This window comes from Hordeum vulgare, chromosome 2H, assembly GCF_904849725.1.
Source record: "Hordeum vulgare subsp. vulgare chromosome 2H, MorexV3_pseudomolecules_assembly, whole genome shotgun sequence".
Lineage (NCBI taxonomy): Eukaryota > Viridiplantae > Streptophyta > Magnoliopsida > Poales > Poaceae > Hordeum > Hordeum vulgare.
In genome coordinates this window covers 529534172-529606260 of record NC_058519.1, presented here as the reverse complement: position 1 = coordinate 529606260, position 72089 = coordinate 529534172, and the positions used below count along the sequence as shown (strand labels likewise).

The window sequence follows — 72089 nt, the reverse complement described above, 5'->3', positions numbered from 1 at the left end:
TAAACGAATACAGAAACGAGAGTTCCATGTAGGTGATTATGTCCTCCTATACAATTCTCGCTTAAGATTCTTCGCAGGCAAGCTTCTCTCTAAATGGGAAGGTCCTTACGTTATCGAGGAAGTATATCGTTCCGGTGCCATCAAAATCAATAACACGGAAGGAAATTTTCCTAGAGTGGTAAACGGTCAAAGAATCAAGCATTATATCCCTGTACTCCCATAAATGTTGAGACCAATATCATCAATATCATAACTCCAAAGGAGTACATAAGGGATGTTTATCAGCCTGTTTCAGACCCTGAAAACGAAGAGGTATCTGCTTCGGTAAGTAATTGGACTCCGAAGCTTTTCCAATAGGAAATTTCCTCCGTTTTGGAATTTTTGGAAAATTAGAAAAATAAAAAGTAGTTCGAAGAGCGCACGAGGCGGCCACAAGCTTGGTAGCCGCCACCTACCCCCCTGGTGGTGGCAACAGGGCCTGTGGGAACCTTGTGTGCCTCCCAGACTCCGTTTTCCTGCGGAGCACTCCTTCTGGTCCAGAAAAAATCATTATATATACGCCCGAAGGTTTTGATCTCCGTATCGTGCAGTTTTCCTCTGTTTTCGTTTCAAGCCTATTTCTATGGCAGATCTGGATCATCATGACTTCCCCAAACGACCCTAAGGACAAGATCTTCAAGAATGTCATCAATCCGTACCTCACGGAAGTGCTGAAACACCCTCAATCAATCAAGATGAGTGAGGGGATGTTGCACATCTGTGATGTTGAGGGGCCTAAGAAGACCGAAAGCATGGAGACGAGGCTCGAAGCAATGGAGCAACAAGTCTTCAAGTGCCAAGGGATGGTGGAGCGTGAACTCAACGCCAACCACATGATGATCACGGAGTTCACCAGCAATCAAAACATGGATGCCATTGACATTGGGAAGCACCTCTCCAGGCTCTATGATAGGGTTGATCAACTTCAGGGCCAGATCTATGACATGCAGAACCAAAACTGTGAGTATGAGTATAGATTTAAATCAATACGGTTGGCTGCAGATTTGAGGATTCCGGCGACTCGTCCATCCTGCCATGATGGAGCACCTATGCCTTGGAAGACGGAGGATCAGACTACTTCAACAACAACACCACCATCACCACCAAAGGAATACAACTAAGCATCGGTATGGGAAATCCCCTTAGCTTCTGCCAAGATTGGGGGAGTTGCCCTGGTATCGTATCACCTTTATATATTTTGCTTTTACCTTTGTTTTCGTTCTTTCCTTTTCAGTTTTTTATTTCTTCTCTTAGTGGAATAAGTCTTTAGTGTTAGTTTGAGTCTTTTGCCTTGTGTCTCCCCCGATGTATTCGAGCTTGCTTGCTATATAATAAAGAGTATCTTAGTCAAGGGCTTTGCTTTGTGTCGTGATCAAAAGTATGAAAAGAACGATAGCATGAAAGATCATGAGATGATCTTATGGAAAGTGATAGCTTCACATATGACACGTATGATGATTGAAACTTGTTGAGAATAAATCAACATAGACCTCAGTCATTGTTGCAATTAATAAGAAGTAATAAGTAAAGAGAGGTTCACATATAAATATATCATCTTAGACACTTTTTACAATTGTGAGCACTCACCAAACTATTACATGCTTAGGAGTAGATGTTGGACAAGGAAGACAACATAATGAATTGTGTTTGCTTGGTTCCAAACAATGTTATATGATTAGAGATCCCTTAGCATGTGATGATTGCTTCCACCTCATATTAGCCAAAACTCCCGCACCAAGTTGAGATACTACTTGTGCATCCATAAACCTTCAACCCAGTTTTGCCATGAGAGTCCACCATACCTGCCTATGGATTGAATAAGATTGTTCAAGTAAGTTGTCATCGGTGCAAGCAATAAAAATTGCTCTCTAATATGTATGATCTATTACTGTGTGGAAAATAAGCTTTGTACAAATCTGTGATGAGGAAGACATAAAAGCGACAGACTGCATAATAAAGTTCTTTATCACAGGAGGCAATATAAAGTGACGTTCCTCCGCACTAAGAGGACACGCATTCAAACCTAAAAAGCGCATGACAATCTATGCTTCCCTCTGCGAAGGGCCTATCTCGTACCTTTACTTTTTTCCCTTGAAAGAATCATGGTGATCTTCACAAATTCCATATTTTTGCCTTTGTCTTGGCTACCATCACATGCTTGGGAAATATCTATATTCATATATCAACTTGGAGTTGGGTACTTATGCTTTATTATTGTTGACTTTACCCTTGAGATAAATAGTTGGGAGGCAAAACTATAAGCCCCTATCTTCCTCTGTGTCCAGCTGAAACTTTGATACCATGAGTACCACGTGAGTTGTAACAATTGTGGAAAATAAAAGAGATGATTGAGTATGTGGGTTTGCCTTACAAGCTCTTATTTGACTCTTTCTGATGTTATGATAAATTGCAATTGCTTCATTGACTTTGGACTGTTGTTGGTTACTTCTCGGTAAGGTTTTTGCTTCATACTTTGCTTTGTGAAGGAATTGTTAGTTTCACATAAGAATCTTTAAGATGTATTGATGTTCTGTGTGTGATAATGATGCCCTCATGTCTGTATTATGTTTTATCGACACCTTCGTCCCTAAACATGTGGACATGTTTATGGAACTTGGTTTTCGCTTGAGGACAAGCGAGGTCTAAGCTTGGGGGAGTTGATACGTCCATTTTGCATCATGCTTTCATGTTGATATTTATCGCTTTATGGGCTGTTATATTACTTTGTGGTGCCATATTTATGCCTTTTCTCTCTTATTTTGCAAGGTTTATTTGAAGAGGGAGAATTCAGGCAGCTGGAATTCTGGACTGGAAAAGGAGAAAATCTGAGTCCTCTATTCTGCACAACTCCAAATGCCCTGAAAATTTACGTGGAATTTTTTGGGATTATATAAAAAATATTGGGAGAAAGAAGTACCAGAGGGGAGCTACCAGGGCCCCACAAGCCTGGTAGCCGCCACCCCCCTGGTGGTGGCTACAGGTTTTGTGGGCTCCCTGACGGCCCGCTAGCCCCCCTCTTTTTCTATATGAAGGGTTTTGTTCCAGAAAAAATCAAGAGGGAGCTTTTTCGTGGTTTCACCGCCTCCACAAGGGGGAACTTGAGCAGATCCAATCTAGAGCTCTGGCAGGACGATCCTGCTGGGGAAACTTCCCTCCCGGAGGGGGAAGTCATCGTCATCACCAACACTCCTCTCATCGGAGGGGAGGCATCTCCATCAGCATCTTCATCAGCACCATCTCCTCTCCAATCCCTAGTTCATCTCTTGTAACCAATCTCCGTCTCGCGACTCCGATTGGTACTTGTAAGGTTGCTAGTAGTGTTGATTACTCTTTGTAGTTGATGCTAGTTGAATTACTTGGTAGAAGAGTTTATGTTCAGATCCTTGATGCTATTCATTACACCTCTGGTCATGATTATGATTATGCTTTGTGAGTAGTTACTTTTGTTCCTGAGGACATGGGATAAGTCATGCTAATTATAGTCATGTGAATTTGGTATTCGTTCGGTACTTTGATATCCTGTATGTTGTCTTTTCCTCTAGTGGTGTTATGTGAACGGCGATGCTACTGCAACAAAATACCTTCCAACGGAGCCAGAAATAGGCACGTCGGGAGAATACTTGGCTTGATCTTTCTGCTGCGGCTACGCCTTACGGGACTTCCTAGGCAAGTATGCAAAGGATTTCCCCCGTGGCCTTGGAGCCTTGCGTTGGTGTTCCCTCGAAGCGGAAAGGGTGATGTAGCGTAGACTTGGTAAGTATTTCCCTCAGTTTGAGAACCAAGGTATCAATCCAGTGGACGAGTATCTCAAGATCCTGCACAAACACAAAATCTTGCTCCCAACCTATGAAGGGGTTTTCAATCCCTTATAGATTGTTTGCCAAGTGAGAACTAAAAGCAACAAAGTAACAAAGCAAAGTAAAAGCGGAGATGTAAATGATGGATGTGAATAGACCCGGGGGCCGTAGTGTTTACTAGTGGCTTCTCTCATGAAAACAAGTAGACGGTGGGTGAACAAATTACTGTCGAGCAATTGATAGAACCGCGCAAAGTCGTGACGATATCTATGCAATGATTATTTCTATAGTCATCACGTCCAAAACAAGTAGACTGATACTGTCTGCATCTACTACTATTACTCCACACGTCGACCGCTATCCAGCATGCATCTAGTGTATTAAGTCCATAAGAACAGAGTAACGCCTTAAGCAAGATGACATGATGTAGAGGGATAATCTCAAACCAATGATAAAAAACCCATCTTTTTACCCTAGATGGCAACTACTTGATGTGTGCCTTGCAGCCCCTACTGTCATTGGGAAAGGTCACCACATGGCAGAACCCAAAACCAAGCACTTCTCCCATTGCAAGAATCATAGATCTAGTTGGCCAAACAAAACCCAAGACTCGGAGAGACTTACAAGGATATCAAATCATGCATATAAGAAATCAGCAAAGACTCAAATATATATCATAGATAATCTGATCACAAATCCACAATTCATCGGATCTCGACAAACACACCGCCAAAGAAGATTACATCGGATAGATCTCCATGAAGATCATGGAGAACTTTGTATTGAAGATCCAAGAGAGAGAACAAGCCATCTAGCTACTAACTACGGAACCGTAGGTCTGAAGTGAACTACTCACGAGTCATTGCAGGGGCGATGATGATGATGAAGAAGCCCTCCAACTCCAAAGTCCCCTCCGGTAGGGCGCCGGGAAGGGTCTCCAGATGAGATCTCGCGGAAACGGAAGCTTGCGGCGGCGTAAAAGTATTTTCGAGGCTCCCTTGATTTTTTGCGGAATATTTGGGAATGTATAGGCCAAAGATCTAGGTGAGGGGGCAGCCAGGGAGGCCACAAGCCTGCCCACCGCCGCCTCCCCCTGATGGTGGAGTGGGGGCTTGTGGGCTCCCTCGAGCCCACCTGGCTTGGACCAAAGGCCCCCTGATCTTCTTCCGTTCGGGAAAAAATCATTTCGGGGTTTTTCTTCCGTTTGGACTCCGTTCCAAAATCAGATCTGAAAAGAGTCAAAAACACGGAAAAAACAGAAACTGGCACTTGGCACTGAATTAATAAGTTAGTCCCAAAAAAGATATAAAAGGTACATAAAACATCCAAAGATGACAAGATAACAGCGTGAAACCATCAAAAATTATAGATATGTTTGAGACGTATCAAGCATCCCCAAGCTTAACTCCTGCTCGTCCTCGAGTAGGGAAGTGATAAGAATGAATTTTTGATGCTTTCATGCTACCTAGCATAGGTGTCCTATGTAATTTCTCTTATGTGACGTGAATGTTCAGATCCATTAGATTCAAAACAATAGTTTGCTATTGACGTGGAAACAATAATAATTCAAGCAAACTAGCAAAATAATCATGAACTTTCAAAATAACAAGGCCAAAAGAAAGTTATCCCTACAAAAGCATATAGTCTGGCTATGCTCTATCATCAGTGCACAATGAATTTAAATCATGCACAACCCCGGTATTGGCCAAGTAATTGTTTCACACCTTTACTTTCTCAAACCTTTTCAACTCTCACGCAATACATGAGCGTGAGCCATGGTTATAGCACTATAGATGGTGTGGAATGTAGTGGAGGTTGCAAGACAAAAAGGAGAAGATAGTCACATTAACTAGGCATATCAGTGAGCTGTGGAGATGCTCATCAATAGATATCAATGTGAATTAGTAGGGATTACCATACAAATGATGCACTAGAGCTATGAGTATGTGAAAGCTCTTAAAGAAAACTAGTGGGTGTGCATCCAACTTGCTTGCTCACGAAGACCTAATGCAATTTTGAGGAACCCTATCATTGGAATATACAAGCCAACTTATATAATGAAAATTTCCCACTAGCTCTATGGTGGTGACAAAACGAGAGACTCTCAATCATGAAGATCATGGTGCTTAATATGCACAAGTGTGGAAAAAGTGGTAGCATTGTCCCGTCTCTCTTTTTCTCTCATTTTTTTTATTTTGGTGGGCTCTTTGGCCTCTTTATTATTATTATTATTATTTTGGTGGGCTTCTTTGGCCTCTTTTATTTCCTCACATGGGACAATGCTCCATTAATGATGATCATCACACTTTCAACTCAAAACTTAGAGTAACGATGACTCTATATGGAATGCCTTCGGTAGTGTACCGTGGCAATGATCTAGCATGGCATAGACATCAATGGAAACATCATGCTAGCTATCTTACGATCATGCAATGGAAATGTAGACGTGGTGGCACATGTCATGGTGGTAGTTGCATGGCAATATATGTCGGAATGACTTTGAAAAAGCCATAGTAGGTAGGTATGGTGGCTGTTTTGAGGGAGGCTAATGGTGGGTTTTGTGCACCGGCGAAAGTTGCACGGCACTAAGAAGATAGTGATGATGGACGGTGAAAGTGTATCTAAACCATGGACTCAACATTAGTCATGAAGAACTCATATACTTGTTGCAAAAGTTTTATTAGTAATCGAAACAAAGCATTCAACGCATACTCCTAGGGGAAGGGTTGGTAGGTATAAACCATCACGCGATCCCGACCGCCACGCAAAGGATGACAATCAATATACTAATCATGCTCAGATTTCATCACATAGCGGTTCACCATATGTGCATGCTACGGGAATCACTAACTTCAACACAAGTATTTCTAGATCCACAACACTTTACTAGCATGACTTTAATATTACCATAACCACAACTCAAAACTAATTGAGATGAATCAAACTTCTCTAACTATTCAATGCACATGAAGGTGGAAGTTTTTGTATCCCTTTGGATAACTACCCCTTTTGAGACTACTTTCAAAGCATAGATCAACTACCAGGGCACGCACCGCTGTGCTCTAAAAGATATAAGTGAAGCACATAGAGCAAAAGTATCTAGCTCAAAAGATATAAGTGAAGCACATGTGAGTTGAATTGTCTACCAAAAGATATAAGTGAAGCTCGACAAAATCACGGTGTGTGCATGTCTCTCTCTCTAGGTGTGCAGCAAGGATGATTGTGACACAACAAAAATAAAAGACTCCTACGATACAAGACGCTCCAAGCAAAAACACATAACATGTGGTGAATAAAAATATAGCCCCAAGTAACGTTACCGATGGATTGAAGACGAGAGAAGGGGATGCCTTCCCGGGGCATCCCCAAGCTTAGGCTTTTACGGCATACTTGAACCTCTTGGGGTGCCTTGGGCATCCCCAAGCTTGAGCTCTTGCCACTCTTTATATCTTTGTCCATAAGAACTTCACCCAAAACTTGAAAACTTGACAACACGAAACTTAAACAAAAACTCGTGATAACATTAGTACAAGAAAGCAAACCACCACTTCCTTAGGTACTGTAGCAAACTTAATTCTACTTGTGCTGATGTTGGGTTAATGTACTTTCAATCTTCCATGGCTAATACCCCCCCCCCCGATACTATCCATAGTTTCATCAAAATAAGCAACCAACACAACAAAAACAGAATCTGTTAACAGCAGACCAGTCTGTAGCAATCTGTATATTTCGTATTCCTCTGGTACTTCAAACATTCTGAAAAATTACGACAGTATGAAGAATTTGCGTAGCAATCAGCAGCAAAAAAATCAACTCAAACTCTTACAGAAAAAAAATGAAAATTCTTTTCGTGAGCAGAAAGTTTCTGTCTTTTCCAGCATGACCAAACGATCATCCCCAAGACTAATCATAACGGTTTTGCTTGGCACAAACGCAAAAAGAAACACAAAAACACAATCATAACAGAATTATGAAAGTGTGGAAAACACAAAACAGAAAGAAAAATGATAGATTCGTTGGGTTGCCTCCCAACAAGCGCTTTTATTTAACGCCCTTAGCTAGGCGAAAGTGATGGAATCACGTATAGTCATCTTTGGTGCTCAAACCATAGGTAGACCTCATCATAGATTCATAAGGCAATCTTATTTTCTTTCTAGGAAAGTGTCCCATGCCCTTCTTTAAAGGAAATTGAAATCTAATATTCCCTTCTTTCATAACGATGATAGCACCAATAGTCCTTAGAAAAGGTCTACCAAGAATAATGGGACATGAAGGATTGCAATCTATGTCAAATACAATGAAATCCACGGGTACATAGTTCTTATTTGCAACAATAAGAACATCATCGATCCTCCCCATGGGTTTCTTGAAAGTAGAATCCGCAATATGCAAATTAAGAGAACACTCTTCAATCTCATGAAAACCAAGAATATCACATAAAGACTTTGGAATCGCGGAAACACTAGCACCCAAATCACACAAAGCATTGCACTCATAGTTTTTTACCTTGATTTTGATAGTAGGTTCCCACACATCATGAAGTTTTCTAGGTATAGAGACTTCTAGTTCGAGCTTCTCTTCAAGATATTTCATCATAGCATCTACGATATGCGCGGTAAAGGCTTTGCTTTCGCTATAAGCATGTGGGGAGTTTGCAATGGATTGCATCAAAGAAATGCATTCAAACAAAGAGCAATTATCATAATTGAATTCCTTGAAATCCAAAGTGGGAGTGTCATTACTACCCAAAATTTTGACTTCTTCTACTCCACTCTCCACACCTTTATCATCAAGATAGGTGGACTCCGAATCATTGGGGCGTTTTTCAACCAAAGAGGATTCATATCCAGCCCCTCCATAAGTAGGCTTGACACGCAAAAACAAATATTCAAGAGGAGACACGCCAAGCACTTTAAGATCTTCGTGATTTGCATCATTAGAACGCACCCTTTTAAACCATTCATGTCTAGCGCGAATTTGGGCGGTTCTTTCTTTGCTCTCATTCATGGACATACGCATAGCTTTCAAAGATTCATCCAAGTTGACCTTGGGAGGAGCGCATCTAACTTTCAAAGCATCAATATCACAAGACATTCTATCAACGCTCTTAGCCAAATCGTCTATTTTGAGTAGTTTTTCCTCTATGGACGCATTGAAAATCTTTTGAGAGTTGATGAACTCTTTGATATTACTCTCTAAATCAGAGGGTAGTTTATTGTGATTTCCATAAGTGTTGTTGTAGGAATTGCCATAATTGTTAGAGGAGTTACTAGGAAAAGGCCTAGGAACATAGTTTCCTCTAAAATCATTATTGTTGCCAAAATTGTTCCTACCAACAAAATTCACGTCCAAACTAGCGTTGCTACTCTCAATCAAAGAAGATAGTGGCATGTCATTAGGATCTACGGTAGCGTTTCTACTAGCAACCAAATTCATCAACTCATCCATCTTAGCACTAAGCGAGTTAATCTCTTCTATAGCGTGCACCTTTTTGCTAGCAGGCGACCTTTCACTGTGCCACTGAGAGTAGTTGGTCATGATATTGTCTAGGAGTTTTGTAGCGTCTCCTAACGTGATTTCCATGAATGTTCCACCTGATGCGGAGTCCAAGATATTGCGAGAAGCGAAATTCAAGCCAGTGTAAAAGATTTGTATAATCATCCACAAACTGAAGCCATGAGCGGGACAATTTCTAATCATAAGCTTCATCCTCTCCCAAGATTGTGCAACGTGTTCATGATCAAGTTGCTTGAAATTCATGATATCATTACGTAAGGAGATGATCTTAGCCGGCGGAAAATACTTGGATATGTAAGCATATTTGCACTTATCCCAAGAATCGGATACTATTTTTAGGCAAAGAAGAAAAGCAAGTTTTTGCGCGATCTCGCACCGAGAAAGGAAAAAGTTTCAACTTAATCACGTCATTATCCACATCTCTTTTCTTTTGCATATCGCAAAGCTCAATGAAGGTATTGAGATGCGATGCGGCATCTTCACTAGGAAGGCCAGAGAATTGCTCTTTCATAACAAGATTCAGCAAAGCTGCGTTGATTTCATACGATTCCGCACTAGTGGCGGGAGCAATCGGAGTACTAATAAAATCATTATTATTAGTGCTCGAGAAGTCGCAAAGTTTGGTGTTTTCAGCCATGATGACTTCAACAAACAAACAAGCACACAAGCAAGCAAGAAAACCGGCAAAGGCAAAAGAAAACGGCGAAGGCGAAATGCGAATGAAAACAGAAAAATGTGAAGTAGGGGAGAGGAAAACGAGAGGCAACTGACAACAGAAGTAAATGCGAGAGAAGAGTTTGTGAGACCTACTTGGATAGATCTTGATTTCTCCACCCCGGCAACGGCGCCAGAAATACTTTTGCTACTGCAACAAAAGACCTTCCAACGGCGCCAGAAATAGGCACGTCGACGGGAGAATACTTGGCATGATCTTTCTGCTGCGGCTACGCCTTAAGGGACTTCCTAGGCAACTATGCAAAGGATTTCCCCCGTGGCCTTGGAGCCTTGCGTTGGTGTTCCCTCGAAGCAGAAAGGGTGATGTAGCGTAGACTTGGTAAGTATTTCCCTCAGTTTGAGAACCAAGGTATCAATCCAGTGGAGGAGTATCTCAAGATCCTGCACAAACACAAAAGCTTGCTCCCGGCGCTATGAAGGGGTTGTCAATCCCTTATAGATTGTTTGCCAAGTGAGAACTGAAAGCAACAAAGTAACAAAGCAAAGTAAAAGCGAAGATGTAAACGATGGGTGTGAATAGACCCGGGGGGCCATAGTGTTTACTAGTGGCTTCTCTCATGAAAGCAAGTAGACGGTGGGTGAACAAATTACTGTCGAGCAATTGATAGAACCACGCAAAGTCGTGACGATATCTATGCAATGATTATTTCTATAGGCATCACGTCCAAAACAAGTAGACTGATACTGTCTGCATCTACTACTATTACTCCACACGTCGACCGCTATCCAGCATGCATCTAGTGTATTAAGTCCATAAGAACAGAGTAACGCCTTAAGCAAGATGACATGATATAGAGGGATAATCTCAAACCAATGATAAAAGCCCCATCTTTTTACCCTTGATGGCAACTACTTGATGTGTTCCTTGCTACCCCTACTGTCACTGGGAAAGGTCACCACATGGCAGAACCAAAAACCAAGCACTTCTCCCATTGCAAGAATCATAGATCTAGTTGGCCAAACAAAACCCAAGACTCGGAGAGACTTACAAGGATATCAAATCATGCATATAAGAAATCAGCAAAGTCTCAAATATATATCATAGATAATCTGATCACAAATCCACAATTCATCGGATCTCGACAAACACACCGCCAAACAAGATTACATCGGATAGATCTCCATGAAGATCATGGAGAACTTTGTATTGAAGATCCAAGAGAGAGAAGAATCCATCGAGCTACTAACTACGGACCCGTAGGTCTGAAGTGAACTACTCGCAAGTCATTGGAGGGGCGATGATGATGAAGAAGAAGCCCTCCAACTCCAAAGTACCCTCCGGCAGGGCACCGGGAAGGTTCTCCAGATGAGATCTCGCAGAAATGGAAGCTTGCGGCAGCGGAAAAGTATTTTCCAGGCTCCCCTGATTTTTTGCGGAATATTTGGGAATTTATAGGGCAAAGATCTAGGTCAGGGGGCGGCCAGGGAGGCCACAAGCCTGCCCATCGCTGCCTCTCCCTGGTGGCGGAGTGGGGGCTTGTGGGCTCCCTGGAGCCCACCTAGCTTGGCCCAAAGGCCCCCTGATCTTCTTCCATTCGGGAAAAATCATTTCGGGATCTTTCTTCCGTTTGGACTCCGTTCCAAAATCAGATCTGAAAAGAGTCAAAAACACGGAAAAAACAGGAACTGGCACTTGGCACTGAATTAATAAGTTAGTCCCAAAAAATATATAAAAGGTACATAAAACATCCAAAGATGAAAATATAACAGCGTGAAACCATCAAAAATTATAGATACGTTTGAGACGTATCAGTCAACTACATAACACTTCACCATACTTGGGCCTAGAGGAAGGCATTGGGGAGTAGTAAGTAGATGATGGGTTGCTGGAGTGACATAAGCTTAAACCCCAGTCTATGCGTTGCTTCGTAAGGGGCTGATTTGGATCCACTAGTTTAATGCTATGGTTAGACGTTGTCTTAATTCTTCTTCCGTAGTTGTGGATGCTTGCGAGAGGGGTTAATCATAAGTGGGATGCTTGTCCAAGTAAGGGCAGTACCCAAGCGCCGGTCCACCCACATATCAAACTATCAAAGTAACCAACGCGAATCACATGAACATGATGAAACTAGCATGACAGAAATTCCCGTGTGTCCTCGGGAGCGTTTTTCCTCCTATAAGACTTTGTTCAGGCTTGTCCCTTGCTACAAAAGGGATTGGGCCACTTGCTGCACCGTTTCTACTACTTGTTACTTGTTACTTTTCACTTGCTACGTTTCACCTCGCTACATCATCACTTGTTACCGCTACTTTCAGTGCTTGCAGTTATTACCTTGCTGAAAACCATTTATGAGAGCCTTCCGCTCCTCGTTGGGTTCGACACTCTTACTTATCGAAAGGACTATGATTGATCCCCTATACTTGTGGGTCATCAGGTCGCTGTGAAAAGTTCACCACATAGAGACCGTTTTTGACATATCCAACATAGGCTACTTTAAGAGTCTTGCTCCACAAAAGGGCCACGGTATCAAGATTAAAAAGTTTGGTAAAGCCAATAATAGCAAGTTGACGAACAGAAAGCAAATTGTATGCAGGGGACTCAACAAGCATGACCTTCTCTATAGATAAATCTTGAGAGATTACCACCTTAACAAATCGCAATACATTAGACGTTGACGCATCGGCATATTGGACATGGGTGGGGTAGATGGAGTAGGATTCACATCGACCACCAACTCCTTGCTCCCGGTCATATGATTTGTTGATCCACAGTCGAGCAACCATGACACCCCCACCGGAAGCAAACTCCTACAATAGATCAAGGTTTGGATTTAGGTGCCCATTCTTGAATGGGTCCTTTGATGTTCGAAACAAGGGTCTTAGGAACCCAGATAGCCCATTTAATGTACTCATAATAGGAACCAACAAATTTGGCATAAACATGCCCATCACTAGCACGGCATAAAACATAGGAAGGATTAAAGTTGTCGGCTGTGTTGGTAGGGACTATTTTTCCCTTCTTGGCATTACCACCCCCTTCCTCGTTCTTTTTCTCCTTGTGATTACTCTCACCCTCTTTTACAAAAATGTCCTTGAGAGCGAGAGATTTCTTGTTCCTGTTCTTCCTTTTCCTCTTAGACTTGGGCGGAAGTCCAAGTCCCTCTTTTCCTACAACTTCCTTTTGATTACTCAGAAGGTCATTTAGGTTCTTCTCACATTGGATGGATGACACAAGGCCCTTCTCTAGTTGATCTTTCAACTTAGCATTTTCCTCCACAAGATGCACATGCTCACAAGTCACAACAAGGGTTAGTAGCACAAGCATTATCAATTAGAACAAAAGGAGGAAAAGTAGAGATATCCTTGGTTAGTTTTACTTGGAGTTGATCATGAGACTCCTTAAGGAGGAATGAACACCTTTCAAGACCTTGTGGGCCCTGTCGAGTGTGTCAAAATTTTCCTTGAGTCTATCATGGCCAACCCCAAGTGCAACTTTTTAAGACTTAAGCACACGGGTAAGGACAATAGCATGATCAAGCTCTTTTTCGTAATTTAGCACAGTCAGTCAACATTGTGTGACTCCTCAAGAGACAAAGGGAGATTGCGCTCTTTCTCTAGAGAAATAGATAGTTCGGCAATCTCATAGACATAGTCACGACTATGTCCCTGCATCTCGGAGATAGTCTCCTCATGAGTCTCAATGAGATCATTTGCCTCAACAAGTTGTTCCAACAGAGCAGCAAAGTGCTTCTTGGATTCACCCTTGATTTTGCACACGAATTTGTCAAAATCATGCTCATTCAGCTCCACCACATCACTATCATCAACACAATTTAACAATGAGGAAGCAGTAGTGATGGTGGTCATATGTTGGGTGTTACCTGATTGATACCTTTGGCCATAAGGCACTTGGCGATGTGGTTCTCGTTGGAGGCGCCGAAGAGAGACACCTTGGGAGAGGAGGTGTCAATGGACACAGTAGTCGTTGCCATCCCTTCACGGCTTGTGTCATCCTCTTCATCATTGGAGGGGTACTCTTCAAGTGCCACCATACCCTTTGGATGAAGTTTCTTGGTGAAGTAGTTCTTAGTTGGGAAGGACTTGGCTTTGTCTTTGCGAATTAGTTTGCCACCGTTGTTTTCCCTCTTCTCATAAGGACAATCAACCACGAACTGACTCACATTGTCGCAGTTGTAGCATGTCCTCACACGCTGCTTGGTCTTGGACCCACTCGAGTTGTTCTTGGAGAAGTTGGGCCTTGAGTTTCTCTTGTTGCCCCAAAATTGCCTTGAATCAAGAGTCATGTGCTCATGATAGGCATACTTTGTATCTTCGGGGCAGCCATCCTCTTCTTCATCTAATATAGCCTTGGTTTCAAGGAAAGGTTGGGTGAGCCTTCCTTTGACCCAAGACGATCAAGAGCATTGTCGGCGGTCTTGTTCATAGAAATAGCAATTATGCGGACTGGGTCCGTTAACTGAGGATTGTCCTCATTGCTGCACAAAAAGGCTTACGTCCTTAATGCACTGCTCGGTGTGTTGAATCCCAAGCGTGGTTTGTGGATGTTGCGAACATCTGAAATACACGTTTTTGATAACTACATGATAGTTCAGTGCATAATGCTTAAACGGCTTAGAATTGAGGCGTTAAAGACGTTTTGAACGTCGCGGGACATACGAGATGTTCCAAGAGATGAAATTGGGATTTCATGCTCGTGTCCTTGTTGAGAGGTATAAGACCTCCGACAAGATTCTTTGCCTACAAAATAAGGGAGAAAAACTCAATCATTGAGCATGTGCTCAGATTGTGTGAGTACTAAAATCGCTTGAATCGAGTGGGAGTTGATCTTCCAGATGAGATAGTGATAGTTCTCTAGAGTCACTGCCACCAAGCTGCTAGAGCTTCGTGATGAACTATAAAATATCAGGGATAGATATGATGATCCTTGAGTTATTCGCAATGTTTGACACCGCGAAAGTAGAAATCAAAAAGGAGCATCAACTTTTGATGGTTAGTAAAAGCACTAGTCTCAAGAAGGGCAAGGACAAGGAGGGATACTTCATGAAACAGCAAACCAGTTGCTGCTCTAGTGAAGAGACCAGAGGTTGAACCCAAACCCGAGACTAAGTGCTTCTGTAATGAGGGGAACAATCACTGAAGAGAAACTACCCTAGATACTTGGTAGATGAGAAGGCTGGCAAAGTCGACAAAAGTATATTGGATATACATGATATTGATGTGTACTTTACTAGTACTCCTAGTAGCACCAGGGTATTAGATACCGGTTCAGTTTCTAAGTGTTAGTAACTCGGAATAAAAGCTACAGAATAAACAGAGACTAGCTAAAGGCGAGGTGACGATAAGAGTTGGAAGTGTTTCAAAGGTTGATGTGATCAAACATCGCACGCTCCCTCTGCCATCGGGATTAGAGTTAAACTTAAATAATTGTTATTTGGTGTTTGCATTGAGCATAGACATGATTAGATTATGTTTATTGCAACATGGTTATTCATTTAAAAGAATAATGATTATTATATTTACTTGAATAATACCTTCAATGGTCTTGCACCTAAAATAAATGGTTTATTGAATCTCGATCGTAGTGGTGCACATGTTCATAATATTGTTACCAAAAGATACAAATTAGTAATGATAGTACCACTTACTTGTGGCACTCTTGCTTAAGTCATATTGGTATAAAATGCATGAAGAAGCTCCATGCTGATGGATCTTTGTACTCACTCATTTTTGAAACGTTTGAGACATGCAAACCATGCCTGTTGGTATAAACGCATGAAGAAACTCCATGCGGATGGATCATTTGCACTCACTTGATTTTTGAATCACTTGAGACATGCAAATAATACCACATGGGCAAGATGACTGAAGACCTCGTTTTCCAGTGATATGGAACAAGAAAGTAACTTGTTGGAAGTAATACATTTTGATGTGTGCAGTCCAATGAGTGCTGAGGCACGCAGTGGATATCATTATGTTCTTACTTCACATATGATTTGAGTAGATACTAGTGTATTTACTTGATGAAACACAAGTCTGAATTATTGAAAGGTTCAAGTAATTTCAGAGTGAAGTTAAAAGATCATCGTGACAAGAGGATAATATGTCTATGATATGATCATAGAGGTAGACATATATATCTTAGTTGCGAGTTTGGTAAACATTCAAGACAATGTGAAAATTGTTTCATGTGAAAATTGTTTCACAACTCATGCCACCTGGAACACCATAATCTGATGGTTTGTCCGTATGTCATAGTCATGCCCTATTAGATATGGTGCATACTGTGATGTCTCTTATCATATTACCACTATCGTTTATGGGTTAGGCATTAGAGACAACCGCACTCACTTTTAAAGAGGGCACCACGTAATTCCGTTGAGATGACACTGTATGAACTATGGTTTAGAGAAACCTAAGATGTTGCTTCTTAAAATTTTGGGGCTGCGATGCCTGTGTGAAAGAGTTTTAGCCTGATAAGCTTGAACCCAAAGCGAATAAATGCATCTTCATAGGACACCCAAAATAGTTGGGTATACCTCCTATCTCAGATCCAGAAACAAAGTGTTTTTTCTAGATACGAATCCTTTCTCGAGGAAAAGTTTCTCTCGAACGAATTGAGTGGGAGCATGGTGGAGACTTGATGAGGTTATTGAACCATCACTTCAACCAGTGTGTAGCAGGGCGCAGGAAGTTGATCCTGTGGCGCCTATATCAATTGAAGTGGAAGCTAATGATAGTGATCATGAAACTTCAGATCAAGTCACTACAAACCTCATAGGTCGACAAGGTCACATACTGCTTCTACAGAGTGGTACGGCGACCCTGTCTTAGAGGTCATGTTGTCTGACAACAATGAACCTACGAGCAATGGAGAAGCGATGCCCGGATTCCGACAAATGGCTGGAGGCCATGAAATCCAAGAGGAGGATCCATGTATGAAAACAAAGTGTAGACTTTGGAAGAACTACTTGATGGTCGTAAGACTATTAACTATAGATGGATCTTTAAAAAGAAGACAGACGATGATGGTGAAAGGTCACCATTAAGAAAGCTCGACTTGTTGCAAAGATGTTTCCGACAAAGTCCAAAGAGTTGACTACGATGAGACTTTCTCACTCGTAGCGATGCTGAAAGTCTGTTGGAATTATGTTAGCAGTTGATGCATCATTTATGAAATCTTGCAGATAGGATGTCAAAATATTGTTTCCTCGAAGGTTTCCTTGAGGAAAGGTTGCATGTGATACAACCAGAAGATTTTGTCGATCCTAAAGAGTGCTAACAAGTATGCAAAGCTCCAGCGATCCTTCTATGGACTGGACCAAGCATCTCGGAGTTGGAATATGCACTTTGATGAGATGATCAAAGTTTTTGGTTTTATACAAAGTTTATGAGAAACTTGTATTTCCAAACAAGTGAGTGGGAGCACTATAGAATTTCTGATGAATATATGTGGTTGACATATTGTTGATCGGAAATAATGTAGAATTTCTGCAAAGCATAAAGGGTTGTTTGAAAGGAGTTTTTCCAAGGAAGACCTGGACAAGCTACTTGAACATTGAACATCAACATCTATGGAGATAGATCAAAGGGCTTAATGGAACTTTCAACAAAATGCATGCCTTGACAAGTTTTTGAAAGTGTTCAAAATAGATCGGCAAAAGAATGAGTTCTTCGTCGTGTTGTAAGGTCTGAATTTTGAGTAAGACTCAAAAGCACGACCACGGCAAAAAAAAGGACGAATGTCGTCCCTTATGCTTCAACTGTAGGATCTATAAGTATGATATGTTGTGTACCGCACCTAAAGTGTGCCTTGCCATGAGTCAGTCAAGGGGTACAAGAGTGATCCAGGAATGGATCACTGGATTGTTGGAAATATGCCCTAGAGGCAATAATAAATTAGTTATTATTATATTTCTTAGTTCATGATAATCGTTTATTATCCATGCTATAATTGTATTGATTGGAAACACAATACTTGTGTGGATACATAGACAAAACACTGTCCCTAGTAAGCCTCTAGTTGACTAGCTCGTTGATCAAAGATGGTCAAGGTTTCCTGGCCATAGGCAAGTGTTGTCACTTGATAACGGGATCACATCATTAGGAGAATCATGTGATGGACTAGACCCAAACTAATAGACGTAGCATGTTGATCGTGTCATTTTGTTGCTACTGTTTTCTGCGTGTCAAGTATTTATTCCTATGACCATGAGATCATATAACTCACTGACACCGGAGGAATGCTTTGTGTGTATCAAACGTCGCAACGTAACTGGGTGACTATAAAGATGCTCTACAGGTATCTCCGAAGGTGTTAGTTGAGTTAGTATGGATCAAGACTGGGATTTGTCACTCCGTGTGAACGGAGAGGTATCTCGGGGCCCACTCGGTAATACAACATCACACACAAGCCTTGCAAGCAATGTAACTTAGTGTAAGTTGCGGGATCTTGTATTACGGAACGAGTAAAGAGACTTGCCAGTAAACGAGATTGAAATAGGTATACGGATACTGACGATCGAATCTCGGGCAAGTAACATACCGAAGGACAAAGGGAATGACATACGGGATTATATGAATCCTTGGCACTGAGGTTCAAACGATAAGATCTTCGTAGAATATGTAGGATCCAATATGGGCATCCAGGTCCCGCTATTGGATATTGACCGAGGAGTCTCTCGGGTCATGTCTACATAGTTCTCGAACCCGCAGGGTCTGCACACTTAAGGTTCGACGTTGTTTTATGCGTATTTGAGTTATATGGTTGGTTACCGAATGTTGTTCGGAGTCCCGGATGAGATCATGGACGTCACGAGGGTTTCCGGAATGGTCCGGAAACGAAGATTGATATATAGGATGACCTCATTTGGTTACCGGAAGGTTTTCGTGCATTACCGGAAAAGTTTCGGGCTCATCGGTAGTGTACCGGGAGTGCCGGGAGGGGTGCCGGGGACCATCGGGAGGGGTGTCACGCCCCAAGGGGTCTCATGGGCTATGGGAAGAGATAAACCAGCCCCTAGTGGGCTGGAATAAGTTCCCACTAAGGCCCATAAGGTTTGAGAAGGAAAAAACAAAAGGTGGAAAGAGTTTCCAAGTGGGAAGGTGGAATCCTACTCCAAGTAGGATTGGAGTAGGACTCCTCCACCTCCAATTTCGGCCAAACCTTTAGGTTTTGAGGCTGCCTCCTCCCCTCCCTCCCACCTATATATACGGAGGTTTTAGGGCTGATTTGAGACGACTTTCTCACGGCTGCCCGACCACATACCTCCATAGTTTTTCCTCTAGATCGCGTTTCTGCGGAGCTCGGGCGGAGCCCTGCTGAGACAAGATCATCACCAACCTCCGGAGCGCCGTCACGCTGCCGGAGAACTCTTCTACCTCTCCGTCTCTCTTGCTGGATCAAGAAGGCCGAGATCATCGTCGATCTGTACGTGTGCTGAACGCGGAGGTGCCGTCCGTTCGGTACTAGATCGTGAGACTGATCGCGGGATTGTTCGCGGGGCGGATCGAGGGACGTGAGGACGTTCCACTACATCAACCGCGATCTCTAATCGCTTCTGCTGTACGGTCTACAAGGGTACGTAGATCACTCATCCCCTCTCGTAGATGGACATCACCATGATAGGTCTTCGTGCGCGTAGGAAAATTTTTGTTTCCCATGCGACGTTCCCCAACATGGATAGCGGTCAAAGTTATCTTTAGTAACTAATGGACTAAGGAATTTTTCTCGATTATGGAGGTGATTAAAGAGTTCGTCGTAAAGGAGTTACGTCGATGCAAGCTTTGTCTCTAATCCGGATGACTCTGAGGAGTAAACCGGATTCGTATAGTGGAGCAGTCATTTGGAATAGTTCCAAATGGTGCATGGTAGCAGTATCTATATGAAGACATATACATTTGTAAAGCACACACAGATCTGAAAGGTTCAGACCGTTGACTAATAAACCTCTCTCACAAGCAAGACATGATCGAACCCCAAAACTGTATGGGTCTTGGATTCATTGCAATCACATAGTGATGTGAACTAGATTATTGACTCTAGTGCAAGTGGGAGACTATTGGAAATGTGCCCTAGAGGCAATAATAAAATGGTTATTATTTTTCCAGTTCATGATAATTGTCTATCATTCATGCTATAAGTGTATTAACCGGAAACCGTAATACATGTGTGAATACATAGATCACAATGTGTCCCTAGTGGGCCCCTAGTTGGCTAGCTCATTGATCAATGGATGATCATGGTTTCCTAATCATGGACATTGGATGTCATTGATAACGGGATCACATCATTAGAGAATGATGTGATGGACAAGACCCAATCCTAAGCATAGCACTAGATCGTGTTGTTCGTATGCTAAAGCTTTTCAAATGTCAAGTATCTTTTCCTTAGACCGTGAGATTGTGCAACTCCGGGATACCGTAGGAGTGCTTTGGGTGTATCAAACGTCACAGTGTCACTGGTGACTATAAAGGTGCACTACGGATATCTCCGAAAGTGTCTATTGGGTTGGCACGAATCGAGACCGGGAGTTGTCACTCCGTGTGAACGGAGAGGTATCTCTGGGCCCACTCGGTAGAACATCATCATAATAATCTTAGTGTGACTAAGGAGTTAGCCACGGGATGATGTGCTACGAAACGAGTAAAGGGACTTGCCGGTAACGATATTGAACAAGGTATGGGGATACCGACGATCGGATCTCGTGCAAAGTATCATACCAATAGACAAAGGGAACTGCATACGGGATTAAGTGAATCCTAGACATCGTGCTTCATCCAATGAGATCATCATAGAACGTGTGGGAACCAATATGGATATCCAGACCCTGTTGTTGGTTATTGACCGGAGAGTGTCTCGGTCATGACTGCATGCTTCCCGAACCCGTAGGGTCTACACACTTAAGGTTCGATGATGCTAGGGTTATATGGGAATAGTGCACGAGGTCACTGAAGGTTGTTCGGAGTCCCGGGTGAGACCTCGGACGTCATGAGGAGCTCTGGAATGGTCCGCAGGTGAAAATTGATATATAGGATGAGGGGTTTTGGACACCGGAAATGTTTCGGGCGTCACCAGTAACGTACCGGGACCACCGGAAGGGTTCCGAGGGTCCACCGGGAGGGGCCACCAGCCCCAAAGGGTGACATAGGCCAAAAGGTGGAACGGGACCAGACCAGAGTGGGCTGGTGCGCCTCCCACCAAGGCCCAAGGCGCAGATAGAGAGGGAAAAGGGGGAAACCCTAAAGCAGATGGGCCCAAGGCCCATCTGGGGTGCGCCACACCCCCTCCATCCTTCCTGGCCGCCACCACCAGCCCTAGATGGGGGCTGCCGCACCCCTAGGGGGTGGGAACCCTAAAGGGGGCGCCCCCTCCCTCTCCTATATATAGTGGAGGGTTTGCCTTTGGAGAACACACAGAAATCTCTCTCTCGGTGCAGCCCTGCTCCTCCTCTTCCACGATGCTTGGCGAAGCCCTATCGGAATACCTCGTAGCTCCATCGCCACTGCGCCATCGCGCTGCTGGAGCTCTCCCTCAACCTATCCCTCCTCCTTGCTGGATTGTACGTCGCCGAGTTGTACGTGTGTTGAACGCGGAGGTGCCGTGGGTCGGCACGTAGATCGGAATCACACCGTGATCTGAATCGCTGCGAGTACGACTCCATCGACCGTGTTCTAGTAACGCTTTCGTTTAGCGATCTTCAAAGGTATGAAGATGCTCTACCCCATCACTCGTTGCTGGTTTCTCCATAGATATATCCTTGTATGGCGTAGGAAATTTTTGAAATTACTACGTTCCTCAACAGTCCTCATCTTCCAACATCACAAACTCATTGGCCTCATCAAGAACCACTTCATAGTTGGACCATTGGATGCTTGAGCTTCCCTTGTACAACACCATGATGTGCTCCCAACAATCCTTTGCATGGGTGAAGGGGCGCAGATGAGGTAGACCTTTGGGAGGAACTGCAGACTGAAGAGTGAACAACGCAGAGTGGTTGTATTGATTGTCCACCTCTTCTCTTGGGGTGAAGTTGTTTGGATCACGTGGGTAAAATCCTTTTCCGATGATTCTCCAAAGATTTGTTGAGCTGTGATTCAAATGAGACTTGATGCAAAAGACCCAATTAGAAAATTCACCTTTAACAAGTTTAGGAAGAGGACCAAGATTATTGATATGCGGTGTAGGGACTGGTCCTCCATAGACCGGGGGAGGAGGAAATGAGGCAAAAGTTAATGTCCCAATTTTAGTTGAATCGGATTTGACCGAGGAGGTCCTTGGATGAGGTTAAATAGCAACTCATATATCTCCGTTGTGGTGTTTGCGTAAGTAAGATGCGATCCTACTAGATACCCTCGGTCACCACGTAAAACATGCAACAACAAAATTAGAGGACGTCTAACTTGTTTTTGCAGGGTATGATTGTGATGTGATATGGCCAACGATGTGATGTGATATATTGGATGTATGAGATGATCATGTTGTAATAGAAATATCGACTTGCACGTTGATGGTACGGCAACCGGCAGGAGCCATAGGGTTGTCTTTATACTAACGTTTGTGCTTGCAGATGCGTTTACTATTTTGCTAGGATGTAGCTTTAGTAGTAATAGCATAAGTAGCACGACAACCCCGATGGCAACACGTTGATGGATGATCATGGTGTGGCGCCGGTGACAAGAAGATCGTGTCGGTGCTTTGGTGATGGAGATCAAGAAGCACGTGATGATGGCCATATCATGTCACTTATGAATTGCATGTGATGTTAATCCTTTTATGCACCTTATTTTGCTTAGAACGACGGTAGCATTATGAGGTGATCTCTCACTAAAATTTCAAGACGAAATTGTGTTCTCCCCGACTGTGCACCGTTGCGACAGTTCTTCGTTTCGAGACACCACGTGATGATCGGGTGTGATAGACTCAACGTTCACATACAACGGGTGCAAAACAGTTGCACACGCAGAACACTCGGGTTAAGCTTGACGAGCCTAGCATGTGCAGACATGGCCTCGGAACACATGAGACCGAAAGGTCGAGCATGAATCGTATAGTTGATATGATTAGCATAGGGATGCTTACCACTGAAACTATTCTCGACTCACGTGATGATCGGACTTGAGATAGTGGATTTGGATCATGTACCACTCAAATGACTAGAGAGATGTACTTTTTGAGTGGGAGTTCTTAAGTAATATGATTAATTGAACTAATTGTCATGAACATAGTCTAATGGTCTTTGCGAATTACGATGTAGCTTGCGCTATAGCTCTACTGTTTTTTTATGTTCCTAGAGAAAATTTAGTTGAAAATTGATAGTAGCAAACTTTGCAGACTGAGTCTGTAAAACCGAGGATTGTCCTCGTTGCTGCGCAGAAGGCTTATGTCCTTAATGCACCACTCGGTGTGCTGCACCTCGAGCGTCGTCTGTGGATGCTGTGAACATCCGACATACACGTTCCTGATGACTACACGATAGTTCAGTGCAAAGTACTTAATGGCTTAGAAGCAAGGCACCGAAAACGTTTTAAACGTCACGGAACATAAGTGATGTTCTAAAGAGATGAAATTGTGATTTCATGCTTGTGCCCTTGTTAAGAGGTACGAGACCTCCAACAAAATTCTTTGACCACAAAGTAAAGGAGAAAAGCTCAATCGTTGAGCGTGTGCTCAGATTGTCTGAGTACGACAATCACTTGAATCAAGTGGGAGCTAATCTTCCAGATGAGATAGTGATGGTTCTCCAAAAGTCACTGCCACCAAGCTTTGAGAGCTTCGTGATGAACTATAACATATCAAGGATAGATACAATAATCTTTGAGAGATTCGCGACGTTTGACACTGCGAAAGTAGAAATCAAGAAGGAGCATCAATAGTTGATGGTTTGAAAAACCACTAAGTTTCAAGAAAGGCGAGGGCTAGAAGGGATACTTCGTGAAACGGCAAAACAGTTGCTGCACTAATGAAGAGACCCAAGATTAAACCCAAACCCGAGACTAAGTGCTTCTGTAATAAGGGGAACATTCACTGAGGCAGAGCAACTCTAGATACTTGGTAGATAAGAAGGCTGGCAAAAGTCGAGAGAAGTATATTTGATATACATAATGTTGATGTGTACTTTACTAGTACTCCTAGTAGCACGAGGGTATTGGATACTGGTTCGGTTGCTAAGTGATTAGTAACGCGAAATGAAAGCTACGGCATAAACGGAGACTAGCTAAAGGCGAGGTGACGATACGTGTTGGAAGTGTTTCCAAGGTTGATATGATCAAACGTCACACGCCCCCTTTACCATCGGGATTGGTGTTGAACCTAAATAATTGTTATTTGGTGCTTGCGTTAAGCATGAACATGATTGGATCGTGTTTATTGCAATACGATTATTCATTCAAAAGGAATAATGGTTACTCTATTTGCTTGAATAATCACCTTCAATGGTTTATTGAATCTCGATTGTAGTGTTACACATTGGTGCCAAAAGATACGAGTTAAATGATGATAGTACCACTTACTTGTGGCACTGCCGCTTGAGTCATGTTAGTATAAATTGCATGAAGAGGCTCCATGCTGATGGATCTTTACTCACCTGATTTCGAATCACTAGTGACATGCAAATCATACCACATGAGCAAGGCCTTGTTTTCATTGAGATGAAACAAGATAGTAACTTGTTGGAAGTGATACATTTTGATGTATGCAGTCCAGTGAGTGTTGAGGCACGCAGTGGATATCATTATGTTCTTACTTCACTGACGACTTGAGTAGATACAGGAGTATTTACTTAATGAATCACAAGTCTGAAATATTGAAAAGTTCAATTCTGTTTCAGAGTGAAGTTCGTCGTAACAAGAGGATGAACTGTCTACGATATGATCATAGAAATGAATATCTGAGTTACGAGTTTTTGGTACACACTTAAGACAATGTGGAAATTGTTTCACAGTTCATGCCACCTGGAACATCATGGTGTGATGATGTGTCTGAACATCATAGCCACGCACTATTTAGTATGGTGCATGCTGGGATGTCTCTTATCGAATTACCACTATCGTTTATGGGTTATGCATTAGAGACAACCACATTCACTTTAAATGGGGCACCGCGTATTTCCGTTGAGATGACACAGTATAGACTGAGGTTTAGAGAAATCTAAACTGTCGTTTCTTGAAAGTTTGGGGCTTCGAAACTTATGTGAAAAAGTTTCAGTCTGATAAGCTCGAACCCAAAGCGGATAAATGCATCTTCACAGGATATCCAAAACAGTTGGGTACATCTCCTATCTCAGATCCGAAAGCAAAGTGTTTGTTTCTAGAAACGGATCCTTTCTCGAGAAAAGGTTTCTCTCGAAAGAATTGAGTGGGAGGGTAGTAGAACTTGATGAGGTTATTGAACCATCACTTCAACCAGTGTGTAGCAGGGCGTAGGAAGTTGTTCCTGTGGCGCCTACACCAATTGAAGTGGAAGCTGATGATGGTGATCATTAAGCTTCGAATCAAGTTACTACAAACCTCGTAGGTCGACAAGGTCGCGTACTGCTGTAGAGTAGTACGGTAACCCTGTCTTGGAGGTCATGTTGTTGAGCAACAGTGAACCTACGAGTTATGGAGAAAGCGATGGTGGGCCCAGATTCCGACAAATGGCTGGAAGCCATAAAATCCGAGAGAGGATCCATGTGTGAAAACAAAGTGTAGACTTTGGTAGAACTACTTGATGGTCATGGGACTATTGGGTAAAATGGATCTTTAAAAGAAGACAGACGATGATGGTGATAAGTCACTATTAAGAAAAGCTCGACTTGTCGCAAAGATGTTTTCGACAAGATCAAACAGTTGACTATGATGAGTCTTTCTCACTCGTAGCGATGCTAAAGGTCTGTTAGAATTATGTTAGTAGTTGCTGCATTATTTATGAAATATTGCACGTAGGATGTCAAAACATTGTTTCCTCGACGGTTTCCTTGAGCAAACATTGTATGTGATACAACCAGAAGGTTTTGTCGATCCTAAAGATACTAGCAAGTATGCAAGCTCCAGTGATCCTTCAATGGACTGGTGCAAGCATCTCGGAGTTGGAATAAGCACTTTGATGAGATGATCAAAGATTTTGGGTGTGTACAAGGTTTATGAGAAACTTGTATTTCCAAAGAAGTGAGTGGGAGCACTATAGAATTTCTGATAGGTATATGTGGTTGACATATTGTGGATCAGAAGTAATGTAGAATTTCTGTAAAGCATACAAGGTTGTTTGAAAGAAGTTTTCAAAGGAGTACCTGGATTACGCTACTTGAAGGTTGAGCATCAAAGATCTATGGAGATAGATCGAAAGCGCTTAATAGAAGTTTCAACAAGATGCATGCCTTGACAAGTTTTTGAAAGAGTTCAAAATAGACCAGCAAAGAAGGAGTTCTTGGTTGCATTGTGAGGTGTGAATTTGAGTAAGACTCAAAACCCGACCACGGCAGAATAAAGAGAATAGATGAAGGTCGTCTTCTATGCCTTAGCCGTAGAATCTAAAGTATGCCATGCTGTGTACCGCACCTGAAGTGTGCCTTGACTCAAAGTATGTTGAGAGGTACAGAGAGTGATCCATGTTTGAATCACTAGCAGCGGTCAAAATTTATCCTTAGTAACAAATGGACTAAGGAATTTTTCTCGATTATGGAGGTGGTTAAAGAGTTCGTCGTAAAGGGTAACGTCGATGCAAGCTTTGACACTAATCTGAATAACTATGAGTAGTGAAACGGATTCATATAGTAGAGTGGATATTTGGAGCATTTCTGAATAGCACGTAGTAGCAGCATCTATAAGATGACATAAAGATTTGTAAAGAACGCACGGATCTGAAAGTTTCAGAACCGTTGACTAAAACCTCTCTCACAAGCAAGACATGATCAGACCCCATAACTATATGGGTGTTGGATTCGTTGGAATCACATGGTGATGTGAACTAGATTATTGACTCTAGTGCAAGTGGGAGACTGTTGGAAATATGCCCTAGAGGCAATAATAAATTAGTTATTATTATATTTCTTAGTTCATGATAATCGTTTATTATCCATGCTATAATTGTATTGATTGGAAACACAATACTTGTGTGGATACATAGACAAAACACTGTCCCTAGTAAGCCTCTAGTTGACTAGCTCGTTGATCAAAGATGGTCAAGGTTTCCTGGCCATGGGCAAGTGTTGTCACTTGATAACGGGATCACATCATTAGGAGAATCATGTGATGGACTAGACCCAAACTAATAGACGTAGCATGTTGATCGTGTCATTTTGTTGCTACTGTTTTCTGCGTGTCAAGTATTTATTCCTATGACCATGAGATCATATAACTCACTGACACCGGAGGAATGCTTTGTGTGTATCAAACGTCGCAACGTAACTGGGTGACTATAAAGATGCTCTACAGGTATCTCCGAAGGTGTTAGTTGAGTTAGTATGGATCAAGACTGGGATTTGTCACTCCGTGTGAACGGAGAGGTATCTCGGGGCCCACTCGGTAATACAACATCACACACAAGCCTTGCAAGCAATGTAACTTAGTGTAAGTTGCGGGATCTTGTATTACGGAACGAGTAAAGAGACTTGCCAGTAAACGAGATTGAAATAGGTATACGGATACTGACGATCGAATCTCGGGCAAGTAACATACCGAAGGACAAAGGGAATGACATACGGGATTATATGAATCCTTGGCACTGAGGTTCAAACGATAAGATCTTCGTAGAATATGTAGGATCCAATATGGGCATCCAGGTCCCGCTATTGGATATTGACCGAGGAGTCTCTCGGGTCATGTCTACATAGTTCTCGAACCCGCAGGGTCTGCACACTTAAGGTTCGACGTTGTTTTATGCGTATTTGAGTTATATGGTTGGTTACCGAATGTTGTTCGGAGTCCCGGATGAGATCATGGACGTCACGAGGGTTTCCGGAATGGTCCGGAAACGAAGATTGATATATAGGATGACCTCATTTGGTTACCGGAAGGTTTTCGTGCATTACCGGAAAAGTTTCGGGCTCATCGGTAGTGTACCGGGAGTGCCGGGAGGGGTGCCGGGGACCATCGGGAGGGGTGTCACGCCCCAAGGGGTCTCATGGGCTATGGGAAGAGATAAACCAGCCCCTAGTGGGCTGGAATAAGTTCCCACTAAGGCCCATAAGGTTTGAGAAGGAAAAAACAAAAGGTGGAAAGAGTTTCCAAGTGGGAAGGTGGAATCCTACTCCAAGTAGGATTGGAGTAGGACTCCTCCACCTCCAATTTCGGCCAAACCTTTAGGTTTTGAGGCTGCCTCCTCCCCTCCCTCCCACCTATATATACGGAGGTTTTAGGGCTGATTTGAGACGACTTTCTCACGGCTGCCCGACCACATACCTCCATAGTTTTTCCTCTAGATCGCGTTTCTGCGGAGCTCGGGCGGAGCCCTGCTGAGACAAGATCATCACCAACCTCCGGAGCGCCGTCACGCTGCCGGAGAACTCTTCTACCTCTCCGTCTCTCTTGCTGGATCAAGAAGGCCGAGATCATCGTCGATCTGTACGTGTGCTGAACGCGGAGGTGCCGTCCGTTCGGTACTAGATCGTGAGACTGATCGCGGGATTGTTCGCGGGGCGGATCGAGGGACGTGAGGACGTTCCACTACATCAACCGCGATCTCTAATCGCTTCTGCTGTACGGTCTACAAGGGTACGTAGATCACTCATCCCCTCTCGTAGATGGACATCACCATGATAGGTCTTCGTGCGCGTAGGAAAATTTTTGTTTCCCATGCGACGTTCCCCAACATGGATAGCGGTCAAAGTTATCTTTAGTAACTAATGGACTAAGGAATTTTTCTCGATTATGGAGGTGATTAAAGAGTTCGTCGTAAAGGAGTTACGTCGATGCAAGCTTTGTCTCTAATCCGGATGACTCTGAGGAGTAAACCGGATTCGTATAGTGGAGCAGTCATTTGGAATAGTTCCAAATGGTGCATGGTAGCAGTATCTATATGAAGACATATACATTTGTAAAGCACACACAGATCTGAAAGGTTCAGACCGTTGACTAATAAACCTCTCTCACAAGCAAGACATGATCGAACCCCAAAACTGTATGGGTCTTGGATTCATTGCAATCACATAGTGATGTGAACTAGATTATTGACTCTAGTGCAAGTGGGAGACTATTGGAAATGTGCCCTAGAGGCAATAATAAAATGGTTATTATTTTTCCAGTTCATGATAATTGTCTATCATTCATGCTATAAGTGTATTAACCGGAAACCGTAATACATGTGTGAATACATAGATCACAATGTGTCCCTAGTGGGCCCCTAGTTGGCTAGCTCATTGATCAATGGATGATCATGGTTTCCTAATCATGGACATTGGATGTCATTGATAACGGGATCACATCATTAGAGAATGATGTGATGGACAAGACCCAATCCTAAGCATAGCACTAGATCGTGTTGTTCGTATGCTAAAGCTTTTCAAATGTCAAGTATCTTTTCCTTAGACCGTGAGATTGTGCAACTCCGGGATACCGTAGGAGTGCTTTGGGTGTATCAAACGTCACAGTGTCACTGGTGACTATAAAGGTGCACTACGGATATCTCCGAAAGTGTCTATTGGGTTGGCACGAATCGAGACCGGGAGTTGTCACTCCGTGTGAACGGAGAGGTATCTCTGGGCCCACTCGGTAGAACATCATCATAATAATCTTAGTGTGACTAAGGAGTTAGCCACGAGATGATGTGCTACGAAACGAGTAAAGGGACTTGCCGGTAACGATATTGAACAAGGTATGGGGATACCGACGATCGGATCTCGTGCAAAGTATCATACCAATAGACAAAGGGAACTGCATACGGGATTAAGTGAATCCTAGACATCGTGCTTCATCCAATGAGATCATCATAGAACGTGTGGGAACCAATATGGATATCCAGACCCTGTTGTTGGTTATTGACCGGAGAGTGTCTCGGTCATGACTGCATGCTTCCCGAACCCGTAGGGTCTACACACTTAAGGTTCGATGATGCTAGGGTTATATGGGAATAGTGCACGAGGTCACTGAAGGTTGTTCGGAGTCCCGGGTGAGACCTCGGACGTCATGAGGAGCTCTGGAATGGTCCGCAGGTGAAAATTGATATATAGGATGAGGGGTTTTGGACACCGGAAATGTTTCGGGCGTCACCAGTAACGTACCGGGACCACCGGAAGGGTTCCGAGGGTCCACCGGGAGGGGCCACCAGCCCCAAAGGGTGACATAGGCCAAAAGGTGGAACGGGACCAGACCAGAGTGGGCTGGTGCGCCTCCCACCAAGGCCCAAGGCGCAGATAGAGAGGGAAAAGGGGGAAACCCTAAAGCAGATGGGCCCAAGGCCCATCTGGGGTGCGCCACACCCCCTCCATCCTTCCTGGCCGCCACCACCAGCCCTAGATGGGGGCTGCCGCACCCCTAGGGGGTGGGAACCCTAAAGGGGGCGCCCCCTCCCTCTCCTATATATAGTGGAGGGTTTGCCTTTGGAGAACACACAGAAATCTCTCTCTCGGTGCAGCCCTGCTCCTCCTCTTCCACGATGCTTGGCGAAGCCCTATCGGAATACCTCGTAGCTCCATCGCCACTGCGCCATCGCGCTGCTGGAGCTCTCCCTCAACCTATCCCTCCTCCTTGCTGGATTGTACGTCGCCGAGTTGTACGTGTGTTGAACGCGGAGGTGCCGTGGGTCGGCACGTAGATCGGAATCACACCGTGATCTGAATCGCTGCGAGTACGACTCCATCGACCGTGTTCTAGTAACGCTTTCGTTTAGCGATCTTCAAAGGTATGAAGATGCTCTACCCCATCACTCGTTGCTGGTTTCTCCATAGATATATCCTTGTATGGCGTAGGAAATTTTTGAAATTACTACGTTCCTCAACAGTCCTCATCTTCCAACATCACAAACTCATTGGCCTCATCAAGAACCACTTCATAGTTGGACCATTGGATGCTTGAGCTTCCCTTGTACAACACCATGATGTGCTCCCAACAATCCTTTGCATGGGTGAAGGGGCGCAGATGAGGTAGACCTTTGGGAGGAACTGCAGACTGAAGAGTGAACAACGCAGAGTGGTTGTATTGATTGTCCACCTCTTCTCTTGGGGTGAAGTTGTTTGGATCACGTGGGTAAAATCCTTTTCCGATGATTCTCCAAAGATTTGTTGAGCTGTGATTCAAATGAGACTTGATGCAAAAGACCCAATTAGAAAATTCACCTTTAACAAGTATAGGAAGAGGACCAAGATTATTGATATGCGGTGTAGGGACTGGTCCTCCATAGACCGGGGGAGGAGGAAATGAGGCAAAAGTTAATGTCCCAATTTTGTTACAGGGGGAAGAAGTTTGAGTACCTTTAGCCGCTTCCTTGTCGGAATTGGCATCTGACTCTGTTGTGGTGGGTTTAACCACCAACACCGGATCGGGAGGATTCTTCATCCCCTCAAACAATTCATCAATCATGGTCTTGACTTCGATCGTATTGGACGTCTTGAGTGAATCAATGGCCTCATTCAAGTCGTCCCGTGTGACCGAACTCATCACCATGGCCTCGGGTGGTCCACTCGTACCACCTTCGTCGTCAACCATACTATTTATGTGATTAAACCATTAATAAAGAGAAGTAGCTCTGATACCAATTGAAAGGATCGATATGGTTGACTAGAGGGGGGTGAATAGGAAACTACCAATTTTAGCTTTTCTTATCAAATTAAAGTTAGCAACAAAAGGTTCTCTAAATGAACAACTAGGTGAGCAACCTATATGATGCTAACAACAACAAGTGCAAGCAAATAATACACCACAGCAAAAGTAAGTACAAAGTAAAGGTAAGAGATAACCGCAAGTGGAACCGGTGGAGACGAGGATGTGTTACCGAAGTTCCTTCCCTTTGATAGGTAGTACGTCTCCGTTGGAGCGGTGCGGAGGCACAATGCTCCCCAAGAAGCCACTAGGGCCACCGTATTCTCCTCACGCCCTCACACAATGCGAGATGTCGTGATTCCACTATTGGTGCCCTTGAAGGCGGCGACCGGACCTTTACAAACAAGGTTGGGGCAATATCCATACAATGCTTGGAGGCTCCCAAGAAGACCACAAAGCTTCACCACAATGGAATATGGCTCCGAGGTGACCTCAACCGTCAAGGGTGCTCAAACACCCCAAGAGTAACAAGATCCGCAAGGGATTAGTGGGGGAATCGAATATCTCTTGGTGGAAGTGTAGATCTGGGTCTTCTCAACCAATCCCTAGAAAATCAGCAAGTTTGATTGGCTAGGGAGAGAGATCGGGCAAGAATGAGCTTTGGAGCAACAACAGAGCTTGGGAAGGTAAGAGGTGCCTCTCCTGAGGAAGAAGACACTCGTATATAGTGGGGGGGACAAATCCAACCGTTACCCCCCACTCACAGCCTTTCGCAGAGCGGTACTACCGCTGCTAGGAGCGGTACTACCGCCTGGCAGGCTCACCTACCACGGTAGTAAAAAATACTACCGTGCCTACACTTCTGGGGGAAAAGATGCGCAAAAAAGTCCGACGGAGCGGTAGTCAAAAATTACTACCGCTCCTAGAGCGGTACTACAGCCCTCAGCGCGGTGGTAAAAAATTACTACCGCGCAGAGAGCGGTACGACCGCTCCCAGAGCGGTACTACCGCTGGACCTTTTGCTCAAATAGTAAATATAAGGTTGGAGCTCCATTATAACAAGGGAAAGGTGGTGCAATAGGAATGTGTACATGTTGATTCCGCCCAAACCTTTCTGACGCGGACTCCCTCTTAATAGTACGGCTTTCCTACGACACAAATCCACCACAGAGAATCGTAGAAGACCGTCGTTCTTGAAATACACCGAGGGGCGCCGAATCTTCTTGTGCCTAATCATATATTATCTGAAATGCTCAATGCAAACAATTAGTCCGCAGAGGTAACGTCATCAATCACCAAAACCACTTAGGGAGAAATATGCCCTAACACAAACTAAGCCGGTTTGTCTCAAAACTAGGAGATCATCATTGGAAAGCTCTAGAAAGAGTTATGCGCTGTTTGAAGGGCACTACGAGTTATGGAATTCACGACTAGGTACCCAAAGGTGCTTGAAGGGTATGGTGACTCAAATTGGATCTGAGATGCAGATGGGATAAAGGCCATGAGTGGATATGTATTCACTCATGGAGGTGGCACTATTTCTTGGAAGTCTTGGAAGCAAACCATCTTAATAAGGTTAACAATGGAAACAGAACTCACAACACTAGATACAGCTACGATCAAAGCAGATAGGCTTCATTGGCTCTTGAATGACTTGCCAGTTGTTGAAAAACTTGTACCGGGTATCCTTTTGAACTGTGACAATCAAACTCTGATCACGAAAGTGAGCATCTCAAAGGATAGCATGAAGTCATCAAAACATGTCCAAAGAAGGTTAAAATATGTTAGGAAAATGAGAAACTCTGGAGTTATTGCATTGGATTATATCCAAACATCTAAAAATCTGGTAGATCCTTTTACTAAGGGTCTATCACGTAATGTGATAGATAATGCATCGAAGGAGATGGGTATGAGACCCACAATATGATTTGTTCACAATGGTAACCTTTTCTCTGTGATCGAAGATCCCGTGAATTGGATATGGAAGACAAGTTGTTCGTCAACTGAGAGGAGAGTATCCCTAATATCAATATTACCACTCCATGAAGATGCAATACTCTCCTAATCTGCATGGCACATTTTAATATCTTAATGTGTTCTAAGTGGCTTATTTAAGCAGATATGTTGTCCTACAGAACACACCTATATGAGTATGGTTATTAAACGTCGCAACCTATGAGAGAAGGGTAATCTTGAGTAAACTCATGAATGCTCTCGGAGTATGACGCATAAGCTCCACTCGTGAGAAGTCCCACGATAGCACAGTATCGGTCAAGGCTTTGTGTGAATCTAGATTGGTAGAAAACTTGCAATTCAAGTTCTGGTCCATTCTTCAAGTTGCTTACTAGTGTAGCATAGAGTTCTAGGTGGAAGTTCAGCTTAACACTCTCCACTTCATTATCGGTATATAAACAGTGTTTGGAACCAAAGGCAAATGTTGTGTTCCTCTGGGATCTGGTGGGGGATTGCTGGAATTTAGACTATTTTAGGCCAGGGCGAGCCTAATAGCATTTTTATAATTCCTGATAAATTCTAGAGGACCACTTAGCTCATTCATGCAAGGCAAGAGGTGGGACTAAAGTTTAGTCCCATACTGCTCACCTACTAGGAGTTAAACCTCTATATAAGGGAAGTTGTGTCTCTACATGTACAAGGATGACAACAAGAGACATTCATGCGCGCTCCCCCTCCGTAGCCTGCCTCGCCACGCCCCTTCACGACACACCGCGGGTTGCGGGAATAAGCCAAGCCGTTGTCTAATTTTTTGACACGCATAATTTGATATACAAAAGGTCATCCAGAAGCTGAAAAGTTTCGTTGTAGTGGAGATTGAATACAAACGTTGCACCCTTCGGCTACTGCATGTTTGTTTCGTCTCCCTCTTTTTCTTCACCTTCCGTCGCATCCTATTTACCTCCTTATCATATGTCCATAAAAGAGAGGTCGCTCCTCTCCAGAGAGACACGAGACAAGCACCTTTCTCACGCCCCTCTTTTGCTTCACCTCCCGTCGCAGCCTAATCACTTCCTTATCCTATGCCTATAAAAGAGGTCGCTCCACTCCAGAGAGACACGAAAAAAAACACGTTTCACACGCCATCCTGTTCCAAAGCTCCGAGCTTCTTCTTCCCCATTCCAGCTTACGACATGCAGCACCGTTCGGGACAGTACGCCTTCGAAACCCCACCTTTTAAGTCCTATACGGGAGAGTGCTTTGCGCGACTATTGACATCTTCATCACGGACACCACACGCCGATGACCACTTTCCCAACGACGACTTCTTTCCCGACGTCGACAACCTCTTCGACAACATGGGCGACAACAACGACAATGCTAGTGCCCAGTATGTGTCCGTGTCTTTTCTATTCGAGATCCTACTGGAGTTTTGTTCACATGATTTGCCTGCTCTCCTATATTTTGCCTGCCTAGTGTCGTCTCTGTTATTGTGACCTACTTTCCTCAAGTTTGCATGACTAGTCTTGTCTTTGTTACAATTATCATGTTCTTTTAAATCATTCGGTAAATTGCTCATATATCCATCACTAGCTGCTGGAAGGAATGTATGGCTATCCACCACACCATATAGTATGTATGTAATTGACATTATTGACTTCTAAATAAAGTGTGGTGAATCTAAACAAAATACAAAAGTAAAGTTGCTCCATAGTTAAATACTTCCTCCGTTCCTAAATATAAGTCCTTTTAAAGGTTTCACTAAAGGACTGCATACTGATGTACATAGACATATTTTAAAGTATAGATTCACTCATTTTGCTCCGCATGTAGCCCTCTAGTAAAATCTCTAAAAAGACTTATAATTAGGAACAGAGGTAGTATTGTAATACACCTGAAACACCGTTCGTCCCAAATTGGTTGTCTTACATTGGTCTAAAAAGTGAAGTATCTAATACTAAACCGTGTCTAGTTATACCCCTATTTAGACAAACCTAAGAGAACTAATTCGGAACGGAGGGAGTACATAATACAACATGCCCGGGCATGGTAAGGGATAACATAACGAAGAAACAACACCTTAAGCGGTCAGCACCTTGCAATCTCACAATGATCATAGTGTTTATATAATAGTGAAAAAACTTAGCGGGTGTTCAACATTACTAAGTAAACATCACACAATATGCAAAAGAGTTCCAACATCTAAAGCCAGGAGCACAAACATATTTAATACTAGTATTGTCCATACGGCAGCTTGAATTGCGCCTCTTCTGAACCCTCCAACTGCCGGCCCATACAGAATGAGGTTGTGGAGTTGGTTGCAGTAATTGTGCGATCTACCAAGACATTTCTGCAAGTAAACAAAGTTGTGTTGAGGCTGGCATTATGTTCCATACTCCAGTGCTCACACATGAATAATTCAGCAGGAACGTGTAAAATTTTGTAATTCGTAAACAGTCAGTTGCATTTTTAAAGAGTTTGCCTTTCTCATATGCAGTCTAATAACATGGCAGTTAACAACAAACAAATGTCAAAAGCAAATGAAACTGCTATATCAGTGATGTGTGATGGTGTTCAAAGGATGATATTATCGACACAAGATGCAAGCAGTAGCAAAAGAGTACTGTTTTGTTCTACGGAACAGAAACATGACAAAATTAATCAGTAGTACTAAGCCTAGTTGCTTCTTCCTTGCCAGCTACAAGGCCAAAACAAAACCAATTCCAATAGCATGCCACCTATAAAACCACTGCATGATCCTCACATAAGGTAGACACTGCTCAATGTGGAAATAACAAAAACAAACTTCTACTGCCCATTCATGGAAAAGCTGACAAAGTTATATCTCACACTTTTTGCATAAGTTGAAAATTGTGAAAATTCTAACAAAAAATTTACCCAAAGCTGAATCGGTTCATCATTACTGGACAAAACAACAATAGAGATACTGAACGAACAATATAAGTTTCTGTATTCCAGCATTATTACTAGACAAAACCAACAATAGAAACAATGAATGAACAAGAATTGAAGTAAATTAATGTGCCAGCAGCACACATTTACTCCTGTTTTTGGCACCATATGGTACCATGGGTGCCTCCATCAGAGACAAATACTGAACTTTCAAGATAATCAAGCCATGTGAGCCAGACTTTGTGTTAACATGCATATGAGAGGCTCAGAGAGTAGAAAGCAAGAGCATATGGTACCTAACTCATAGCCATATGTATAAATCTAATAACTACTTGGCTAGTTCAGAAATTAATCAAATCCATACGACAGACACCTTAAAAAACAAAACAAGAGAACATGCATTACCTGCTAATTGAGTAACCAATCAAAAAGATATACAGATAGCAAAAAGAAAAAGGCAAATCACCTATTCAAACACATCTTAGAGATCTTGTGTGTTCACAATTTCAGATTCACCTTCTTCTTTGTCATCGCCTCCGCCAACATCAGTATCTATAAGGGAAAGAAATCCATAAAAGTTCAAGGAGAACAACAAGAAAGAAAATTAAATGTGCAGACACAAATAGTTTAATTATTCTTCCGATGTAAGGTAAAGTAGAAGAGATTATCTATTGTTATTGGAAATATATCTGATGAAAGAGCATTATATCTGCATAGAATTCTTAGCTTAGCACGGTAAAGTCGTCTAAAAATAGGTAAAAGCGCTAGGTCTTTGTCTCAACCTTCTTAAACTCAGCAACATGAGCCAGGGATATTTTGTTCTTAAACTCAGCAACCTGAGCCAGGGATATTTTGTTCACACGGGCCTTGGCTACATAAGGGGCCTTGTCCTGCAACACAGATCCATCCATGTACGGTAATCTTTACCTAATAATAAAGAGGCAATCGCTTTCGTTAGAAAACCCACCGAAGTGATTTTACAAAAAAAAAAACTTACTGTTTATGACATTAAACTCGTAGTATATATTAAATATTTTTTTAAATACTCATATCTTTTAAACCGTAACTCTAAATTTAACATATTATACATGGAATTTGATTAGAAAAATATGTAGAATTTAAATATGATATTATTTTATCTGTTAAACGTTTAATAAAAATACTATCTAGGGTGCAATCTTAATAAATAAGTCATTATTCGTCTTTCTTTCATACCGGTACTCATCCGGGTGGGGATGAACACGTCAACAAAATCAGGATTAGAGATGAAACTGAAGGTCACTTGACTGATTCTTTGCACGTATTAAATCTACATGCAAGCCGTGTTAAAATGGAAGACCTGTGAAATTTCGAACTGCGTTTTTATAGGATAAGACCATCTTTCTTTGTATCGTAACTATAAATTCTCAAATTATAGACATTTTTTATAAATTAAAAGTGTGTGCCGTGTGGTATTTCTTTCTCCCGTTGCAACGCATGGGCCCTTTTGCTAGTCAGTAATCATGTATGTATCAACAACAAATCAGCACGGCAAAAGTTACAGAAGATTGGAACCTATCTTACAGAATCGGTAAAGAATTTCCAATTTTCAGCAGCTTGCTTTCTAATCTGAAAGGTTTCCACCAGAAACAAATTATCAATTCATCCACGCAACAATTGAAACAAATCATTATGCATTCTGATAGAGGTAAGGAGGCATTGAAGGGTCAAACTGACAGCATCCACGGACGGCCTGTCACAGATGTGTTTGGAGTACTTCATCCAGAAGTGGTTCCTAACCAAATCTTGGTCAAATCAGCGCCGTCGAGAAAAGCAAAAAAACTGAACAATAATCTAAAAAAAACGTGGAGAATCTCATCTCACTGGTAGGTGCGCAGGACGAACACGTCATCCACTTTAATATTCATCAACGCCAACCCGCATGTAACATCGGAAAGGTCGTGGGTCTTGGGCTTCTCGGCTCCATCGCTCTTCACCGCCAACCTGCGTGGAGCATCGAAAAGGTCATGGGTCGACGCACCAAAATTAACCTCTATTGCATTACACAATCGATTTTGGATTCTTACTTGCCCTTGGCCTTCTTCCCCTTCCTGCACTTGGTCCAGGGCTTCCGCTCATCCGCTCCATCTCTCTTTGCTGCCGAGCTGCGTAAGAATCCAAGGTTATGGATCGGCGGCTCGATGCACCGAAACTAGGGATGTCTCTTGCATCACAGAAACAAGATTCAGTTTCGATTCTTACTTGCTGTCGGCCTCGTCCATGGTTACATCGATGCCCGTGGATGCGGTCTGCTTGCAAGCCGTCATGCCTCAACAACAGGTGAGATCGGCGCGAGGCGAGACCAGGAATCGAGCGCCCGAATTGAGGAGTTCTGGCGAAAGGAAACGAGGGAGACGGGACCTCTTATGCGCCGCTCGTTGCGGCAACTGCCGAACGGACGCACAGGGGGGCCGCCCCGACTGAGCCGGCCCAAGTTAACCACCAGTAGCGAATGTAGAGACCACAAAAAAAAAGTTAGCGACCAGCAATTGACAAATCTGAAACATTTCAGTAAAAATTTCACAATACTTTTTTAAAATTCCGGAACATCTTTTAAAATTTTGTAACATCTTTTAAATTCCTTTTTTTTTTTGCAAATCCGGCAAAAAATTTTGAATTCTGCAACATTTTTTAAATTCCTGAAGATTTTTAAATTTTGGAACATTTTTTCAAATTCTGGAACATTTTTCAAATTCCGAAACATTTTTTAAAATTTCGGAACATTTTTCAAATTTCGGAACCGTTTTCCAAATTTCAGAACATTTCTTCCAAAAAATTCAAAACATTTTAATAAAAATATCAGAAGATTTCTTTAAAATTCCGGAACATTTTTTAAAATTTCAAAACATTTTTTAAAATTACGGAATATTTCTCCGAATTCTGGAGCATTTTTTTAAATTCCCGAACATTTTTAAAATTCTGGATACTTTTAAAATTTCGGACATTTTTTCAAATTTCGAAATATTTTTCAAATTTCAGAATATTTTTAAATATCCAGAACATTTTTAAAACAAAAACAGGAATAGAAAGAAAAAGTAAAAAAGAAAACAACAAAAAAGAAAAACCGGTTCAGAGAATCTTCTAGAAAGTTCCCAAAATCGGAAAAAATCAGCTGAAAACCTGTAGAAGGTTCCCAAAACCGGAGCTGTTGGCATGTAAATGGGCCGGCCCATTACCAAACGTAGCATGGGACATTTAGACACAGAATGCTGCTAATACGGATTTCCGAGGGAGACTAGAGGCTAGCTGCAGCTAGGGCATAAAAGAGATCGGGCCAAACGCCTCTTTGCCTTAGGTCAGGTATAAATACTGGGACAAATGTAACCAAGCCCTTATGGCTCTCTGTCAGGATAAAAAATAAGCAAACTGTAGCCCGTTTTGACCTTTAGAGGCTTTGTTACAATCTTGAATTTCGGCCTCGGTTATGGGAGCACCTCCTAGGAAAGGTCCTATAGCGGGCCAGCCCAGGACCTGGTAAAGAAAGCAACGCATAGAAAAAAACTGGAGAAAAAATCATGAAATTTTGAAATAAATTCACAAACTACAAAAAGGTTATCAAATTTGAAAAAAAATGTGAAAAACTTTCATTAAAATTGACAAATAGGACATCAAACATGAAAAAACTACATCAATATTGAAAAAAGAAGTACAGCAAAATAGAAAAAAATCATCAAAAATGAAAATAGTTCATCAAATTTGAAAATAGTTTATTGTAATTGAGAACTAGTTCATCAATTTTGAAAAAGGTCATCGATTTTGAAAAAAATCATAGAATTTGGAACAAATCACTGATTCTCGAAAAAGTTCGTTAATTTTTGTAAGAAAGTATATTGAGAATGAAAAAAGTTTTTCAATTTTAAAAAAAGTTCATCGATTTTGAAGAAAAGTTCATGGATTTTGAAAAATATATTGTGAATTTGAAAAAAAAATCATGCATTTAGCAAAAAAAAGGAAGAAAGAAAAAACGAACAAAACCGTTACAAGGAAAAATAAAAATAAAAATAAAAAAGTTACACGAACTAAAGAGGACAAAAGGATGAAAAGAAGCTAATTAACATGTTAATCATGATGGTTTAGTGGTTACTTCTCTAATCCCTGTTGTCGCATCATTTTTTTCTTTAATATGAAATGAAAAGGTTAAACGGGTCGGCTGATGAGTCTAAATTTTGAGACCTCTTCACCGTTTTTTTTTGTGGCAATTTTGTAGGCTTTGTGGAATTTTACAGTGTTCGTGCACTTTTTTTTGTTGATAATCCCTCATGTAATGGCTTTTGAAGCAATATTTATTTGGAGAAAATTTCCAAAAATAACATTAGAATCATGTATTAAAGGTGATAAACATTTTCCATAAAAAAATCAAGTAAGAAGACCAAAGAAATAGTCGTTGTCGCACTTCAAGAGCGAACGACGTCGTTCCATGCGACCGCATGCTCGCATGAGCGGTCGTTTGGCGCGCCGATCCCTGTGGAAGATCAGCTATTTTTACCCCGTCGAAGCGGATCGTGAATCACACGTGCACAGACTCCAGAAACTCATCTACAAGGCAGAACCCTAGCCTCCGGAGCCCATGCGGAGGGAGGATTAACTAGGAGGAGGGGGTCACTCTCACCATGAAGGGAATGAAGTCATCATCACTATCTTCATAACCATTGTCATCTCATCCGCACCCTTATCATGTGCAACATTAAGAACCCTAGTGGATCCTTCGATGTATCGATTGATTCGTCCATCCATGTACTCCATTATCATTACCATGATGATTTGTCATTCCCATGTGTAAGTAGACCTGTTGTTCTCAGGGAGTACACCCTAGTATGTAATAGGTTGTTTGGTATTAGGACTTAATATCCCTTTTTGCATGTTTATGTTCATAATCTTCTTGACGTTGGTTGAAGTCGCACATCTAACGTATGCCAACTTTGGACGGAAGATTATTACAGCTGGCTAATTTTGTGGTTGTGGAATCGAGTGACATGACACACCCCTTCTCCCTTCGTAGCGACAGTAGCAATAGAGGTGATACGTCTATTTTTGCATCATGATTTGATATTGTTACTTATATTTCTTTTGGTCATTATTAAACTTTATGATATAATTTTAATGCCTTTTCTCTTTGAATTTACAAGGTTTACATGGAGAGGAACATTACCGACAGCTGGAATTCTGGACCTAAAAAAGCTACATCAAATATACCTATTTTCCTGAACTCCAAATGAGAAGAATATTTTTGAAATATATAAAAAGTACTGGAGCTAAGAAGTATGAGAGGTGGCCACCTGTCGCTCACATGGCAAGCAACAACCCAACAGCACAACAACATCGATGGCCCAGCTAGCGTAGCCGGCCGGCCCCCTCTCGCAGCCCACCTTCGTGCGCTCTCTCTCTCTTTCCACGTGGACGCCGGTGCTAGCCCCACGTGCCATCCAGGAGCTCCAATCTCAGAACGTCGAATATGAGGCGAAATAACTAATTGAGGAGTATTCCTTTCAAAGATCACTCCCATCTAACCAGGTTATGAAAAGTTTTCGTTTTTTTTCGTAGATCCTTATTTTCATAATATTTTATCTCTTAAACCGTATGTCCAAATCTTGAACTATTTTCATCGTTGTATTCTTCGCTCGAGATCTTTAAAACAAGATCTCATGTTAATAGGTTTTAACGAACTTCTTTTCACGAAAAAAAAACGAATAGAAAAACTGGACTCGAAAACCGTTCCTTCCGCGAAAGCTCAAAACACACGTTTTTTTTCGTCCCCGAGAGGCACGACTATGCCTCTCGCGGAAGCAAACCTGTGCCTTTCATGAAAGCAAATCGTGTCTTTCACAAAAAAACAAAAACACATGTTTTTTCGTTTTCGAGAAACACGGCCGTGCCTCTCGCAAAAGCAAATCTGTGTATCTCATAAAAGAAAAACCGTTCCTTTCGTGAAAGAAAAAACAACAGAAAACACATTTTTTGTTTCCAAGAGGCATGACCGTGCCTCTTCCGAAACCAATCCGTGTCTCTCGCAAAGAAAAACTGTGCCTCTCTCAAAAGAAAAAGATACGTATTTTTTCCGTTCCTGAGCAAGAAAATTCGTGCTTTTGAAGAAAGAAAGAAAAAAGGAAATATGTTTTTTCAGATATTTTTTATTTTTTTTCATCCAAAAGCTAAGAAATACCGGTGAAAAACCAAACACCGAGAAAACCCAAAAAACCCCATCTAAAAAGTCGAAAATATGTGAAACTAAAAATAGAAAATAAAAATCTAAAGAAAATATTGAACACGCCATACATGAAGATAGCTAAAAATGCGTCAGGTATTAATCGTTGGGAGGCTCCGAATAAGCGCCAACTAGTTGCTCTCAGCTCCCATAACCGATGGCGAAATTCAATCAAGATTGTAATAAAGCCTCTAAAGGTCAACACGGACCATAGTTTATTTATTTTTTCCTGACACAGAGCCATAAGGCCTTGGCTGCATTGGCCCAGTATTTACATGACCCCTGTGGGAAAAAGAGGCGCTTGGCTTGGTAAAGTCAAAATGTGCTAACCGGCGCGTGCAGCGCTACACAATGGGCTCGCCCATCTGAAAATTCTTCATGAACTTTTTTTGTCGGTGAACTGTTTTAGCCCGCGAACTTTTTTAAAATCGGTGAATTTCTTTGAAAATCGTTGAACTTTTTTTGAAATCCATGAACTTTTTTGAAAAGTGATGAACATAATTTAAAATTCATGAACTTTTTTTGAAATCAGTGAACTATTTTCGGAAATTGATGAACTTTTTTTCAAAATCGATGATATTTGTTTTCGAATTCTGTGAACTTTTCGAAAGTTCATAAACATATTTCCAAAAATCGGTGAACTTTTTTCCATAATCATTGATTTTTTTCCAAAAATCTATACTTTTTGAAAATTCTTTGAACTCTTTTCAATTTTTTACTAACTAACGAATTTAATATGAGCCGGCCCACGAAGAGGGCCGCTGCACGCGCCCGTTCCCTTAGTAGCGCCTGAAGGGAGGTCCCCTCGTCTCCCTCGTTTCCTTGGGTCAATAGCTCTTGTGCGACACATTTGATGCGAATTGGATCCTGTGCAACACATTTGATGCGAATTGGATCCTGTGCGACGTTTCTCTGGCCCAAATAGCCAAAGGCCCACTCGAGCGATTAAAATGGTCGTCAACGGGAGTGAGGTTATGTTAAGACATGTGGGTCCTACTTGGCAGTGCATCTACTTACGGCCCCACTTGACAGTGCATCTACTTACGGGCCCCACTTGGCAGTGCATCGGGTGAGACGTGTCCCCGTGCCTGGCCTGTCTGTGTGAACCGCCCGTCTGAAGCTCTGTTGCTCCCTCCTTTCCGTTCCCGGAGGTGAGCCGAAGACGGCGGCGACGCTTTTGTTGTAGCGGTGGAGCTTTCGATCTCGGCGACTGTGGTGAGTGAATCCAGAACCCTTGTCCAGCCCGTTCCCTTCTGTGTCGAGTTAGATCTCACTGCAGTTCATGTTTCCCTCCTCTGTTTTCTTTGGTCGATGTGATCCAGATTTGGGTGGGGCGGAGGGGGCTAAAGGTGATGGAGCCGCCAGAGACAACAACAACGTTGACTAGGTAATCTGTGCATCCTTTCCATCCTATGCGATTTGTGCCCCGTCTCCTTCCGCTAGCTCACAGTGCGCGCCATTGAAAAACAGGGCCGATGATGCTCGGACATTTGAATTCACTATCGAATTCTTTACTTCTAAGGCGAAGCTAGGTGATGGTAGCGTGCGGGACATAGAGGGAGATACTATTGTGAAATGGGAGGTTGAATTATCAGAGATTGATCCACAAGAACTACAGAGCATGGAAGAGAAGGTCGTGAGGAATGTGGTGGCAAAAATTGGGGAGAGCATTTTTTGGGGTCCACAGCAAGAGGTAGCATTGTTATGGTTTGATAATTGGAAAGGAGAGTGTGTGAGAATTGAGGATGGCGAAGAGATGGTTGATGAAATCGATCGAAAAAATGGCTTGACAACCAAACAAACTACGTTTCGTGTAGAGCTGGTTGATCTGAAATCAGATTCTAAGGTTGGATATGTTCCCTCAAAATTGGTTGCTCAAATGGTAGATGATAATTGGGCTTCAGAGAGGCAGATAATGCCCATGTGTACAGGTGAGGTGACAGTATTACATGAGGGGGCTGATGCAGATGCACAAGAGGGCTCTGATGGTGTTGCAAGGGTTCTTTCTGTTGATTGGAATTCGGTTGAATTAAATGAACCAACTGATTTAGTCATTGCACCAATGGATGACACTGAGATGGCCAAATTTTTTGACATTCCAGTACCTGATGAAGATAAGGAAGAGAATGATGAAACTAGTATGCTTACTGATGCTAAAAGAGATATATGTGAAGATGTGGATGGACAGCTGATGGAAGATGCTGCAGATGATGTTGATGATGCACATGATGACGAGTTGGTAAATGTCTATGACAAGGAAAACCCTGTTATTGCAGTAGGGAAGTTGTTCCCAAACATGGATGAATTTAGAATGTGTTTCATGACTTATGCCATCAAACATGAGTTTGATGCCAAAACAAAGTGGACTGACAGAAAAAAGTTTTATGCAAGATGCAGAGGTTTTGATGAAAGTGTCAAGCCTTGCAAGTGGTACATATCTGCTAGACGCCAACCTGATGGAAGTACCATTAGGTTCAATCAAATCCCACACCAACATACTTGTATTACAAGTTCACAAAGAGTATCAACCATGACATCACAACTTTGGATTGCAGAAAAGATCACTCCTATTTTAGCCAAGAAACCAAATACTACTGCAAAGAAACTTAAAGTAGACTTGGAAAAGCAGTACCCAATTAAGGTGAAGTATAACACAATGTGGAAGGCAAAACAAAGGGAAATGAAAGAATTATATGGTGAAAGTTTTTTATGGCTTTAAAGCCTTGCATCGATGGATTCAAGGCAGATTGTCGTCCATATTTGAGCATAGACTCTTCATTTTTGACCGGCAAATGGAATGGTCAATTGACAGCTTGCAATGCTTTAGATGGACACAACTGGATGTTCCCTGTTGCTATTGGCTTGTTTCAGTCAGAAACAGAGGTCTCATGGACATGGTTCATGATGCAGTTGAAGAGATGCATAGGTCCAGTGTCACCTTTGGCAGTCCACACAGATGCATGCAAAGGGCTAGAAAATGCACTCAAGAATGTGTTCCCCCATTGTGAGCAGAGAGAGTGCTTCGGCCATATGTGGATGAATTTGATCAAAAAGTTCAGAGGGGAAGAATTTGGTCGCATGTGGCCAGCAGCAAGATCTTACACTAAACAGACATTTCATATCATCTTGGTAAGATAATGACAGCATGCCCTGAATTTGGTCCATGGGTGAACACCTACCATTCTCTATTATGGTATAGGTCAGGATTTAACACTGCCATCAACTGTGATCATATCAACAACAGCTTGGCAGAAAGTTTTAACAACAAGGTGAAGCAGTTGAAAAACCTGCCTGTGCATGACATGGTTGACCAAATCAGGATCATGATCGTGCGCTTGTGGGAATTGAGAAGAAGGATTGGTGATTGTCTGCAAGGGGACAAGCTTCCTGCAGTGGTACAACAGGTGATCAACAGGAGCAGAAATCTTACACATTTATCTGTTGAAAAATCTTCTGTGTGGGGTGTTGAAGTTAGAGATACCAAAACTAGTAGAAGGCATGTTGTTAACACTGAAATGCATGAGTGCACTTGTTTGGAGTGGCAACACACTACGAAACCATGTGATCATGCCATACTTTTCTTGGCCTCCCGACCAAAGATAAACATGCACCCTTATTTGCACGAATATTACTCAGTAGCAAAATTCAAGGCTGCATATGCAACTCCAATTCCAGCACTTACAGATCAGTCTCAGTGGCCTGAAGTGGACATAGAATTTTCCATGTGTCCTCCCCTAACAAAAAGAAAGGCTGGTAGGCCTAAAGAGAGCAGATTCAAGGCATGGTTTGAGAGAGGTGGGAGTAGTAAAAAAGGGAAGGGAAAGAAGGATGGAAAACCAAAAAGGTCCCAAAAAGGTAACAAAAATAGATGCAAGTTGTGCCAGGAACTTGGGCACCGAGCTGGATCTTCCAAGTGTTGTTACACTCCTAAAAGGCCAAAGTATGTGTGCTAATGTTTTTTATGTTTACTATTTGGCTGCATTTTTCAATTACAAACCAATTGACATGCTTAAATTTTTTAGGAGGAAGTGTGCAGCTGAGCCCCTTGTTGTTGAAGATTGCTGGCCAAAGAAAAAGACAAGAGGCAATGGTTGTAGAAAAAAGAGAAGTTATGGTGAAACAATGCAAACTGAGCAAAATGAGCAAGACTTGGATGTGCTGCAAAATGAGCAACAAGACTTGGATGTGTTCCAAAATGAAGATGTGGTCCAAAATGAGCAAGACTTGGATGTGTTGCAAAATCAAGATGTGGTGCAAAATGAGCAAGATATGGATGTGGTGCCAAATGATAATCTTCCAACTGATGTTGTGCAAACTGAGCCTATATTAGAAGTTGTGTTGCCTAACCCTGTTTTTCCAGAAGATGTGGGTGCAAAATGAGCAAGATATGGATCTGGTGCCAAATGATTATCTTCCAGCTGATGTTGTGCAAGCTGAGCCTATATTAGAAGTTGTGTTGCCTAACCCTGTTTTTTCAGAAGATGTGGTGCCAACTAAGCCTATATTGGAAGTTCTGTTGCCAATTGAGCTTGATGATATTCCAACTGATGCAGTGATGAAAACCAAGAGCTTGAGTGAACTGGGTATAGTGGTAAAGAGAAGCACTGATAAAAAGAAGAAGAAGAAGCTGAAGTGAAGTGAACTGGGTGTTGTACTATGCTATAGAATAAAACTTTGCGTGAAATTGTATTTTTCATATGAAATGTATTTGTGTAATACTATTCAAGTTTGAGACAAATTTCCACTTTGAGACAAAATTCAAATTTGAGCCAAAATTCAAATTTGAAGTTATTTGGTATGTGGTATGGTGTTGTATTTTTCATATGAAATGTATTTGTGTAATACTATTCAAGTTTGAGACAAATTTCAAGTTTGAGACAAAATTCAAATTTGAGCCAAAATTCAAATTTGAGCCAAAATTCAAATTTGAAGTTATTTGGTATGTGGTATGGTGTTACAATGATTTACGTACTATTACACATGTTAGGTGATTAATCGGAGAACTTTTATTATGTGAAACTTTGGACATGAAAAATGTGCTCCAAATGAGCTCCAAAACCCCCTCCAAGCCCCCGTGCAAAGCCCCATTTGTAAGCAAGTTTTTTTCGACCTTCTCCAAATGAGCCAAAAAATGAAACTTGTCATCTTAGTCATATAGAAAGATGATTGGCACAAGTTTTATATTTTTTTAATTTTCTTTGAATTAGTTATAGTCAACCCTAACTTTTGAAAATCGTACGACCTCGTACGTGATAGCCACTTTTGTGAAGGGTTTTTCATGAAAAATTTCATAGTCCAAGTTTATTATTTTTCCTAGCAACCTAGTCACATATAATGATGATTGACACAAGTTTTATATTTTTTTGATTTTTTTTGAATTAGTTATAGTCAACCCTAACTTTAAAAAATCGTACAACCTCGTACGTGATAGCCACTTTTGTGAAGGGTTTTTCATGAAAAATTTCATAGTCCAAGTTTATTATTTTCCTTAGCAACCTAGTCACATATAATGATGATTGGCACAAGTTTTATATTTTTTTGAATTAGTTATAGTCAACCCTAATTTTTGAAAACCGTACAACCTCGTACGTGATAGCCACTTTTGTAAAGGGTTTTTCATGAAAAACTTCATAGTCCAAGTTTATTATTTATCCTAGAAACCTAGTCACATAGGAAGATGATTGGCACAAGTTATATATTTTTTTGATTTTTTTTGAATTAGTTATATTCAACCCTAACTTTTGAAAACCGTACAACCTCGTACGTGATAGCCACTTTTGTGAAGGGCTTTTCATGAAAAACTTCATAGTCCAAGTTTATTATTTTTCCTAGCAACCTAATCACATATAATGATGATTGGCACAAGTTTTATATTTTTTTAATTTTTTTGAATTAGCTATGCTGTACCCTAACCCTTGAAAACCTCTCAAAACCCCATCAAAACCCCGTCCAAACCTCTCAAAACCCAGCACCCCATCGGACCATTGGATCACCGTGAATGGACGGTCTGGATCGCGCATTAGGGCTACGTCAGCAGCGATCCGTGGCCTTCACTCTGATTGGCTGGCCTTTTTAGCCCTCTTTTTTATTGCTGTATGAGAAGACGCGTGCATGCGTTGTTGGGCTTAATTAAAGGCGGCCCACCCTTTTATCCGTTGGACCTCACAACGTACCAGCCTTGCATGCATGCGAGTAGCCCTACCTCCCCTCGCTCGCCCATAGCCCTGCCTCCCCTCGCTCGCCCGTTGGACCGACACTGCATGCATGCGCATCGATCGAGCGGGAGCACGCCCGACGCCATAGAGAGCAGCAACCCGATCGACGCAGCACACGCACGCAGCGGCTCAGCCATGCACAAGCTCGTTGCCTGATACGTCCATTTTGTATCATGCTTTCATGTTGATATTTATCGCTTTATGGATTGTTATTATACTTTGTGGTACCATACTTATGCCTTTTCTCTCTTATTTTGCAAGGTTTATTTGAAGAGGGAGAATATCGGCGGCTGGAATTCTGGACTGGAAAAGGAGCAAGTCTGAGTCCTCTGTTTTGCGCAACTCCAAATGCCCTGAAAATCAACATGGAATTTTTTGGGAATATAAAAAAATACTAGGCGAAAGAAGTGCCAGAGGGGAGCTACCAGGGGCCCACAACCCTGGTAGCCGCGGCCTGCCCCCCTGGCCGCGACTACAGGGCTTGTGGGCACCCTGGTGGCCCACTGGCCCCCCTCTTCTGCTATATGAAGGTTTTCGTCGGGAAAAAAATCAAGGCGGAGCTTTTTCGAGGAGGCGCCGCCGCCACGAGGCGGAACTTGAGCAGAACCAATCTATAGCTTCGGCAGGACGATCCTGTTGGGTAAACTTCTCTCCCGGAGGGGGAAATCGTCGCCATCGTCATCACCAACACTCCCCTCGTCGGAGGGGAGTCATCTCCATCAACATCTTCATCAGCACCATCTCCTATCCAAACCCTAGTCTATCTCTTGTAACCAATCGCCGTCTCGCGACGCCGATTGGTACCCGTAAGGTTGCTAGTAGTGTTGATTACTCTTTGTCGTTGATGCTAGTTGGTTTACTTGGTGGAAGATTATATGTTCAGATCCATTATGATATTCATTACTTCTCTGGTCATGAATATATCCATGCTTTGTGAGTATTTACTTTTGTTCCTGAGGACATGGGATAAGTCTTGCTATTAATAGTCATGTGAATTTGGTATTCGTTCGGTATTTTGATATGTTGTATCTTGTCTTTATCCCTAGTGGTGTTATGTGAACGTCGACTACATAACAGTTCACCATATTTGGGCCTAGAGGAAGGCATTGGGGAGTAGTAAGTAGATGATGGGTTGCTAGAGTGACAGAAGCTTAAACCCCAGTCTATGCGTTGCTTCGTAAGGGGCTGATTTGGATCCACTAGTTTAATGCTATGGTTAGACGTTGTCTTAATTCTTCTTTTGTAGTTGCGGATGCTTGCGAGAGGGGTTAATCATAAGTGGGATGCTTGTCCAAGTAAGGGAAGTACCCAAGCGCCGGTCCACCCACATATCAAACTATCAAAGTAACGAACGCGAATCATATGAACATGATGAAACTAGCATGACAGAAATTCCCATGTGTCCTCGGGAGCGCTTTACTTCCTATAAAACTTTGTTCAGGCTTGTCCCTTGCTACAAAAGGGATTGAGCCACTTTGCTGCACCGTTGCTATTACTTGTTACTTGTTACTTTTCACCTACTACGTTTCACCTCACCACACCATCACTTGTTACCGCAAATTTCAGTGCTTGCAGTTATTACCTTGCTGAAAACCGTTTATCAGAGCCTTCTGCTCCTTGTTGGGTTCGACACTCTTACTTATCGAAAGGACTACGATTGATCCCCTATACTTGTGGGTCATCAAGACTCTTTTCTGGCGCCGTTGCCGGGGAGGGAAGCGCCTTTGGTAAGTGGAATTTGGTAAGGAAACATTTATATACTATGCTGAAATTTATTGTCACTTGTCACTATGGAAACTGTTCCTTTGAGGAATTTGTTCGGGGTATCTTCACCACGAACGGAAGCACGAGGAGTTTCTCCTCAACCTAAGGTACCTACTGAAAATATCTTTTATGAAATTCCTTCGGGTATGCTTGAGAAACTGTTGGCTAATCCTTTTACAGGAGATGGATAATCACATCTAGACTTGCATCTAATCTATGTAGATGAATTTTGTGGTTTATTTAAGCTTGCAGGTTTGCCCGAGGATGAGGTAAAGAAGAAAGTCTTTCTTTATCTTTGAAGGATAAGGCGTTGACATGGTATAGGCTATGTGATGATAGTGGATCATGGGACTACAATCAGTTGAAATTGGAATTTCATCAAAAGTTTTATCCTATGCATTTAGTAGATCGTGATCGGAATTATATTTATAACTTTTGGCCTCGTGACAGGGAAAGCATAGCTCAAGCTTGGGGGAGTCTTAAAGCAATGCTATATTCATGCCCCAATCATGAGCTCTCGAGAGAAATTATCACTCAAAACTTTTATGCTCGGCTTTCTCATGAAGATCGTACCATGCTTGACACTTCTTGTATCGGTTCTTTTATGAAGAAGGATATTGACCACAAGTGGAATTTATTGGAAAGAATCAAACGTAACTCTGAAGATTGGGAGCTTGAAGAAGGTAAGGAGTCAGGTATGAATTTCCAATTTGATTGTGTTAAATCTTTTGTTGAACCAAGTGTTGCTATTATCAAAGATCTCTTAGCCGAAGACATAGACGAGCATGTTATCAAATTCTATGAGGACTCCGCTAGAATTGCTAAACCTCACGCGGAAGACAAATACGGACCTGTAGTTGGCCTGGCCGTTGTTTCTGTCAAGATAGGATATCACTGTTATCATGGTTTATGTGATATGGGTGCTAGTGTTAGTGCAATACCCCGGTCCCTATATGATGAAATCAAAGATGAGATTGCACCTGCTGAGTTAGAACCCATTGATGTCACTATTACGCTAGCTAATAGAGACACTATCTGTCATGTGGGAATTGTGAGAGACGTAGAAGTCATGTGTGGTAAGACGAAGTATCCTACTGATTTCCTCGTCCTTGCTACTGCACAAGATAGCTTTTGTCCCATCATATTTGGTAGACCCTTTCTCAACACTGTCAATGCTCATATTGATTGCATTAAACAAACTGTCACTGTTAGTTTAGAGGGTGTGTCTCATGAATTTAACTTCTCCAAGTTTGGAAGACAACCCCATGAAAAAGTGTCGTCTGGTAGGGATGAAATCATTGCTCTTGCCTCTATTGACGTACCTCCTACGGATCCTTTAGAGCAATATCTGCTTGAGCATGAAAATGATATGCATATGGATGAAAGAGATGAGATAGATAAAATTGTTTTAGAAAAATATCCTATTCTTAAGAATAATCTGCGTGTTGAACTGCTTGGGGATCCTCCCCCACCAAATGGTGATCCCGTGTTCGAGCTAAAACAGTTACCAGATACACTTAAGTATGCCTATCTTGATGAGAAGGAGATATATCCTGTTATTATTAGTGCTCACCTCTCGAATCACGAAGAGAAGAAGTTATTGAAAACTTTGAGGAAGCACCATGCTGCTATTGGATATACTCTTGATGATCTTAAGGGTATTAGTCCCACTCTATGTCAGCACAAGATTAAAACCGATCCTGATTCTAAGCCAGTTGTTGATCATCAACGGAGATTAAATCCTAGGATGAAAGAGGTCGTGAGAAAAGAAATATTAAAGCTTCTGGAAGTAGGAATCAATTATCCTGTTGCTCATAGTGATTGGGTAAGTCTAGTACATTGCGTACCTAAGAAGGGAGGTATCACCGTCGTTCCTAATGATAAGAATGAACTAATCCCACAGAGGATTATTACTGGCTATAGCATGGTGATAGACTTCCGGAAACTGAACAAGGCAACCAGGAAAGACCATTATCCTTTGCCGTTTATCGACCAAATGCTAGAAAGGCTATCTAAACACACACACTTCTGCTTTCTAGACAATTATTCAGGTGTCTCGCAAATACCTGTTGCACAATCTGATAAGGTGAAAACCACTTTCACCTACCCCTTCGGTACCTTTGCTTATAGACGTATGCCTTTTGGCACCTTTCAAAGATGTATGATGGCAATATTCTCTGACTTTTGTGAAAAGATTGTTGAGGTTTTCATGGATGATTTCTCTGTTTCCGGTTCTTCCTTTGATGATTGCATCAGCAACCTTGATCGATTCTTACATAGATGCAAAGATACCAACCTCGTCTTGAATTGGGAGAAGTGCCACTTCATGGATAATGAAGGCATCGTCTTAGGACACAAAATCTCTGAGAAAGGCATTGAAGTTGATAAGGCTAAGGTTGATGCAATTGAGAAAATGCCTTGCCCCACATATATCAGAGGTATACGAAGTTTCCTAGGTCATGCTGGTTTCTATAGAAGATTCATTAAAGACTTCTCTAAGATTTCTAGGCCTCTTACCAACCTCTTGCAGAAGGATGTTCCTTTTGTTTTTGATGAGGATTGTGAGGAAGCTTTCGAAATACTTAAGAAGGCCTTGATAACCGCACCTATTGTTCAACCACCTGATTGGAACTTGCCCTTTGAAATCATGTGTGATGCTAGTGATTATGTTGTTGGTGCTGTTCTAGGACAAAGAGTTGACAAGAAGTTGAATGTCATTCACTACTCTAGTAAAACTCTAGATAATGCCCAAAGAAACTATGCCACTACGGAGAAGGAATTTTTAGTAGTCGTGTTTGCATGTGAAAAGTTCAGATCTTATATAGTTGACTCCAAAGTCATTATTCACTCTAATCATGCTGCTATTAAGTACCTTATGGAGAAGAAGGACGCTAAACCTAGGCTAATTAGATGGGTTCTCCTACTACGGGAATATGATTTGCACGTTGTTGACCGAAAGGGTGCCGATAACCCTGTAGCAGATAACTTGTCCAGGCTAGAGAATGTCCTTGATGACCCACGACCTATTGATGACAACTTTCCTGATGAGCAATTGAATGTCATCCGTACTTCACATAGTGCACCGTGGTATGCTGATTACGCAAACTATATCGTAGCCAAATACATACCACCCAGTTTCACCTACCAGCAAAAGAAGAAATTCTTCTTTGATTTGAGACACTACTTTTGGGATGATCCTCACCTTTATAAGGAAGGAGTAGATGGTGTTATTAGATGTTGTGTGCCTGAACATGAACAGGGACAGATCCTGCAGAAGTGTCATTCCGAAGCCTACGGAGGAGACCATGCTGGAGATAGAACTGCTCATAAGGTATTGCAATCAGGTTTCTATTGGCTTACTCTCTTCAAGGATGCCCGTAAGTTTGTCTTGTCTTGTGACAAATGCCAAAGAATAGGGAACATCAGTAAACGTCGGGAAATGCCTATGGACTATTCACTTGTCATTGAACCATTTGATGTCTTGGGCTTTGATTATATGGGACCCTTCCCGAGTTCCAATGGGTATAATCACATCTTAGTTGTTGTTGATTACGTCACTAAGTGGGTAGAAGCTCTCCCCACTAGAAATGCTAATCACCACATCTCTATTAAGATGCTTAAAGAAGTCATTTTCCCAAGATTTGGAGTCCCTAGATATCTGATGACTGATGGCGGTTCACACTTCATTCATGGTGTTTTCCGCAAGATGCTCGCTAAGTATGATGTCAACCATAGAGTTGCATCTCCTTATCATCCTCAGTCTAGTGGTCAAGTGGAGTTGAGTAATAGGGAGATCAAATTGATCTTAAAAAAGACTGTCAATAGATCTCGAAAGAATTGGTCTAGCAAACTTGACGATGCACTATGGGCTTATAGGACTGCTTATAAGAATCCCATGGGCATGTCGCCGTATAAAATGTTTTATGGTAAGGCCTGTCATTTACCTCTTGATCTAGAACACAAAGCTTATTGGTCAATCAAAGAGCTCAACTTCGATTTCAAACTTGCCGGTGAGAAGCGGTTGTTTGATATCAGCTCATTAGATGAATGGAGGGCCCAGGCATATGAGAATGCCAAGTTGTTCAAGGAAAAGGTTAAGAGATGGCACGATAAAAGAATACAAAAACGTGAGTTCAATGTAGGTGATTATGTCCTGCTATACAATTCTCGCTTAAGATTCTTCGCAGGCAAGCTTCTCTCTAAATGGGAAGGTCCCTACGTTGTCGAGGAAGTATATCGTTCTGGTGCCATCAAAATCAATAACACGGAAGGTAATTTTCCGAGAGTGGTAAATGGGCAAAGAATCAAGCATTATATCTCTGGTACTCCCATAAATGTTGAGACCAATATCATCAATATCATAACTCGAGAGGAGTACATAAGGGATGTTTATCAGCCTGTTTCAGACTCTGAAAACGAAGAGGTATGTGTTTCGGTAAGTAATTGGACTCCATAACTTTTCCAGTAGGAAATTTTCTCCGTTTTGGAATTTATGGAAAAATAGAAAAATAAAAAGCAGTCCGGAGAGCGCACGAGGCGGCCACATGCTTGGTAGCTGCGGCCTCCCCCCTGGCCGCGGCTACAGGGATTGTGGGCACCTCGTGTGCCTCCCGGACACCGTTTTCTTGCGGAGCACTCCTTCTGGTCCAGAAAAAATCATTATATATACGCCCGAGGGTTTTGATCTCCGTATCACGCAGTTTTGCTCTTATTTTCGTTTCGAGCCTGTTTCTGTTGCAGATCTAGATCGTCATGACTTCCCCAAAAGCTCCTAAGGACAAGATCTTCGAGAAGGTCATCAACACCTACCTCACGGAAGTGCTGCAACACCCTCAATCTATTGAGATGCGGGATGTTGCACATCCGTGATGTTAAGGGGCCTAAGAAGACCGGAAGTGTGGAGACGAGGCTCGAAGCAATGGTGCAACAAGTCTTCAAGTGCCAAGGGATGGTGGAGCATGGACTCAACTCCAACCACATGATGATCACGGAGTTCACCAGCAAGCACAAGATGGATGCCAATGACATTGGGAAGCACCTCTCCAGGCTCTATGACAGGGTTGATCAACTCCACGGCCATATCTATGACCTGCAGAACCAAAACTGTGAGTATGAGTATAGATTTAAATCAATACGGTTGGCTGCAGATTTGAGGATTCCGACGACTCGTTCATCCTGCCATGATGGAGCACCTATGCCTTGGAAGATGGAGGATAAAATTCATGTTGCAACTCCTTCACCACCACCACCAATGGAAGACAATTGAGCATTGGTATGGGCAATCCCCTTGGCTTTTGCCAAGCTTGGGGGAGTTTCCCTGGTATCGTATCACCTTTATATCTTTTGCTTTTACCTTTTTTTTAGTTCTTTCCTTTTCAGTTTTTATTTCTTCTCTTAGTGGGATAAGTCTTTAGTGTTTAGTTTGAGTCTTTTGCCTTGTGTCTCCCCCGATGTATTCGAGCTTGCGAGCTATATAATAAAGAGTATCTTAGTCAAGGGCTTTGTTTTGTGCCGTGATCAAAAGTATGAAAAGAACGACAGCATGAAAGATCATGAGATGATCTTATGGAAAGTGATAGCTTCACATATAAAAAGTATAATGATTGAAACTTGTTGAGAATAGACCAACATAGACCCCAGTCATTGTTGCAATTAATAAGAAGTAATAAGAAAAGAGAGGTTCACATATAAATATATCATCTTAGACACTTTTTACAATTGTGAGCACTCACCAAACTATTACATGCTTAGGAGTAGATGTTGGACAAGGAAGACAACATAATGAATTGTGTTTGCTTGATTCCAAACAATGTTATAAGTCTAGAGATCCCTTAGCATGTGACGATTGCTTCCACCTCATATTAGCCAAAACTTCCGTACTAAGTAGAAATACTACTTGTGCATCCATAAACCTTCAACCCAGTTTTGCCATGAGAGTACACCATACCTACCTATGGATTGCGTAAGATCCTTCAAGTAAGTTGTCATTGGTGCAAGCAATAAAAAGTTGCTACCTAAAGTATGAATGATTTATTAGTGTGTGGAAAATAAGCGTTGTACGAACCTGTGATGAGGAAGACATAAAAGCGACAGACTGCATAATAAAGTTCTTTATCACATGGGGCAATATAAAGCGACGTTCCTTTATACTAAGAGGTCGTATATCCAAACCTTAAAAGCGCATGACAACCTCTGCTTCCCTCTACGAAGGGTCTATTTTGTACCTTTAGTTTTGTCCTTGTGAAAGTCATGGTGATCAACACCAATTCCCTATTCCGTCTTCATCTTGGTGAACGTCATATGCTAGGGAAAGATCTGTATTCATATATCAACTTGGAGATGAGTACTTATGCTTTATTATTGTTGACTTTACCCTTGAGGTAAATGGTTGGGAGGCAAAATTATAAGCCCCTATCTTTCTCCGTGTCCAACTGAAACTTTGATACCATGAGTACCACGTGAGTTGTAACAACTGTGGAAAACAAAAGAGATGATTGAGTATGTGGATTTGCTTTACAAACTCTTATTTGACTCTTTCTGATGTTATGATATATTGCAATTTCTTCAATGACTATGGACTGTTGTTGGTTACTTCCTGGTAAGGTTTTTGATTCATACTTTGCTTTGTGAAGGAATTGTTACTTTCCCATAAGAATCTTTATGATGTATTGCTGTTCTATGTGTGATCATGATGCCCTCATGTCCATATTATGTTTTATCGACACCTTCATCCCTAAACATGTGGACATGTTTATGGATCTTGGTTTTCGCTTGAGGACAAGCGAGGTTTAAGCTTGGGGGAGTAGATACGTCCATTTTGCATCATGCTTTCATGTTGATATTTATCGTTTTATGGTCTGTTATTATACTTTGTGGTACCATACTTATGCCTTTTCTCTCTTATTTTGCAAGGTTTATTTGAAGAGGGAGAATACCGGCGGCTGGAATTCTGGACTAGAAAAGGAGAAAGTCTGAGTCCTCTATTCTGCGCAACTCCAAATGCCCTGAAAATCAACGTGGATTTTTTGGGAATATATAAAAAATATTGGGCGAAAGAAGTGCCACAGGGGAGCTGCCAGGGGCCCACAAGCCTGGTAGCCGCGGCTACACGACTTGTGGGCACCCTGGTGGCCCACTGCCCCCCTCTTCTGCTATATGAAGGGTTTCGTCCAGAAGAAAATCAAGGCAGAGCTTTTTCGAGGAGGCGCCACCGCCACGAGGCAGAACTTGAGAAGAACCAATCTAGAGCTTCGGCATGACGATCCTGGTGGGGAAACTTCGCTCCCAGAGGGGGAAATCGTCGCCATCGTCATCACCAACACTCCTCTCGTCGGAGGGGAGTTATCTCCATCAACATCTTCATCAGCACCATCTCCTATCCAAACCCTAGTCTATCTCTTGTAACCAATCGCCGTCTCGCGACGCCGATTGGTACCCGTAAGGTTGCTAGTAGTGTTGATTACTCTTTGTCGTTGATGCTAGTTGGTTTACTTGGTGGAAGATTATATGTTCAGATCCATTATGATATTCATTACTTTTCTGGTCATGAATATATCCATGCTTCGTGAGTAGTTACTTTTGTTCCTAAGGACATGGGATAAGTCTTGCTATTAATAGTCATGTGAATTTGGTATTCGTTCGGTATTTTGATATGATGTATGTTGTCTTTTCCTCTAGTGGTGTTATGTGAACGTCGACTACATAACACTTCACCATACTTGGGCCTAGAGGAAGGCATTGGGGAGTAGTAAGTAGATGATGGGTTGCTAGAGTGACAGAAGCTTAAACCCCAATCTATGCGTTGCTTCGTAAGGGGCTGATTTGGATCCACTAGTTTAATGCTATGGTTAGACGTTGTCTTAATTCTTCTTTTATAGTTGCGGATGCTTGCGAGAGGGGTTAATCATAAGTGGGATGCTTGTACAAGTAAGGGAAGTACCCAAGCGCCGGTCCACCCACATATCAAACTATCAAAGTAACGAACGTGAATCATATGAACATGATGAAACTAGCATGACAGAAATTCCCATGTGTCCTCGGGAGCGCTTTACTTCCTATAAAACATTGTTCAGGCTTGTCCCTTGCTACAAAAGGGATTGGGCCACTTTGCTGCACCGTTGCTATTACTTGTTACTTGTTACTTTTCACCTACTACGTTTCACCTCACCACACCATCACTTGTTACCGCAAATTTCAGTGCTTGCAGTTATTACCTTGCTGAAAACCGTTTATCAGAGCCTTCTGCTCCTTGTTGGGTTCGACACTCTTACTTATCGAAAGGACTACGATTGATCCCCTATACTTGTGGGTCATCAAGACTCTTTTCTGGCGCCGTTGCCGGGGAGGGAAGCGCCTTTGGTAAGTGGAATTTGGTAAGGAAACATTTGTATACTGTGCTGAAATTTATTGTCACTTGTCACTATGGAAACTGTTCCTTTGAGGAATTTGTTCGGAGTATCTTCACCATGAATGGAAGCACGAGGAGTTGCTCCTCAACCTAAGGTACCTACTGAAAATATCTTTTATGAAATTCCTTCGGGTATGCTTGAGAAACTGCTGGCTAATCGTTTTACAGGAGATGGATCATCACATCCAGACTTGCATCTAATCTACGTAGATGAAGTTTGTAGTTTATTTAAGCTTGCAGGTTTGCCCGAGGATGAGGTAAATAAGAAAGTCTTTCCTTTATCTTTGAAGGATAAGGCGTTGACATGGTATAGGCTATGTGATGATACTGGATCATGGGACTACAATCGGTTGAAATTGGAATTTCATCAGAAGTTTTATCCTATGCATTTAGTACATCATGATCGGAATTATATTTATAACTTTTGGCCTCGTGACAGGGAAAGCATAACTCAAGCTTGGGGGAGGTTTAAATCAATTCTATATTGATGCCCCAATCATGAGCTCTCGAGGGAAATTATCACTCAAAACTTTTATGCTCGGCTTTCTCATGAAGATCGTACCATGCTTGACACTTCTTGTACCGGTTCTTTTATGAAGAAGCATATTGACCACAAGTGGAATTTATTGGAAAGAATCAAACGTAACTCTGAATGTTGGGTGCTTGAAGAAGGTAAGGAGTTGGGTATGAATTTCTAGTTTGGTTGCGTTAAATCTTTCTTGAAACAAACACTTCTAGAGATTTTAGCGCGAAGTATGGACTTGAATCTGAGATAGTAGCTTCTCTATGTGAATCTTTTGCTGCTTATATTGATCTTCCCAAAGAGAAGTGGTTTAAGTATCATCTTCCTGTAGAAGTCAACATAGTTAAACCCAATCTAGTTGAAGAGAAAGTCATTGCCCATAATGATCCTATTGTTCCTTGTGCCTACACTAAGAAACCACCTTACCCTGCTAGGAAAAAGGATTATTCTAAGGCTCCAACTGTGTTACGTAGGGGTTACATTAGACCACTTGCACCCCCTGAGGAAATTAGAGTTGAACCTAGTGTTGCTATTATCAAAGATCTCTTAGCCGAAGACATAGACGGGCATGCTATCAAATTCTATGAGGACTCCGCTAGAATTGTTGAACCTCACGCGAAAGACAAATACGGACCTGTAGTTGGCCTGCCCGTTGTTTCTGTCAAGATAGAAGATCACTGTTATCATGATTTATGTGATATGGGTGCTAGTGTTAGTGCAATACCCCGGTCCCTATATGATGAAATCAAAGATGAGACTGCACCTGCTGAGTTAGAACCCATTGATGTCACTATTACGCTAGCTAATAGAGACATTATCTGCCCTGTGGGAATTGTGAGAGACGTAGAAGTCCTATGTGGTAAGACGAAGTATCCTACTGATTTCCTCGTCCTTGCTACTGCACAAGATAGCTTTTGTCCCATCATATTTGGTAGACCCTTTCTCAACACTGTCAATGCTCATATTGATTGCATTAAACAGACTGTCACTGTTAGTTTCGAGGGTGTGTCTCATGAATTTAACTTCTCCAAGTTTGGAAGACAACCCCATGAAAAAGAGTCGTCTGGTAGGGATGAAACCATTGCTCCTGCCCCTATTGCCGTACCTCCTACGGATCCTTTAGAGCAATGTCTGCTTGAGCATGAAAATGATATGCATATGGATGAAAGAGATGAGATAGATAAAATTGTTTTAGAACAATATCCTATTCTTAAGAATAATATGCCTATTGAACTGCTTGGGGATCCTCCCCCACCAAAGGGTGATCCTGTGTTCGAGCTAAAACAGTTACCAGATACACTTAAGTATGCCTATCTTGATGAGGAGATATATCATGTTATTATTAGTGCTCACCTCTCGAATCACGAAGAGAAGAAGTTATTAAAACTTTGAGGAAGCACCATGCTGCTATTGGATATACTCTTGATGATCTTAAGGGTATTAGTCCCACTCTATGTCAGCACAAGATTAAAACCGATCCTGATTCTAAGCCAGTTACTGATCATCAATGGAGATTAAATCCTAGGATGAAAGAGGTCGTGAGAAAAGAAATATGAAAGCTTCTGGAAGCAGGAATCATTTATCCTGTTGCTCATAGTGATTGGGTAAGTCCAGTACATTGCGTACCTTAGAAGGGAGGTATCACCGTCATTCCTAATGATAAGAATGAACTAATCCCACAGAGGATTATTACTGGCTATAGGATGGTGATAGACTTCCGGAAACTGAACAAGGCAACCAGGAAAGACCATTATCCTTTGTCGTTTATCGACCAAATGCTAGAAAGGTTATCTAAACCCACACACTTCTACTTTCTTGACAGTTATTCAGGTTTCTCGCAAATACCTGTTGCACAATCTGATCAGGAGAAAACCACTTTCACCTGCCCCTTCGGTACCTTTGCTTATAGACGTATGCCTTTTGGCTTATGCAATGCATCTGCCACCTTTCAAAGATGTATGATGGCAATATTCTCTGACTTTTGTGAAAAGATTGTTGAGGTTTTCATGGATGATTTCTCCGTTTACGGTTCTTCCTTTGACGATTGCCTCAACAACCTTGATCGAGTCTTACAGAGATGCAAAGATACCAACCTCATCTTGAACTCGGAGAAGTGCCACTTCATGGTTAATGAAGGCATCGTCTTAGAACATAAAATCTGTGAGAAAGGCATTGAAGTTGATAAGGCTAAGGTTGATGCAATTGAGAAGATGCCTTGCCCCACAGATATCAGAGGTATACGAAGTTTCCTAGGTCATGCTGGTTTCTATAGAAGGTTCATTAAAGACTTCACTAAGATTTCTAGGCCTCTTACCAACCTCTTGTAGAAGGATGTTCCTTTTGTTTTTGATGAGGATTGTGAGGAATCTTTCGAAATACTTAAGAATGCCTTGATAACCGCACCTATTGTTCAACCACCTGATTGGAACTTGCCCTTTGAAATCATGTGCGATGCTAGTGATTATGCTGTTAGTGCTATTCTAGGACAAAGAGTTGACAAGAATCAACTCAAATGCTCTTACAGAAAAAAAAAATATTCTTTTCGTGAGTAGAAATTTTCTGTCTTTTCCAGCATGACCAAACGATCATCCCCAAGACTAATCATAACGGTTTTGCTTGGCACAAACGCAAAAAGAAACAGAAAAAACACAATCATAACAGAATTATGAAAGTGTGGAAACACAAAACATAAAGAAAAAGGATAAATTCGTTGTGTTGCCTCCCAACAAGCGCTATTGCTTAATGCCCTTAGCTAGGCAAAAGGTGATGGAATCACGTATTGTCATCTTTGGTGCTCAAACCATAAGTAGCCCTCATCATAGATTCATAAGGCAATCTTATTTTCTTTCTAGGAAAGTGCTCCATGCCCTTCTTTAGAGGAAATTGAAATCTAATATTCCCTTCCTTCATATCGAAGATAGCACCAATAGTCCTTAGGAAAGGTCTACCAAGAATAATGGGACATGAAGGATTGCAATCTATGTCAAGTACAATGAAATCCACGGGTACATAGTTCTTATTTGCAATAATAAGAACATCATCGATCCTTCCCATGGGTTTCTTGACAGTAGAATCTGCAAGATGCAAATTAAGAGAACACTCTTCAATCTCATGAAAACCAAAAATATCACATAAAGACTTTGGGATCGCGGAAACACTAGCACCCAAATCACACAAAGCATTGCACTCGTAGTTTGATTTTGATTTTGATAGTAGGTTCCCACTCATCATGAAGTTTTCTAGGTATAGAGACTTCTAATTCGAGCTTCTCTTCAAGAGATTTCATCATAGCATCTATGATATGAGCGGTAAATGTTTTCCTTTGGCTATAAGCATGTGGAGAGTTTGCAATGGATTGCATCAAAGAAATGCATTCAAACAAGGAGCAGCTGTCATAATTGAATTCCTTGAAATCCAAAGTGGGAGTTTCATTACTACCCAAAATTTTGATTTCTTCTACTCCACTCTCCACACCTTTATCATCAAGATAGGTGGATTCATATACAGCACCTTCATCAATAGGTTTGATACGCGAAAACAAAGATTCAAGAGGAGTCACACCAAGCACTTTAAGATATTCGTGATTTACATCACTAGAGCGCACCCTTTTAAACCATTCATGCCTAGCGCGAATTTGGGTGGTTCTTTCTTTTCTCTCATTCATGGAGACACGCATAGCTTTTAAAGTTTCATCCGAGTTGACATTGGGAGGAGCACATCTAACTTTCAAAGCATCAATATCACAAGACATCCTATCAACGCTCTTAGCCAAATCATCAATTTTGAGTAGTTTTTCCTCAATGGACGCATTGAAAATCTTTTGAGAGTTGATGAACCCTTCGATATTACTCTCTAAATCAGAGGATAATTTGTTGTGATTTCCATAAGTGTTGTTGTAGGAATTGCCATAATTGTTAGAGGAGTTACTAGGAAAAGGCCTAGGAACATAGTTTCCTCTAAAAGCATTGTTGTTGCCAAAATTGTTCCTACCAACAAAATTAACGTCCAAATTAGCGTTGCTACTCTCAATCAAGGAAGATAGTGGCATGTCATTAGGATCTAAAGGATCATTTCTACTAGCAACCAAATTCATCAACTCGTCCATCTTAGCACTAAGCGAGTTAATTTCTTCTATAGCGTGTACCTTTTTGCTAGCGGGTGACCTTTCAGTGTGCCACTGAGAGTAGTTGGTCATGATATTGTCTAGGAGTTTTGTAGCGTCTCCTAACGTGATTTCCATGAACGTTCCACCTGAGGTGGAGTCCGAGATATTGCGAGAGGCAAAATTCAAGCCAGCGTAAAAGATTTGTATAATCATCCACAAACTCAAGCCATGAGCGGGACAATTTCTAATCATTAACTTCATCCTCTCCCAAGATTGTGCAACGTGTTCATGATCAAGTTGCTTGAAATTCATGATATCGTTATGTAAGGAGATAATCTTAGCCGACGGAAAATACTTGGATATGTAAGCATCTTTGCACTTATCCCAAGAATCCATACTATTTTTAGGCAAAGAAGAAAACCAAATTTTTGCACGATCTCGCAACAAGAAAGGAAAAAAGCTTCAACTTAATCACGTCATTATCCACATCTCTTTTCTTTTGCATATCGCAAAGCTCAATGAAGGTATTGAGATGGGACGCGACATCTTCACTAGGAAGGCCATAGAATTGCTGTTTCATAACAAGATTCAGCAAAGCTGTGTTGATTTCATATGATTCCGCACTAGTGGCGGGAGCAATCGGAGTACTAATAAAATCATTATTATTGGTACTCGAGAAGTCGCAAAGTTTGGTGTTTTCAGCCATGATGACTTCAACAAACAAACAAGCACACAAGCAAGCAAGAAAACCGGCAAAGGAAAACGGAAAAAAGGCAAAAGGCAAAAGAAAACGGCAAAGGCGAAAGGCAAATGAAAACGAGAAATGTGAAGTGGGGGAGAGGAAAACGAGAGGGAACTCGCAAAAAAGGTAAATGCAAGAGATGAGTTTGTGAGACCTACTTGGATAGATCTCTCCTTCCCCGGCAACGGTGCCAGAAATAGAGTCTTGATGACCCACAAGTATAGGGGATCAATCGTAGTCCTTTCGATAAGTAAGAGTGTCGAACCCAACGAGGAGCAGAAGGCTCTGATAAACAGTTTTCAGCAAGGTAGTAAGTGCAAGCACTGAAAGTAGCGGTAACAAGTGATGGTGTAGCAAGGTGAAACGTAGCAAGCAAAAAGTAACAAGTAACAAGTAGTAGCAATGGTGCAACAAGTGGCCCAATCCCTTTTGTAGCAAGGGACAAGCGTGAACAAAGTCTTATACGAGGAAAAACGCTCCTGAGGACACACGGGAATTTCTGTCATGCTAGTTTCATCATGTTCATGTGATTCGTGTTCATTACTTTCATAGTTTGATATGTGGGTGGACTGACGCTTGGGTACTGCCCTTACTTGGACAAGCATCTCACTTATGATTAACCCCTCTCGCAAGCATCCGCAACTATGAAATAAGAATTAAGACAACGTCTAACCATAGCATTAAACTAGTGGATCCAAATCATCCCCTTACGAAGCAACGCATAGACTGGGGTTTAAGCTTCTATCACTCTAGCAACCCATCATCTACTTACTACTCCCCAATGCCTTCCTCTAGGCCCAAATATGGTGAAGTGTTATGTAGTCGACGTTCACATAACACCACTAGAGGAAAATACAACATACAACATATCAAAATACCGAACGAATACCAAATTCACATGACTATTATCAGCATGACTTATCCCATGTCCTCAGGAACAAAAGTAACTACTCACAAAGCATAATCATAATCATGATCAGAGGTGTAAAGAATAGCATCAAGGATCTGAACATAAACTCTTCCACCAAGTAATCCAACTAGCATCAACTACAAAGAGTAATCAACACTACTAGCAACCTTACAAGTACCAATCGGAGTCGCGAGATGGAGATTGGTTACAAGAGATGAACTAGGGATTGGAGAGGAGATGGTGCTGATGAAGATGTTGATGGAGATGACTCCCCTCCGACGAGAGGAGTGTTGGTGATGACGATGGTGACGATTTCCCCCTCCGGGAGGGAAGTTTCCCCGACAGTTTCGTCCTGCCGGAGCTCTAGATTGGATCTGCTCAAGTTCCGCCTCGTGGCGGCAGTGAAACCACGAAAAAGCTCATCCTTGATTTTTTCTGGAACGAAACCCTTCATATAGCAAAAGAGGGGGGCCAGTGGGTCGTCAGGGAGCCCACAAGCCCTGTAGCCGCCACCAGGCTTGTGGGGCCCTGGTAGCTCCCCTGTGGTACTTCTTTCGCCCATTATTTTTTATAAACTCCCAAAAAAGTCCACGTTGATTTTCAGGGCATTTGGAGTTGTGCAGAATAGAGGACTCAGACTTGCTCCTTTTCCAGTCCAGAATTTCAGTTGCCGGTATTCTCTCTCTTCAAATAAACCTTGCCAAATAAGAGAGAAAAGGCATAAGTATGGTACCACAAGGTAATATAACAACCCATAAAGCGATAAATATTAACATGAAAGCATGATGGAAAATGGACGTATCAAGGACAGTAGAAATTTTCCCTCAAGTGGGTGGCCTAAGGTTTATCAATCCGCAGGAGGCATAGGATGAAGATGGTCTCTCTCAAGCAACCCTGCAACCAAATAACAAAGAGTCTCTTGTGTCCCGAACACACCCAATACAATGGTAAGTTGTATAGGTGCACTAGTTCGGCGAAGAGATGGTGATACAAGTGCAAAATGGATGGTAGATATAGGTTTTCTTAATATGAAATTACAAAAACAGCAAGGTAACTAGTAACAAAAGTGAGCACGAACGGTATTGCAATGCGTGGAAACAAGGCCTAGGGTTCATACTTTCACTAGTGAAGTTCTCTCAACAATAATAACATAATTGGATCATATAACTAGCCCTCAACATGCAACAAAGATTCACTCCAAAGTCACTAATAGAAGAGAAAAAACGAAGAGATTATTGTCGGGTACGAAACCACCGCAAAGTTATTCTTTCTGATCGATCTATTCAAGAGTCCGTAGTAAAATAACACGAAGCTATTCTTTCCGTTCGATCCATCATAGAGTTCGTACTAGAATAACACCTTAAGATACATATCAACCAAGACCCTAATGTCACCTAGATACTCCATTGTCACCTCAAGTATCCGTGGGCATGATTATACGATATGCATCACACAATATCAGAATCATTTATTCAACCAACACATAGAACTTCAAAGAGTGCCCCAAAGTTTCTACTAGAGAGTAAAAACGTGTGCCAACCCCTGTGCATAGGTTCCCAATGTCACGAATCCGCAAGTTGATCACAAAAACATACAACAAGTACTCACATGAATCCACGTGTGCCAACCCATATGCATAGGTTCCCAATGTCACGAACCCGCAAGTTGATCGCAGCAGATAGACACGTGCAAGACATATATCAAGTGTTCTCAAAGACTCAATCCGATAAGATAACTCCAGAGGGGAAACTCAATTCATTACAAGAGGGAGAGGGGGAACAACATCATAAGATCCAACTACAGTAGCAAAGCCCATGGTACATCGAGATCAAGACATCTCAAGAACACGAGAGAGAGAGAGAGAGATCAAACAATAGCTACTAGTACATACCCTCAGCCCCGAGGGAGAACTACTCCCTCCTCGTCATGGAGATCGCCGGGATGACGAAGATGGCCATCGGAGATGGATTCCCCCTCCGACAGGGTGCTGGAACGGGCTCCAGATTGGTTTTTGGTGGCTACAGAGGCTTGTGGCGGCAGAACTCCCGATCTAGGTTTCTTTTTGGGGGGTTCTGAATTTATAGGAATTTATGGCGGTGGAATTACATCGGTTGGGCCCACGAGGAGGTCACAAGCCTGGTAGGCGCCGCCTAGGGGGGTGGTGGTGGCTTCAGGGCTTGTGACTCCCTCGTGGCTCTTATGGCCTTCTTCCAAAGCTTCGGGGGTCTCTTTTGGTCCAAAAAAATCATCGTAAAGTTTCATTCCATTTGGACTCCGTCTGAAAAAGGGTCAAAAACACGGAAAAAACAGAAACTGGCACTTGGCACTGAGTTAATAGGTTAGTCCCAAAAAAGATATAAAATAGCATATTCATGCATATAAAACATCCAAGGTTGACAAGATAATAGCATGGAACCATCAAAAATTATAGATACGTTGGAGACGTATCAAGCATCCCCAAGCTTAACTCCTGCTCGTCCTCGAGTAGGGAAGTGATAAAGAATGAATTTTTGATGTTGCATGCTACCTAGCATAGTTGTCCTTTGTAACTTCTCTCACGTGCATGAATGTTCAGATCCGTTAGATTCAAAACAATAGTTTGCTATTGATGTGGAGACCATAATACTTCCAGCAAGCTAGCAAGGTAATCATGAACTTTCAAAATAACAAGGCCAAAAAGAAAGTTATCCCTACAAAATCATATAGTCTGGCTATGCTCTATCATCCTTGCACAACGAATTTAAATCATGCACAACCTCGGTATTGGCCAAGTAATTTTTTTCACACCTTTACTTTCTCAAACTTTTTCAACTCTCACGTAATACATGAGCGTGAGCCATGGTTTTAGCACTATAAGTGGAATGGAGTGTGGTGGAGGTTGCAAGGCAAACAAGGAGAAGATGGTCACATTGACTAGGCATATCAATGAGCTATGGAGATGCTCATCAATAGATATCAATGTGAATGAGTAGGGATTGCCATACAAATGATGCACTAGAGCTAGGAGTATGTGAAAGCTCTTAAAGAAAACTAGTGGGTGTGCATCCAACTTGCTTGCTCACGAAGACCTAAGGCAATTTTGAGGAAGCCCATCATTGGAATATACAAGCCAAATTATATAATGAAAATTTCCCACTAGCTATATGGTGGTGACAAAACGAGAGACTCTCAATCATGAAGATAATGGTGCTTAATAAGCACAAGTGTGGAAATATAGTAGCATTGTCGCTTCTCTCTTTTTCTCTCATTTTTTTGGGTGGGTTCTTTGGCCTCTTTTTTTTGTGGGCATTGATACATCTCCATGATATCTACTTTTCCAAACTCTTTTGCCCTTGTTTTGGACTCTAATTTGCATGATTTGAATGGAACTAACCTGGACTGACGTTGTTTTCAGCAGAATTGCCTTGGTGTTGTTTTTGTGCAGAAATGGAAGTTCTCAAAACGTCCTGAAAATTTACGGAGAATATTTCTGGAAAATATGAAAAATACGTGCGCAAAGATCCACCGAAGGGGATGGGCTAGTGGGCCACAAGCCATGTAGCCGCCACCCCCCTGGTGGCAGCTAGCAAGCTTGTGGGGCCCACGTGGCTCTGCCGCCCCCTAACTCAGCTCTATAAATTCACTTTCGTCCCAGAAAAAATAAAGAGAGAAGATTTCATCGCGTTTGCGATACGAAGGCGCCGCCACATCCTGTTCTTCATCTGGAGGGCAGATCTGGAGTCTGTTTTGGGCTCCGGAGAGGGGAGATCGTCGCCATCGTCATCATCAACCTTCTTCCCTCTCCAATTCCATGAATCTCTTCATCGTTCGTGAGTAATCTATTCGTAGGCTCGCTGGGCGGTGATGAGTAGGATGAGATCTATCATGTAATCAAGTTAGTTTTGACGGGGATTGATCCCTAGTATCCACTATGTTCTGAGATTGATGTTGCTACTAATTTGCCATGCTTAATGCTTGTCACTAGGGCCCGAGTGCCATGATTTCAGATCTGAAATTATTATGTTGTCACCAATATATGTGTGTTTTAGATCCGATCTTGCAAGTTGTAGTTACCTACTATGTGTTATGACCCGACAACCCCAGAGTGACAATAACTGGAACCACTCCCGGTTATGACCATAGTTTGAGGAGTTCTTGTGTTCACCAAGTGCTAATGCGTTGGTCCGGTTCTTTATTAAAAGGAGAACCTTAATATCCCGTAGTTTCCTTTTGGACCCCGCTGCCACGTGAGGGATGGATGATACGTCCATTTTGCATCATGATTTCATGTTGATATTTATTGCTTTTTGGGCTGTTATATTACTTGTGGTACCATATTTATGCCTTTTCTCTCTTATTTTGCAAGGTTTATTTGAAGAGGGAGAATTCAGGCAGCTAGAATTCTGGACTGGAAAAAGGAGAAAATCTTAGTCCACTATTCTGCACATCTCCAAATGCCCTGAAAAGTTACGTGGATTTTTTTGGGATTATATAAAAAATAATGTGCGAAAGAACTACCGGAGGGGGGCTGCCACGGCGCCACAAGCCCTGACACCGCCACCCCTTGGTGGCTGAGTGCGGGCTTGTGGGCTCCCTAACGGCCCACTAGCCCCCCTCTTTTGCTATATGAAGCCTCTTGGTCCAGAAAAATCAGAAGGGAGCTTTTCCGTGGTTTCACCGCCGCCACGAGGCGGAACTTGAGCAGATCCAATCTAGAGCTCCGGCAGGACGAAACTGCTGGAGAAACTTCCCTCCCGGAGGGGGAAATAGTCGCCATCGTCATCACCAACACTCCTCTCGTCGGAGGGGAGGCATCTTCATCAGCACCATCTCCTCTCCAATCCCTAGTTCATCTCTTGTAATCAATCTCCGTCTCACGACTCCGATTGATACTTGTAAAGTTGCTAGTAGTGTTGATTACTCTTTGTAGTTGATGCTAGTTGGATTACTTTGTGGAAGAGTTTATGTTCAGATCCTCGATGCTATTCATTACACCTCTGATCATGATTATGTTTGTGTTTTGTGAGTAGTTACTTTTGTTCCTGAGAACATGGGATAAGTCATGTTAATAATAGTCATGTGAATTTGATATTTGTTCGGTATTTTGATATGTTGTATGTTGTCTTTTCCTCTAGTGGTGTTATGTGAACGTCGACTACATAACACTTCACCTTATTTGGGCCTAGAGGAAGGCATTGGGAAGTAGTAAGTAGATGATGGGTTGTTGGAGTGCCAGAAGCTTAAACCCCAGTCTATGCGTTGCTTCGTGAGGGGCTGATTTGGATCCACTAGTTTAATGCTATGGTTAGACTTTGTCTTAATTCTTCTTTTGTAGTTGCGGATGCTTGCGAGGGAGGTTAATCATAAGTGGGATGCTTGTCCAAGTAAGGGCAGTACCCAAGCGCCAGTCCACCCACATATCAAACTATCAAAGTAACGAACGCGAATCATATGAACATGATGAAACTAGCATGAAAGAAATTCCCGTGTGTTCTGGGGAGCGTTTTTCCTCCTATAAGACTTTGTTCAGGCTTGTCCCTTGCTGCAAAAGGGATTGGGCCACTTGCTGCACCGTTGCTACTACTTGTTACTTGTTACTTTTTGCTCGCTACATTTCACCTGCTACACAATCACTTGTTACCGCTACTTTCAGTGCTTGCAGTTATTACCTTGCTGAAATCCGTTTATCAGAGCCTTCAGCTCCTCATTGGGTTCGACACTCTTACTTATTGAAAGGACTACGATTGATCCCCTATACTTGTGGGTCATCAATGGACAATAGATGTCATGCAAGTTCTTTTCCCTAACCACGTATGACGACACACGGAATGCATGCCTACATCACATTGACGAACGGGAGCTAGCCACATATCTCTCCATGTTATAACTGTTGCATGATGAATATCATCCAAACAAATCACCGACCCATTGCCTACGAGTTTGTCCCACTGTTGTTGTTACTTGTTTTGCTCTGCCGTTGTTACTTGCTACTGTTGCTCTGCTGTTACTTGCTACTGTTGCTACTTGCTACTGCTGTTACTTGCTCTGCTGCTACTTTGTTGTTGATACTTTGCTTGCAGATATTAATCTTTCAGGTGTGGTTGAATCTGACACATTCAACTGCTAATACTTGAGAGTATCCTCTGACTTCCTATTGGCGAATCAACAAATTTGGGTTGAATACTCTACCCTCGAAAACTGTCTCGATCCCACGCGCTGGTGGGTTATTGCAAGCCAATTTCTAATTGTTGAGCAATCGAGAATTGCATTCGTCTAGCCATTGCCAGAGTGTGCCATCAGTATTTTTCTGGCGCCGTTGCCGGGGAGTGCCATCAGCATTTTTCTGGTGCCGTTGCCGGGGAGGTATTGCTATATTCTCTGAGTCACTTGGGATTTATATCTGCTGATCACTATGAAGAATCTAAAGGATCCGAAAACCAAAGTCTTGCCCTCAACTACGAGGGGAGGTAAGGAATTGCATCTAGCTCTGCACTTGATTCACCTTCAGTTATGAGTAAGTTTGCGACATCACCTCCTGCTACAAATCTTGATATGTCGCCTATGCCTGATGATGCTAGAGATGCTATGCCTGATACTGCTAGAGATGCTATGCCTGATA

General features: G+C 42.1%; 2 protein-coding genes across 2 annotated transcripts; one reads left to right on the top strand and one right to left on the bottom strand.

The window, feature by feature from the left end:
* Positions 1 to 35775: 35775 nt before the first annotated feature.
* Positions 35776 to 38945, bottom strand: LOC123430428. Its single transcript, XM_045114300.1, has 8 exons — positions 38826 to 38945; positions 38651 to 38728; positions 38448 to 38567; positions 38301 to 38358; positions 38148 to 38192; positions 37367 to 37511; positions 37051 to 37136; positions 35776 to 36021 (listed from the first exon to the last, which is right to left on the bottom strand). The coding sequence occupies exons 1-6, from the start codon at positions 38888 to 38890 to the stop codon at positions 37413 to 37415; spliced, it is 465 nt and encodes a 154-aa protein (XP_044970235.1). The 5' UTR covers positions 38891 to 38945; the 3' UTR covers positions 35776 to 36021; positions 37051 to 37136; positions 37367 to 37412.
* A 7480-nt stretch (positions 38946 to 46425) lies between these two features.
* Positions 46426 to 47461, top strand: LOC123428601. The gene is made up of 3 exons (XM_045112822.1): positions 46426 to 46765; positions 46848 to 47103; positions 47186 to 47461. The coding sequence occupies exons 1-3, from the start codon at positions 46431 to 46433 to the stop codon at positions 47459 to 47461; spliced, it is 867 nt and encodes a 288-aa protein (XP_044968757.1). The 5' UTR covers positions 46426 to 46430.
* Positions 47462 to 72089: the final 24628 nt, after the last annotated feature.

Bases quoted from the DNA above. Each gene is read 5' to 3' on its own strand.
- LOC123430428 (XM_045114300.1), bottom strand. From the start codon at position 38,890: ATGACGGCTTGCAAGCAGACCGCATCCACGGGCATCGATGTAACCATG. The intron at 38,568-38,650 runs GTAAGAATCCAA...TGCTCCACGCAG, and splicing joins GGGAAGAAGGCCAAGGGCAA to GTTGGCGGTGAAGAGCGATG. The intron at 38,193-38,300 runs GTCAGTTTGACC...GAAACCTTTCAG, and splicing joins ACAGGCCGTCCGTGGATGCT to ATTAGAAAGCAAGCTGCTGA.
- LOC123428601 (XM_045112822.1), top strand. From the start codon at position 46,431: ATGCACCCTTATTTGCACGAATATTACTCAGTAGCAAAATTCAAGGCT. The intron at 46,766-46,847 runs GTATGTGTGCTA...TAAATTTTTTAG, and splicing joins TACACTCCTAAAAGGCCAAA to GAGGAAGTGTGCAGCTGAGC. The intron at 47,104-47,185 runs GTGCCAAATGAT...CTGTTTTTCCAG, and splicing joins ATGAGCAAGATATGGATGTG to AAGATGTGGGTGCAAAATGA.